Genomic DNA, 63,366 nt, shown 5'->3' on the forward strand with positions numbered 1-63,366 from the left:
GCCATTTACCGAGATGGCGCAGCCTGGGGTAGGGACATGGGGAAGGAGAGATTGAGGGGGAGCATCAAGATGTTTTCCAACTTACTAGGATATTTTGGAGACATTCAGATGGAGTGAGCAAATAAACAACTGGATCTGGGGAAACATGGAGCTCTAAGGAAGGTGGGGCGTGCACTTATGACTTTGAAGGTCATGGGATGTAACATTAAGAAATGGGCGAGATATCCTTGGGGAAGAACAGGGAAGATGAAAAGGGGCAGGACCAAGCTCTGAGGAAGAGCTGAGAACAGAAGCCAGGCTGGAGGGGTTCCATGGGAGGAAGAGTGAACACAAAGCGAAAAAGTCTTGGCCCTTATTGTAGAACACGGGTTGTGGTTCTTGAAATCAAGCAAACACTTGCAAGGCTTATAAAACCAACATGTCTGGGCCCAGAGTTCCTGACTCAGGAGGTCTAGAACAGGGCCTGGGAATCTGCATTGCTAACAAATTCCCAGGTGATGTTGATGCCACTAGCCTGAGGACACTTTGAGAACCACTCTCAGAATGAACTATGCTTGGGTATGAATGGGCATGAGGGAACCAGCGGAGAGTGGGGAGAAAAGAGGACTTCTAAAGATTAAAAGTAACCGCATATTTGCTTGCTGGTGGGAGCAACCCAGTAGAGTGGGGGGAGATGGATGGTGCAGAACTGGAGGGGGCAAATGAAGGGACAGCCCTTGGCAACTCAAAAGGGGGCTGGATTTGGAGCATCGTGGGGACTTTGGCCTCTGATAGGAGAATGGACATTTACCCCAAGGCAGCAAGTGTGCAAAGATTTTGAAGATTAGCAGGGGGAGATTGAGCAAGCTTGCTTGTAGTGTTGACAAAGAATGAAGACTTTATCTGCAAGAGTACAGTAAATGTTGGAGGAGATTTGAGGCAAAGAGAGAAGGTATGAACTAGTCATCTTGGGGGCCAGGAAGTAAACTTTTCTAGACTGGCTTAATAGAACTTTCTGTAATTGGGTATTGTTCTATAATCGGCACTGTCCAATATAGTAGCTACTAGCCACATGACACAATGGATATTTAAGTCAATTAAAATTAAATAAAAATAGAAATGTAGTTCCTCAGACTCACTAGTCACATCTTAAGAATCAATGGTGCATTCTTGGAGAGACGTAGTCAGGCTGTGGAGCTGCGTGGAGGGTGCTTGAGATTTGTGAAACGAGCCTGGTTTGTGATTTTTTTTTTTTAAGATTTTATTTATTTGACAGAGAGAGACACAGGGAGAGAGGGAACACAAGCAGGGGGAGTGAGAGAGGGAGAAGCAGGCTTCCCGCCGAGCAGGGAGCCCGATGCGGGGCTCGATCCCACGACCCTGGGATCATGACCTGAGCCGAAGGCAGACGCTTAACGACTGAGCCACCCAGGCACCCCTGTTAGGTGTTCTTATATTTTAGGAATACATACTGAAATATTAACAAGTGAAATTATATATCTGGGATGTATTTCAAAATAATCTCAGTAGTGGGCATAAATGAAGGAAGAGGACGGGGCACCTGGCTGGCTCAGTCAACGGAGCATGTGACTCTTGATCTCAGGGTTGTGAGTTCGAGCCCCAGTAGAGACTATGTAAAAAAAATAAAAGTCTGAAAGAAAGAAAGAAAGAAAGAAAGAAAGAAAGAAAGAAAGAAAGAAAGAGAAAGAAAGAAAGAAAGAAAGAAAGAAAGAAAGAAAGAAAGAAAGAAAGAAAGAAAGAAAGAAAGAAAGAAAGGAGAAAGAAAGAAAGACGCCCTGGGTGGTGCAGTGGGTTAAGTGTCTGACTTGGTTTCGGCTCGGGTCGTGATCTCAGGGTTGTGAGATCTAGACCTGTGTTGGGCTCCGCGCTCAGCTCGGAGTCTGCTTAAGACTCTCTCTCCCTCACCCTCTGCCCCTCCCCTCAATGCCCACGAATGTGCATGTGCTCTCGATCTCTCTCTCTAAAATAAATACATAAATCTAAAAAAAAAAAAAAGGAAGAAAGAAAGAAGAGGGAGCCATTTGATGATTAGTGTATCTGGTGATGGGTACCTGGGTCTTCATTATACTATTCTTTCCACTTTATGAATATTGAAAATTCCCATAATAAAAGCATTAAATAAAAATAACCCTTCCTACACTGGTTACTCTTTCTAGATAAAAGCCTGCATCTCTCCTTCCTTTCATAGCCAAACCTCTCGAAGGCATTATCTCTGCTGGTTTTCTCACATCCTTACTTTCTGAGCATGCCTCCAACCATGCAGTCTTCCATCTGCCCATGTTCCTTCCCCAGACCTGCTCAGGCCAGCATCCCCAGGACCTGCACTCCCTTGACACTGTCGGCCACATCCACCTTTTTAAACTCTCTCCAAACCAGGATGACTGGAGTCAGACAACAGGGGCTCACATACGAGCTGGCCACATCTTGGCTTGATTTTATTGGAGAACCCCTTTTATTCTCCATCTTCCCATCTCTAAAATGCTGATAATAGTAGGGTATACCTTCCTCGGTACTTATTGCCCTGTAACAATCCCTCCCCTGATTTGAGTAATTTGAAGCACTGTTTATTATCTCTTATGGTCTGAGGATTGATTGTCTCAGCTGGGTGCTGGGTGGGGTCCCTCAAGTGGCTGCAGTTAGATGGTGCCCAAGGCGTGGGTTGCCTTCACTTACATGCCTGGCCTTAGACTGGGGTGGCTGGTGCAGCTGGAGCTGGTCAGGTATTTCTTTCTCTCCATATGACTTCCCCCATAGCTAGCTTGGGTTTCTGCTCAGGATACTCAGACTTTTTACATAACAGCTGGCTTTCTGGGGCGCCTGGGTGGCTCAGTTGGTTGAGTGTCTACCTTAGGCTTACGTCATGATCTCAGGGTCTTGGGATTGAGCCCCGTGTCTGGCTCTGTGCTCAACAGGGAGTCTGCTTCTCCCTCTGCCCCTCCCCCTGCTTGTGCTCTCTCAAAAATAAATAAAAATCTTAAAACAAAGCAAAACAAAACAAAAACAAAAAACAACTGGCTTCCCCCAGAGTGAGCATTCAAGAAGACAGGAAGTGGAAACTTGTGTTCCTTATAGCCATGAGCCTGGCCCATCCCTTGGCCATATTCTTTTTTTTTAAATTTTTTATTGTTATGTTAATCACCATACATTACATCATTAGTTTTTGATGTCCATGATTCATTGTTTGTGCATAACACCCAGTGCTCCACGCAGAACGTGCCCTCTTTAATACCCATCACCAGGCTAACCCATCCCCCCACCCCCCTCCCCTCTAGAACCCTCAGTTTGTTTTTCAGAGTCCATCATCTCTCATGGTTCGTCTCCCCCTCTGATTTCCCACCCTTCATTCTTCCCCTCCTGCTATCTTCTTCTTCTTTTTTTTTTGTCAACATATAATGCATTATTTGTTTCAGGGGTACAGGTCTGTGATTCATCAGTCTTACATGATTCACAGCGCTCACCGTAGCACATACCCTCCCCAATGTCCATCACCCAGCCACCCCATCCCTCCCACCCCCCACCACTCCAGCAACCCTCAGTTTGTTTCCTGAGATTAAGAATTCCTCATATCAGTGAGGTCATGTGATACTTGTCTTTCTCTGATTGACTTATTTCGCTCAGCCTAACACCCTCCAGTTCCATCCAATATTTATTTATTTATTTATTTACTGATTCACTTATTTACTTTTTAAATTCCGGTATAACTTACAATGTTATATTAGTTTCAGGTGTACAATACAGTGATTCAACACTTCTATACATCACTCCGTGCTTAACGCTGATAAAGTGAACTCTTCATCCTCTTTGCCTATTTCACCTCTCCCCCCACTTGCCTCCCCCCTGGTAACCGTCAGCTTGTTCTCTATAGTTAAGATTCTGGGTTTTTTGTCTCTTTTTTTTATTTGTTCAATTGTTTTGTTTCTTAAGTTCCACATATGAGTGAAATCATATAGCATTTGTCTTTCTCTGACTAAGTTATTTCACTTATTTATTTCACCTTATAGGTCTATCCATATTGTTGCAAATGGCAACATCTCATTCCTTTTGATGGCTGCATAATATTCCATTGTATATATAGACCACATCTTCTTTATCCATTCATCTCCTTGACCATATTCTATTGCTCAATGCTGTCACAGAACCTGCCAGGATTCCAAAGGAGGGCCTTGGTGAAGTGCCAGGGAGAAAATCTCATAGTCTTCAGAAATCCACGCTACTCTCTATTATAAAAGCACTCTCTCTCTGTCTTTCCCACTCTTTCTTCCTACCCCCCAACATTTTCTAAATCAGAATTTCTTAAAATATTATTGTGCTAAGTACTCCCTTGCCTGCAAGAAATGACAGTGGTTTAAACAAGAGAAGATATTTTTCTTTCATTATAAGAAATATGAAAAAGAAAAGTTGTAGGGATTGCTTCAGCTGTTCAAGGTTGCCCTCAAAGGCCATGCTCTTTCTTTCTGCTCTGCCAACATTGGCATCTGGGCTTTCATCATCATGCTTATCCTCATGGTCACATGATGGCTGCCACACTTCCAGACATCAAATCTGAACAGGGTTCTGTTTAGGACTCATTGGATTAAAGTACATGTCACATGGCCAGAACTAGATGAAAGGGAGGCTAAGAAAGAGAGAATGGAGCTCGGGAGATTACTGTGCCACACAATATCAGAGCTCCATTATCAAGGAAAAAGTGGGGAATGGATATTTAATAAGCGAAAGCTGTACCACATTATGTCACCCGCATTTATGTGTGTAGGTCATTGTTGGGTACTTGGTGGGTAGTAGGTATGATGCAATGTTTGAGATGGTGGCCATGATGGGTTGGGAAGTCAGGACTCCAGGTCACCTCCTCTAAGGGAGGTTCCTTACTCCTCACCCTGCAATAGAATTAACAACCACATCTGCCCAACAATACTCAGTACAGACTTTAATCAAAGCACTTAAGGATACCTGGCCAGCTCAGTCAGAAGAGCATGCAACTCTTGATCTCAGGGTCATGAGTCCAAGCCCCATGTTGGGATAGAGATTACTTAAAAAAAAAAAAAAAAAAAAAAAAAAGCACTAGAAAGGTGTTATGACTCTTTTAAATTAACATTTCTGTCTCCTTTTTCTAGATTGTGACCCCTTGATGTCAGGGACCAGGATTTGTTCACCTTTGGGTCCTCATCACCTAACATAGGTTGGGGAAATGAATGTGATATTGAGTTACAGTTTTGGAGAAACTTTTGATGGCAGAAGGCCTACTGAGGGAGTGTGGAAGTCAGAGAAAGAGAAAACAAAGCAGGAGAAACATTCAGGACCAGAGTTTTCTTGAAAAACAGGAATATAAGGGACATGAATTAGCACGTAAAATTACTTTTGCTGATACCATAAAAAGAGTAAGAAAAAAATACAGAAAGTGGTTAAAGAAAGTCAAAATGAGGAGGAAGCACAAAAGGAAGGGAGAAAAGAAGGGAAAGAAGGAATGGAAGGGATCTATTTGTTTCGTGGGGTGGCTGTAACAAATGACCACAAATTTGGTGGCTTAAAACCACCGAACTTAAAAATTGATGCTTTCCCAGTTCCGGAGGCCAGAAGTCTGAGCTCAGTATCCAGGGGCTGAAATGAAAGTGTTGGCGGGGCTGGAGACGCTAGCCCCCTTGGAGGGTCTGGTGGCCACTGACATTCCTTCACACTGTGGCCACATCACCCCATCCCTGCCCCTCTGTTCATATGGCCTCCGCCTCTCTGTGTGACATCCCTCTGTCTCTCTCCTGTAAGGGACCCTTGTGATGGCATTTAGGCCCCTGCCACAAATAACCCAGGATAATCTCTTCATCTCAATATCCTTAACTTATTTACATCTGCAAAGTCTCTTTTGCCCAATAATATCGCATTCTGGCTTCCAGGGATTAGGGCATGCATTTCTTTAGGGTAAGGGGCATTTTGCAGCCTGGCTCAGTGGGAGAGAAGAAGGAGGAAGAGGAGAGAACATCACTGTGTCAGCCTCCCCCACTTGAAAGGGCCTTCCTTCAGAACAATATTGCCCCCAAATCATTCTTTCTGCCGTCACCTGTAGGATCTTAGTTCTACGTAGGCCACACCCATGTCATCATAGGGTGGCCACAAGAATGCGCCACTTGCGTCTCCGACTGCAGGGAGAGGTGGTCAGCCCTGGGTCCCCACTGCTGCTCTCTGAAATCCATCACTGCATTGAGGGCGAAGTCATGCTTCCCATGGCTTGTTCCAGCTGGTGTCGGAGCACAGCAGGGACACTGAGGCAGGCCCGTCCCTGGGGAGACATGGAACGCCTCTGAGAGATGACTGGGACTGAACCTTCCTTAGATCTGCCTGGCAGTCTCCGTACAATGCTTCAACCCCCCCTTTCCCCCTCTCCCTCACTGGGGTGAGCCGTCTACTCAGACTGACTGCTCCCCCCCCAACCCCACTGCCACACTCTTCCTGGTTCCTTCTCCATCTTCTCTCACAGGCATATCCCCTAATAAGAGTCTTGTGAATTTAACCCCTGCTTGGTGTCTGATCCTTAGGCAATCTAGATTAGCACCTATTACCTACTTAATACTCATCTTTAGGGGCACCTGGGTGGCTCAGTCGATTAAGTGGCTACCTTCAGCTCTGGTCATTATTCCAGGGTCCTGGGATCGAGCCCCGCGTCGGGCTCTCTGCTCAGCAGGGAGTCTGCTTCTCCCTCTCCCTCTGTCCTTCTCCCCCACTTATTCTCTCTCTTTTTCTCTCAAATAAATAAATAAAATCTTAAAAAAAAATACTCATCTTTAAATAAGTCATTCAGTAAATGTATTTTGAAAGGAAATGTTGCATTCACTACTAGAAATAGAAATCGGATATCACTTGCCATAAATAGAAGAAAAGCTGAAAATAGACATATAGACGAACAAAATTATGTTATTAAATTTTAGCCAGGTACCCATGGCTTATGTGCTCTAGGATCGAAGTCTGAGGTTGGCTTGCATTAAAGGGGGTCTGGTGAGCGTTACAGATGTGTTAAAAACCTATTAGCACCAAGCTAAGACTTTCTCCTGGACTTAGGAAGCTCAAAAGAGAATTAAAAAAAAAAAAAAGTTTCTCACTTGAGACTTCTAAGTTAACACTTAACTGTAGACTAGCGAAAGTACCTCAAAAGTCCCAGAGTCTTGCACGTGATTGAAAATGATGAATTAATTATCAGTAAGCCTTGTGGTAGAAAAATTATTGAGATATTAATTTGTGTTTTTTTCTAGCACTACTTTTTTCTCCATTAACACCAATCAGGTAAATGCTCCTTCATGCTTTCTTGTCTTTGAGGAGGTCTATGTTGCAAAAGTGAAGTCTTTTTTTTTAAAGATTTTTTTTTTTAATTTGACAGGGAGAGACACAAAAAGAGAGGGAACACAAGCAGGGGGAGTGGGAGAGGGAGAAGCAGGCTTCCCGCGGAGCAGGGAGCCCAATGCGGGGCTCGATCCCAGGACCTTGGGCTCATGACCTGAGTTGAAGGCAGATGCTTAATGACTAAGACACCCAGGCGCCTGCAAAAGTGAAATCTTAAGAAGGCACCTCTCTCGAAGTCTTAAAAGAAAGCCTAAAGTCGTGAGTGAGGAACAGAGGTATGGAGGCAACAGCATGAAGGGAGAGAAAGGGTCGCTCAGGCTAGAGAGGAGGACAGTGGTCCAGGATTCAGAGAGCAGCGAGGACCCTCCCGCTAGAGGTGGGATCTAGAGGGGTGGGGTGCCTTCATAGCTCAGGGGTTAAAGCACTGGGTTTATAGAAGGGAGGGAGAAGAAGGTGGCTTTGTGTCAAACCCACCATATTGGGATGGACCCTTGAGTCAAAGTAAAGACAATAAAATCATGTGACATTGTCTCCCACCCTGGTTTGTGGATCTGGATTTACATATACCTACAAGCATCTTCAGAATATTACATCAGTGGGGTGCCTGGGTGGCTCAGTCGTTAAGGGTCTGCCTTCGGCTCAGGTCATGATCCCAGGGTCCTGGGATCGAGTCCCACATCGGGCTCCCTGCTCCGCAGGAAGCCTGCTTCTCCCTCTCCCACTCCCCCTGTTTGTGTTCCTGCTCTCTCTGTCTCTGTCAAATAAATAAATAAAATCTTAAAAGAAAAGAATATTACATCAGTGATTTTATAGTGATAGTCAACTCACTCCCAGGTCATCCATGTACATTTATATTTTGTGATACCCAAAATAATAGAGATTTGTTGTTCCACGTGTATGCCCTTAATTTACATGCCCTCTGTCTCACAGGAGTAAGCTGATAATTAACTGTGGTCTGGTGACTTTTGGAAAACCAGCTTGTAGTTCATCGCAGAAGGACACATTGCCTTTTCCATGAGTCACGGGAGAGGAGAGAAGTAAGGCAGTGTCATTTTAATAGGTGTTTAGCTGCAACTCCTGGCAGCAAGTGAGAAAGCATAATTCCCAACTGGCTCAAGCAAAAGAGAGAGACCAAGAGATAGAAGAATTTATTTGACCATGTAGACCTGCTTCAGGCAGGGATAGATCCAGGACTGTTATGAGGACTCAGTCTTGCTCTCCCATCTCTTGCTTTGCTCTCTCTGTGTTGGCTTCAACCTCAGGCAGCTGCTGGTGGCGAAGGTGGCTGGCTGCCCCAGGCTTGTATCCCCTCCTCTCTCAACCTCAGGGAAAGGGAGTCTCAGTTTGGATCTCATACATCTGCCCTTGAAGCAATCACTGTGGCCCAGGGGAAGGCTCTAATTAACCAGGTGAGATGCCCGCCTCCCCCAGAAGGGGTGGAGTCAGCCTGCCCAGAACTGCACGTTCAACCACCAGAAGAAGGCGGATCAGATGCCAGAAGGCAGGTGAAAATGCCAGGTGCCCTCCACAGGTAGACTCTTCCCTTCCCCACACGCACAGATGTGCCCAAGAGCAACGAGAGCTCATTAGTGTGGAAGACACACTGAGATCATGTTCTTAGAAAACTCAGTGTGTTTACAAACTGAGGAACCTGCAGGCAAGGGGGTCCCCCAAATGGCACATCCCAGACCGACTGAGGACCCTATTGGGCTCACCGTTGTTTCTGTTGAGCTCGGGATGCACATTCTTAGCATCATGGTGCATCCCTAATGAGGGGCTTAAGAGCAGGGGTTCTTGACCTTTCTAAACCTCTCTTGTGAAATGGGTATAAAATGAGCATTTCTCTCTCACAAAAGATTGCTTATCTGCCTTTGGCTCAGGTCGTGATCTCAGAGTCCTGGGATCGAGTCCCACATCGGGCTCCTTGCTCAGCGGGGAGCCTGCTTCTCCCTCTGCCTCTGCTCGCCTTGCTTGTGCTCTTTCTCTCTCTCACTCTCTCTCTGGCAAATAAATAAATAAAATCTTAAAAAAAAAAGATCACTTAGTGAAACAGTATATGTCTAGGGCATATTACTCAGCATCTTGATCAGAGAAGGCATTCGATTAACATTGGCCGTTGTTATTTGAACAATAGAAAAATACTTCCTACAAGCATGTTCACAAATATGATTCCATTTATTCTCATAGCAACCCTGTGAGGTAGGTGAGAGACACGTTATTATTCCATTTTAGGGATGAAGACACTGAGGCTCAAAAATTTAAATGATTTTGCCATATCCTTAGAGCTTCTCAGTGGCAGAGCCAGATTTCAAAGTCCAGTAGTTGGCTTCTCAATGCTACCTCCCTGTTACCCCCAAATCACAGTGCTGACCAAGAAAATGTGGGGATGCCTAAGGACAGCCTTCCAGAACAACACAGGCTATTTATGCCACTCTAAGACCAGCTCTGCCCAACAGAAATATGATAAGAACCACAGATGTAATGTTAAATTTTCTAGTAGCCACATAAAAAAGTCAAAACAAAGTAAAACAAAAACCCAAAATAACAAAAAAATGGAAGTTGATTTTATTACTATATTTTATGTAACCCAATATATCCATAATATTATCATTTCAACATGTAAATCAGCATACAAAACTATTAATGAAATATTTTAGAGTCTTTTTTTTGTAGTAAGTTTTCAAAAATCTTGTGTGTATTTTACATTGATTGCACATCTTAGTTCAGATCAGTCACATTTCAAGTGCTCAATAGCCGCATGTGACCAACCAGTGGTTCTTGTTTTGGACAGTGCAGGACTGGAGATTAGCATTTAGGGTTCCAGAAAAGCAGGAGTACAAAAGACAGGGGACTAAGGGAAGACATGTGGATTTTGCTTTAATGAGTTTAACCAGAACCTTGCAAATTATTCTAGAAAGAAGAGATTTAAAATAAGCACAAATGTTTTGTGGGTTAGTGTTGTTTTTATTCTGAATTACAGTAAAGCAGGGATGATGAGACACCATAATCTTGTCCTATATTAGGAGACAGCTAACTGAAGGTCTTAATGCTGTCCAGGGGACAGTGCCAGTTACAGAATAGATAAGCCAAGATGTGGCACAGAACCCACTGTAGCTAGCTGAATCAGAAAAGCAATTCATTAAAGGATGTTAGGTGGTTTGTGGAACCTCCAGGGTTCCACAAAGAATCACATAGAATCAGTCCTAGAATGGGGAAGCCTGAAATGTTGCTCAAACTGCAGTTCCTGGCTTCTCCGTAGGGGCTCTGTCGCTGCCATCTCGGGCCCAGAACACCAGAGCTCCTACCACCCTCCCTGAGCACAGGACATGGCCACCCTGACCTGACCAGGGCCTCCTTCCTAAATGGAGTCTGTGGGTATATCCCACTCGTAGAACCTGGGTCACATTCTTGTACCCGTAGCAAGGGAGTCTGGGAAAGCTATTTTCTGGCTCCCTTGTGAGGAAGTGAGACTCATATAGAAAACTACCCAAAAGTAAAAGTGAACAAGCAGTACTAAGCTTCCTCAAGCATGGTGCATGTCCACTATGCCAGTTAATTTGGTTTTCTCTTTTATTTACTTATTTTTATTTATTTATTTTTTAAGTAGGCTCCATGCCCATCATGGGACTTGAACTCATGACCCTGAGATTGAAATTTGCATGCTCTACCTCCTGAGCCAGCCCAGAGCCCCTGGTTTTCTTTTAAAAATTATTGTGAAATAGGGACGCCTGGGTGGCTCAGTTGGTTAAGCGTCTGCCTTCAGCTCAGGTCAGGATCCCCCGGGCCTGGGATTGAGACCCCACCCCCACCCCCCATCAGGTTCCCTGCTCAGCTGGGAGTCTGCAGCTCCCTCTGCCTCTGCCCCTCTCCCTGCTCTTGCGTGTGCTCTCTCTCTTGCAAGTAAACAAATAAAATCTTAAAAAAATTATTGTGAAATATATGACACAGACAAGAGTGATTATAATATGCATACACGGTTAAATAACGATAACAATTATTCTTATCCACCAGGTTAAAAAATATAGCATTACTAGTACTTTGGAAACCCTGCCCCTATTTCCCTCCCTAATTTTTTTTAAAGATTTTATTTACTTATTTGTCAGATAGAGAGAGCAAGAGAGACAGAGAGAGAGAACACAAGCAGGGGGAGCTGCAGGCTCCCCGCTGAGCAGGGAGCCCAAAGCAGGACTTGATCCCAGGACCTGAGCCGAAGGCAGATGCTTAACTGACTAAGCCAACCAGGCATCCCTGTCCCTCCCTAATTTTATACTTGTTCCTCTCCCCAGATGATCATCACCACTATCTTGACTTTTGTATCATTTCTTGCTTTGCCTAGTATTTTTTGAAATTGAGATATAATTGACATATGACAGTTTATTAGTTTTAGGTGTATAATCTAGTGATTTGATACATGTATATATTACAAAATGATCACCATGATAAGTTTAGTTAACATTCATCACCACACATAATTATATATTTTTTTCTTACAATAACTTTTAAGATCTACTCTCTCAGCAACTTTTGACTTTTTTAAAAATTAAGCTTTTCATTTTGAGATCATGTAGATTTACATGCAATTGTGTACCTTTCATTCAATATCCCCCAGTGGTAAATTTTATAGAACTAGAGGACAGTGTCACCAGCAGGATATTGACATTGAGACAATCCGCAGTTCTTACTCAGATTGATAATTTGACTTGTACTCATTTGTGTGTGTCTGTGAGTGTGTGTGTGTGTGTGTGTGTGTGTGTGTGTGTGTAGTTCTATACAACTTTATCACATGTGTAACTTGGGTATCAACTACCACAGATCCTGAACACTTCCATCACCACGGGGGTCCCCGTGTTGCCCTTTTATAAATCCTTAACTCCTGACAACCAACCACTAATCTTTTCTCCATTTTTATGTTTTTCTCATTTCAAGAATGTTATATAAATGGAATCAGAGAATACAAAACCTATGGAATTGCTTTTTGTTATTCGGCATAGCTCTCTAGAGATTCTTTCAGGTGGTTGGTTGGTGCTTAATGGTTTTAACATGTGGGTTTGAATTCCTAAGCAAGGTATTGTTTACTTTGATTCACTTTGTTTTCTTAAAGATTTTATTTATTTATTTGACAGAGAGAGACACATCGAGAGAGGGAACACAAGCAGGGGGAGTGGGAAAGGGAGAAGCAGACTTCCCGCCTAGCAGGGAGCCCAATGTGGGGCTTCATCCCAATGCCCTGGGACCACAACCCTAGCCAAAGTCAGACGCCCAGTGACTGAGCCACCCAGGCGCCCCTACTTTGAATCATTTTTAATAATCATTTGAATCTTACTGTACAATTCTTCTGTCACTTGCTTTTTTTCATTCAACAAGATGTATTTGAGATTGACCTTTGTTACTGTGTGTGACTGTGGGCCACTCATTTCCGCTGGGATGCATTTATCACAATATATTAATCCAATTAGTTATTGATGGGCATTCCAGTTGTATTCAGGTTTTTATATTTTTGAATATGATAAATGATGCAACCGTGAATATTCTTGCCTGTAATTCTGGGTGCAAAAGTGCAAGACTTTTTCTAAATTTAAAAAGTTGGAGTGGAATTTCTGGCTCATTCAATATGTGCATGTTTAATTTTACCAGATAAAATCAAACTCCCAAAATGTTTGAATCAGTCTATATGCCTATTAGCAATGCATGAACTTATTGTTCTTACATCCAAAGCAACACTTAGCAGTATTGTCAAACCTTTTAATTTTGCCAGTCTGGTAAACATGAAATAGTATTTCATTGTCATTTTAATTTGCATTTTCTTGTTTACTAATGAGATTGAGCATCTTTTTATATGTTGATGGGCCATTCATGTTTTCTCTTCTGGAAAATGCCTGTTCATGTCTTTTGCCATTTTTAAAAATTATGTTTCTTTTTCTGACATTTGAATTCTTTGTATCATCAGAATTCTGATCATTTATAAGATAAATGTGTTGCAAAGGTTCTCTCAACTTATGATTTAGTTTCTCATTCTCCTTACTGTGTCTTTTGATAAGTAGTCATTCTTAATTTTTCTGCAGTCAGATTTATCAGATATTTTCTTTTATGGTTTGTTCTTTGTATCTTAAGAAATTCTCCTCCAGGGTGGGGGGATGGGGTAACTGGGTGTGATAGGCATTAAGGAGGGCATGTGATGCAATGAGCACTGCGTGTTATGTACTGCTGATGAATCACTGAACTCTACCTCTGAAACTAACAGTACACTATATGTTAATTGAATTTAAATAATATAAAATAAATTTTTAAAAAATAAAAAGTAAAAAATAAATTCTGCTCCATTGTGTGTCAACTGTACTTCAATAAGAAAAATGAATGAATGAATCAATAGATAAAGTTCTGTTCTATCTTATGGTCATAAAGATATTCTCCATTATCTCTCTATTTATCTATGCATATGTATACACATACACATTTAAATGTTTAATCCACTGGAAATTGATGATATGTGTGTGCATTATGCAATTTCCTTTATTTTTCCCCAAATGCATAACCAGTCATTCCCATTTCACATCTTTCCCCACTGCTCTGCAATGCCCTCTCTCATAAATCAAAAGTCCACATGTGTGCGGTCTGTTCCTGGGCTCTCCACTCTGCACTGGCAGTCTGTCTGTGCACCAATGTCACGCTATTTTAATTACTCTTGATATCTGATAGAATGAATCTATACACCTTGTTCTTCAGGAATGTTTTGGTTATAAGCTTTAGAACAAATTTGTCATTCTCACAAAAAGATCTTTTTTTCAAGTATTAAATCCACAGATGACTTTGGGGAGATTTCTAAATGTTATTGACATTTAGACATGCAACTGACACACACACAGCTTTTCTATAAAACAACCTTACTAAACTCTTTTATTAGTTCTAATCATTTATCTGCAGATTCTTCTGTTCTCCACATAGCTAATCATACTGACTACAAACGATGATAATTTTGCTTCTGTTCTTTCTGATCCTTATACCTTTATTTCCTCTTTTCTGTCTTACTGTGTACCCACAAAAAAGCCGGTCTCATGTGAAGGGGAGTGGTCAGAGTAGGCAGCTTGGTCTCGTTCTGGGGTGCTGTCTCCTACAATTTTTTTTGTAAAAATTGATCAAGCTGTGTACTTATGATTTGTGCCTTTTTTAAAAACACTATGTTAGGGGCGCCTGGGTGGCTCAGTCGTTAAGCGTCTGCCTTCAGCTCAGGTCATGATCCCAGGGTCCTGGGATCAAGCCCCGCATCAAGCCCCGCATCAAGCCCCGCATCAAGCCCCGCATCAAGCCCCGCATCAAGCCCCGCATCAGGCTCCCTGCTCGGTGGTAAGCCTGCTTCTCCCTCTCCCACTCCTCCTGCTTGTGTTCTCTCTCTCGCTGTCTCTCTCTCTGTCAAATAAATAAATAAAATCTTTAAAAAATAAAAAAATAAAAAAAACCCACTATGTTATACTTCAGTGAAAAGTTAAAAAAAAAATTTTTTTTTAGGACCATTTCCCCATCATCCTAACCTCTCCTTCTCCCCTAAGGATGCCACTGAGCTGGTTTGCACCTGTCTATTTTCAACCTGACTACATATTACTGAAGAAAAGAAGTCTTAAGTGAGAACACCCATGCCTGTTTACACGCATTTGAAAAACTATCAGGGAAAGGGGGCACAGGCTGAGGGAGTCTCAGCAGCCCCAGAGGGCAGAATGCAGAGAGATGGAAATGCGGGAAAACAGACTTCCATAAAGCAGAAGGAAAAGCTTTCTAACCGTATTGTCACCTCACCAGAATAGACTGCTTTTTGAAAAAGTGAGCTCTCAGCCTTGCACAAAGGATTTAAGCAGGGCTGGACACACACCTACTAAGGACTCTAGGGAGGGCCACCCCATCCTCTCAGTGGAGAGGTGGGGGGTAGGGTGTGGGCCAGATCAGGACTTCTGTCTCTTTCAACTACCAGCTTTGAGATTTTTAAAGAATTGAGCTTATTTCTTATCCTACTTTTAGGGGATGCTCTATCAGCTCCTCATAATACTTAGAAAACTAATCATAAAATAAAGTCAACAAAAACAAAACATTGAAAATGTTAATATTGATAAATCCCTCTCAAGTCCGATCAAGAAAAAGAGAGAGAGAGAGAGAGGAAGATAACACATTAGAATTCTTTTCTCCCAAAGAAACAGCTAGCAAATATCATAGTAAGTGTGCATCCAACAATCCTTGAAAAAAAGTGTAGTAATTCCTGTTAATTTTCATCCCGAATCTGAGGTTTCTAGCCTTATATTCTGTCATTTAATATTCTTTTCACATAAAGGACAAAGTAGTTCAGGCACTCATTGATCTGAAATCCAATAAAAGAAAAAAAAACTGTTAATGGGGTTGACTGGCTTTTTCGCAATGTAAGGAATTTTGAACGAAGGAAAGTTTTAAAAAATTTTTATGAGATGGGAGGCAATTCTGTGATTTCATAGTTTTACTTTATTTTACTTTCATTCAACCGAGCTCCCTCTTTCTAGAAAATCTTCCGTTTGTTGGTAGATAAAAATACATTCTCAGATTCTCCCAGAAGCTGCGCCATCAGCCTCATAGACTAAAAAGAAGCCTCGTTTCCTTGTGCCGCTATAGAAATGTCTCCCTTCTCCACTCCGGGCTTAAGCGGATCAAAGTCTTTTTTCATTCTTAGTTGATTGTTCTCAGAAAATCTGGAGTTCAGACAGGCTTGAGCCAGGAGAGGGTGACCTCTTGAGGGCAGACCCTGAGGCATGGCGCTTCTCTTCCCTTCTCAGACCCAGGAGAGCTGCGCCCCCTCTCCGTGCGCGGGGAGAGTACTCCCGCCGAGCCGAGAAATCCGTTACCAGGCTGCTGTGTCCCCAAGGGCCATTCCAGGGCGGAAGAGGACCGGGAAAACCGCTGTGTTGATTCCTCGGCCCTGTCGGCTGGGCGCGCAGCGGGTCAGGTTACAGACAGGTGAGTCTGGCGGATGGGCGAGCTGCGGGCGCCAGGGAACTCCAGGCGAGACGTGCCGCCGGAGCCCGCGCAAGTCCGATCACCCACCGGAGTGGTGCTCCCACCGCAGCGGTGGAGGCACGCTGCGCGTCCCCGGGCGCACCCGAGCAGCGGCCGTGAGGGGGACAGCGCGCGCGCCCCCCAAATGCAGGCACGGCTGCTCTTTGAAACTTGGCATCTTTCTCTTACCAACTCCTCTTCCTTCTCTCCCAACTCCCCCTCCAGGTATAAAGGCAGAGAGGAAAAGCCAAAACCAAAAATAAATACAAAGCTCTCCAGCCACCTCCCCAGTAGCAGCCCAACTTCACTTAACTGGGAGACGTATTTCCCAGCCTCGGAATTTGGGGAGCGGGCGGTTATGGGGAGACCATAATGGGAGTGGGCAAGGATAAGAAATTTGTTACGAAGCCGCGTTTGCACAACATGCGCTTGGCTTTTGTTTCCATTGTGTGTTTAATTGGGTTGATGGGGCTCTTGGGGTGGTAGGTCTTGGGGTGGAAGCTGCTTTAGCAGAGCTAGCCGACTTGTTTTTCCTAGATTGTATGGCACAAATCAATAATAACGACGTGTTCTAAATTTTATTATTACTGTGTTTATTTGGGGGACTGTTGTAAATGATGGGGAACCTAAGCCTCCAAGTTACCCCCTTTACGAGATCAGAGTCCTGGAGAGTCTCCCCGCCGCCTCTACCTTCCGCCCGCCGAGATTTCAGCCAGCCGCGGAAACCATCCACCAAGTCCAGAGGAACTGAGCCATTTTCTTGCTTGCCAGTCGGAGACAAATCCACCTGGGGGCGGGGAGGGGGGGGTGCAACTCGCAGGAAGCTCCAACTCAGGATGGATGCCCTGGGAAGCGGACCTGGCGGCTTACCTCTAAGAGTTAGCCCGGAGGTGCATGTGATGGGAACTGGGGCGAGAGGTTGATTAAAAAACGTTCTTCCCTTTTTAAAAAGGGGAGGGGGGGGGAAAGAATCAGACGTTAAATTCTTTTGCAAACATTCATGCCTAAGGAAGGGCTGGAACAGGCAGCCCCGGCCGCCGGAACCGGTCGGACAGGTAGCGAGCTTGTTGACACCGTTATGTTGCAGGGCGCATGCTCACTCCCAAGTTTCCTGGTGCCTTTTCTATTCCACCTTATGAAACTTTTTCCTCGGCGTGGTCTCACCCGCGATTTAAGGCATAGGTGTCGCCGAGCCTGGAGGCTGGGAGTCGCCGGGCGTGCGGGGGAGAGGCCTGGGCCGCGCCGCGGCGGGGGGCGGAGGGAGAGGGCAGGCTAGGCGGGAAGGTGGGCTCTGGCCGCGGGGAGCCGGGGACCGAGTCCCTGCCGCAGCTTCTAGCGGGGAGCAGCCGGGAGGAAGGGGCCGCCGGCCGGGGAGGGGGCGCCACACCATGCCCAAAGTCTTCCTGGTGAAGAGGAGGAGCCCCGGGGTCTCCGTCCGCAGCTGGGATGAGCTCCCGGATGAGGAAAGGGCAGACACCTACATCCCAGGTGAGCGTCGCGCCGGGGCCGGGCCTGGGCGCGGGACTCCCGAGGTGGGGGCAGGGGTGGTCGGGTCCCCTCAGCTCCTCGGCGGGGGCTGGACTCCCCACCTCATGCCCCCTCTTTCGGGGCGGGCGGGGAGGGGGGTCCTTGAGGAGCGGGAAGACCGAGAGTGAGAGGCTGGGGAACCCGGGACGCTCTGCGCCCCCTTCCCCCTAGTGGGCGCCCGTAATTGCCCGGCGGCGGGACCGTTGGCTGCCGCGCGGGCCGGGGTGAACCTGGAGGGGAGACGGAAGGCCAGTAGGGGTTACTCTCAGTCCCATGTCCTCATGGGGTTGCACCTGGATCCGTCACCCCCTCGGGCTAGGTGGGTTGAGGTCAGACCCCTAACCCCCTATCCCAGAGAGAGGAAACTTGGCGCACGGGGTCCGCGGCCGCAAGGCCCTCGGTTCCTTGTGGGCGCGGGGACTGGAACCGAGGAGCCGCCCCCCCGAACCCCGTGCTCGCTCCGGAGGCCCAGCCGGGGACTCGCTGGCCCACCCCCGCGTGTTGCCCACTTGGCCAGGTGCCCAGGTCCAGGGCGGGGCGGCGGCGGCGGCACCGCCCGCAGGTCAAACTGCCGCGGACGCCCGGGCCTGACGCCGCGTGTCTGTGTGTCGGGGCGCCGCCCCTTCCTCCGCAGTGGGCCTGGGCCGTCTGCTCCACGACCCCCCCGAGGACTGCCGCAGCGACGGCGGCAGCAGCAGCAGCGGCGGCAGCAGCAGCGCGGGGGAGCCTGGAGGCGCCGAGAGCAGCTCGTCCCCGCGCGCCCCCGAGCGCGAAATCCCCGAGCCCGGCGACGCCGAGGGCCCGGGCGGACACCTGGCGGCGATGCAGCGCCCGGTCGCCAGGTCGAAAATCAAGGTACGGTGTTGACTCTGCCCCCCGCCGCCACCTGCACCACGCCCTGGCGTCGGGCTCTGGGAGCCCGCGCCCCTCCCTGCCGCGACCGCCCGCGCACCCGGGCACCCAGGCACCCGGGCACCGAGTGCGCCCTCTGCGCCGCTCCTGCACCTGCCTCTGGGTCTCGGCCAGGGCGGCTCTGCGCGTCCTCCTGTCTGCTGGGTAGCCAGCGGCCGGCGCAGCTGAGCCCTGGAGGCCGGCTCCTGAGCCGGCACGGTCCGCGGGGGTGGCCTCTGGAACTGCCTAAAAGACCCAGGCCCAGCTTCCTCCCTCCAGCAGCCCATTCTCTGTGCAGAGCCTTGAAGAATCACCAGGCCGTCGGGGTTCCCGGGTTCGGAAAGGAGGGACCCAGGCTCTCAGGAATTCCATTCTCTGCGGCGCATTCCTAGCGCTATGAGAATTCCGAGTTTCACACACTTCCTTGCGTTCTGGAGGCAGTGGAGACAATTTGGCACACAGTGGACCTCTCACAATAACAGCTCTTCCCATTGACAATTATGAAGTGCCCGTTAGACTGCAGGTCTGTTCTGGGCACTTGAAATTTGTCATCTCTCTCAAATCTTGAATTAAACTGATGGATAAAGGGGTTCAACTGCAAATTGCCTCAGTGCCCCGCCCCCAGTGGGTTGGAGTGTTTGTTACCCTGCATTATCATTCTTCAACCCCCCCCTCCCCCGCCCCCAGTCTTCTAGAATTGTAAGCGACATCTTATCGGGACATTCATCTGGCTTTTCTGGGTAGAACTTCCATGATCGCCTGCTCAAATGTATCCGTTACCCGCAAGATTAAGGAATCTCATTCCACTGATTTAGTCAGCTGGAGCCAGGGAGTGGTGTTTTAGGAGTCACATGACCCCATTTCCTAGCCTGGTGGGACTCTGCGGGCTCCAGGCCCTGGGTGGTGGGCGAGAATTCTTGCGCTCGCCAAGGCGGTCCTTCAGCCCTGCTGCCCAGGCGGGGGATGGGGGGATGGGGAGGAGGAACTCTAGTGTTTGCTGTGGATTGGGTAAGACCAGGTTACTTTTCCTGGGCGAGGCCATCCCTTCCTATGCATATTACTGGTTCCTGGGGTTTGGCTTGGGGGTTGGCTAGGGTGCATTTGGTTATGAATTGAGGCTAGAGGCTGGAGCCGAAATCCTCTGGAAAGACATCTTTAAAGGTTGCTACGGCTCAAGCTGCTTGGTGTTAAAGTTGACTGCTGAGGTTCAAAGTCAGCTGGCCTGAGGGCTTTTCTGGGCCAGATGGGGTTAAGTGGGAGGGGACAGTTTGCCCGAGGCTGGTAGCTCTGCCCTCCAGGAAATTCTACAAAGTGTCCCACTTGCATATTTATCACCAGGCTGGAAGGACAATTGCAACGTTGTTTTGGGATTGACTGTAGTCAGTTTGCCCCTCTGTCCCCCAATTTCCCAGATTACCCTGGGAAGAAAGTGGCAGGGAAGAAAGATCCAGTCCCTTAACCAACATTTGAGGAGCTGTCTCTTGTCCCAGGCAAACAGCCCCATTGGATCCCTGGATTAAAGGAATAAATAAACCACAATCTTATTTCTATGATCTTGCCTACTTGCTGCCCCTGGGCTGGGGGATGGGGTATAGTGTTAGCTCCTCAACCTTAGCACAGCTTCCAGAGAAGTTTCATTTATTTACTGAGGATGTTTAGATTCCTTTTCCCTCTCAGCCTCCATCCGAAAATAGGAGACATTTTGGTATTAAGATACTCCAAGCCTCCAGAATCATCTTCTGTGGTGTTGGCCGTTTTCAAATGATTGTCCAAATCGCCAGTGACTTAGCATATTTCCTAATTCTAGAGTTCTATGCAAAACCTGCTGCTCTCTTAATTCTTAACCAGAAGAAAAGGAATGCCAATCCAGTATGAGGCCCATATATGATGCATAATGACTGAGTTTGAATGACTTCAAGACACCCACTGAGCAGTTAGTTGGTTCAGAGGACTATAGGGTAGGGGCAGGTTTGAGCCAGTGCCCCGCAGAGAGGCAACATCCCATCTAACATTATGGAGTGCCTGCTGCGTGCCAGGCAGCCAGGAGATAAAAATGTTCCCTGCCTGGTGTTCTAGAATCATCTGGCAGTAACAGTTAAGCCTCTAGGCTCACTTTTTAGCTGCCTGATCTTGGGCAGGTTGCTAATCCCTCTGGGCCTCAGTTTCCTTGTCTGTGAAATGGGAATAATAATGATACCTACCTTATAGAGTGGTAAACATAATAAATGAGTGAAGAGAGGAACGTGGTAGGTGCCCATTAACTCTAGCTAGAATTATATGGGTTGGTGGAGAGACACAAATATTATTAACTCTGTTACAGCAAAGGGAATGCTAAAGCACAAGCAAAGATGTAATACATTCTGAGCCGGGAAAGGTTTCTTGGTGTGGATTTGAGGGCAGTGGAGAAGAGGGAGAGGCGGGCTCTAGGGCAGTGGCATGGGTTGAGCCCGAAGATTGAGTAGGTAAAGGACTCAAAGTTCTAGTGCCTGAAAATGGATAATGGACCTGGTAGGGTCAGAGAGAAGAGTGGGAGTTGAGGAGCTGGGCCAGGGCGAGATGATGAAGGGGCCAAGCCAAGAGGTGTGGATGCTCCTGCACAGGCACAGGAGGGCTTCTGGAAGGGTTTTGAGAAGGAAGACCTCAGTTGGGTCCATCTTACCAGCTGTGTTAGGGATACATTATCTGTCCTGAGTCTTAGTTTCCCTGACCTGTAAGGTGGAAAAGCAATAGAATCGGCCTCTCAGAAGGGTTGGTTAGATGGAATGAGGGGTGCAGAGAGTCTAGCACTTTTGTGCATGTGTGAACTGCCAGTAGGGAGTTAGCAAAAAGTTATGTACGGCAGGTTTCCTTAAGGTCCTCCAATATTCTGTTGCCTACAGTGGGGACAAGGGATTTGCCAATGTGGCTGTGCTGGTGGTGAGTGGATCTGGAAAGGAGCTGCAGGTGCTGGTTAGGAAACCGGCCTTTCCTAGCCTATCGGCCTATGACTGTGTGCCTCAGGGCATTTTGCAAAATTCTCTCTTTACTACCGAGGATTCAGTAATTTTCCAAACAGATTGAGGTGGAGAGATCATGTGTATCTAAGAAGGCGGTAGTGACAGATCCAGGTGGCTTTAAGTCTCTTTTTGCTTGTCCCATTCACAGGACTCCCAGATTACCCTGGGAAGAAAGTGGCAGGGAAAAAAGATCCAGTCCCTTAACCAACATTTGAGGAGCTGTCTCTTGTCCCAGGCAAACAGCTCCATTGGATCCCTGGATTAAAGGAATACATAAACCACAGTCTTATTTCTATGATCTTGCCTACATGCTGCCCCGGGGCTGGGGGATGGGGTATAGTGTTAGCTCCTCAATTTTAGCACAGCTTCCAGAGAAGTTCCATTTATTTACTGAGGATGTTTAGATTCCTTTTCCCTCTCAGCCTCCATCCGAAAATAGGAGACATTTTGGTATTACGATACTCCAAGCCTCCAGAATTATCTTCTGTGGTGTTGGCCGTTTTCAAATGATTGTCCAAATCGCCTGTGACTGTGGGGCAGAGACCCCCAGAAACCCTGATCACCATGGCCCTTCCTTTGAAGGCTTATCGGAACTAAGTAACTCTGAAGTTAAATCAGTTACTTGGCGGACATTTTTCCTTCCTGACTCAGTGGCTGGTGGGACCCAGGTGGAGGTGTAGAGTAGCCGGTGAATCTGTCTTCTCCCCCTTTTTCCTTCTGTTCTCGTCCTTTGGCCTCTCCCAAGGATACTTCACAAGGAATGGAGTGTAGAGTTCCTTCTGAAGGAATTCTGGCCTTTTACCTGGCTCTGTAGTCCAAGTCTTCGAGTCCTGCCGGACATAGGAATATGCGGTAGTCTTTTTCCTTTCTTCCTATCATTTGTCACCCACCCCAACAACCAGTAATCCATGGTTATTCCTGCCCGTCCAACCCCCGCCCATCCCCAATACATGATTTTGAAGCACATCTCATTTATCACATTACTTCAACTATAAACACCTCAGAATGTGCCTGTAGTAGATAAAGGCCAAAATACATGATCACACCCACATTAAGAGCGGTGTTCACATTGCTAATTGTCTCATCAACTCATATTTTTTTCAGTTTGCTGAATCAGGTCCACACAATGTCTACACATTGTAATTGATTGACATGTCTTTCAGTTCTTTCATAATTTGTCCATGTTCCCTCCATCTCTTTTCCGTGTCCTTACAAGTTAATTATTGAAGAGATGAGTAATTTGCTTGGAGAGTTGCTAACAATCTGGATTTTGAGGAATGCATCACCACGGAGTCTAACGCTCCTTGGTCTTCTGTGTTTTCTCTAAATGGATAGTTGGGTCTGTAGCTGCACTGCCCACTCTGGTAGCCAAAGTCATGTGTGACTATTTAAATTTAAACTAAGTAAAATTAAAAATTAAGTTCCTCAGCCACATTTCAGGTGCTCAGTAACCACATTTCAGGTGCTCAGTAACCACATGAGACCCAGTGGTTACTGTATTGGACAGTGCAGATTAGAACGTTTCTGTCATTGCAGAAAGTTCTATTGGACAACACTGCTTTAGATGCTTGCTCAGGGGTATTTATTTTAGCTAAAAAATATGTCGGGGGGAGGGTCATCTACTAACATCAGGAAGCACACAATATTTGGTTGTCTCTTTGTGATATGAGCAGCTGTTGATAGTCAGGGTCTAAATATTTTAGGTTATTAGGGGTTGTGATATTGTCCTTCATTTCTTAGCTGATACTCTTGTATAGAGATATATTTCCCCTCACCTGCTGTTTGGTTCCCAGTGAGGCAGTTCATTTAGGAAAGGCCAAGTAAGATTCCCTTTATTTACCAGTTTTCAAGCTAATCTGTTGGTTCACCAGAATTCTACAGCGATGGCCAACTTGTTTATTTTCAAAATATTGTTGTGAATCATGATTTAAGGGGTTTTTAAAAACCCATCCATTTGATATTTGGAAGGGAACATAAGCTCTGTCCCTAACTCCTTACCTATTGTCTTTTATCTCCTGAGACAGAATTGGCTGCCCCTCACCCCCGCCCCCATTGTAACTCACTGACCATGTGCCTGACATTTGGCTGACCAGACTCCTCCTCTTCTTGACTCTAGACCCACCGACGGCAGGGAATGTTCCTACTGGGCTTGTATCCCCAGCATCTGGTACAGTAATGCCTGACTCATAGGAGGACATGGGTCAACACAGAACAGAAATACAGGTGTGGGGGGGGAGGGGTCAGCAGTCCCTGGATGTAAATGACAGCATTTGGAAGGAAATAGGAAACAAGAAGGAAACATAGATCTCAGAAAATACCTGGAATAGATGCTCAAAATAGGCTAAATTAATTAGGAGGGGAAAAATAGAACCATATAAGTGTTAATCGCACTGGCTTTTAATTTGAACATGGGTGAAGTGGGTTTAGTTGTAGACAACAGAATCCATGGTAGTTAGCTTCAGCTGAGCATGGTTAATGATAGGGTAATGAATGGACTAAAGAAAGACCAGGCTGTAATCCCAGAGCCACAGTGCAGAACTGGGCCAGTAAGGGAACTACAGCCTACTGCCTCTGTGGGTGCCTGCTCCTGCATCATGATGCTCTGCCCACTTAACTCTGGCCCAAATTCACATCTCCTGATAGTGCATGTAAATTGGTGGAACCCAAGTCACATCTAAAACCCGCAGCTGCAAGGGAGTCTGGGAAATGTAGTTTGTAGCTTTTTAGCCTCTGCAGCACAGGAAGGCCCACCAGAAAAAAGTAGGAAGAGATGCTGAGAAGAGTGTCCATCCATAGGATTCACTACAGGGACCTTTAAAGCTTGTGTGGTCCAATCCCCTCATTTTCGAGGAAAGAAGGGGAAAGCCCAGAGGGGTTTCCTTGAATCTGACACAGTTTTTAGTAGCAAAGTCCAACCCAAGGATCCTTTTAGGGTTGTTGTATTGCATTGTGGGGAGTATCTTTGACACTTCAGCCATTAGTGTTGACAGTCTGACATGAAGCTATTGCTCACCATGATATGAGACAAACAATAGGATTCATCCCCTCTCTCTCCCCCACATCATGCCCAGATCCATGGACCTGTCTAGGGGAAGTGTAGGCACAGATTTTGCAGATAACAGGCCACATCCAAAATCTCAGCGTGGGCACCTACAAGTCATGTGACCAAGGGCAGTTTAGTTCTCTTGGAGCCTCAGTTTTTTTCTGGATTATAAGGTTGTATTCTCTTCATTATCTCTGCATTTGAGAACGTTCTCCATTCTACCATATTGTGGGGTTGTGAACCCTAAAGAAGTGAGTGGTACAGGGACCAGGAGGGAATTTTTTATCCCAAGGGAATTGGACAATATGCTTAGCATGGTTTTTTGTCGTTGTTTTTTTTTTTTTTTTTTTTTTTTAAGTAATCTCTATGCCCAACATGGGGCTCTAGCTCACGACCTCAAGATCAAGAGTCCCATGCTCTACCTACTGAGTCAGCCAGGTGCCCCTCGCTTAGCATGTTTTAATGCTGAAGCATAGCAAATGTATCGGTGGAAATCTTATCCAAATGGCCACCACCTTCACAGTACTCTGCCACAGGAAATAGGACCATTAATAATTTAATAAACTTGTCTGGCGGAAGCATCAACAGAAAATAAAGGATTTTTTTTTCTTTAGAAATTTGACAGGTAAGTGACCCTAGCCAGCTTTGATGTTGGTCAGAGGGCCAGCCAAAGTCCCTACCTCCCCAGACACTCCTGCAGTTTTCAACAGCCCTGATACAATGATTGGTTTGTTTTTGCTGCAAAGACCTGTTTTTTTAGAACTAGAGGGAAACCTGTGTGTTTTTTAAAATGAAAGTCGAGATCCTGCAGAAAACAGGACAGCAAGCAAGAAAGCGCCCCCCAGCCATGGGGTTGGAGAGTCACTCAGTCTCTCTTCATCTTTCTTGCCCTGAATTAATCCCCAGACCGATGTCAACTCCCACCATCCATGGTAGCTCCCCCATTTCATTAATAAGCCTTTTGCGAAGTGTTAATTTTGGATTCAGGGTGAAACTGTTGAGCTTTTCCAGAAGGTAGCATGGTGTATATACCACCCCCGGCAGGTCTGGAGCAGTACCCTATAATTAAACACATTAGTAATTTTCGTATCAAAACACATGAATATTGACACCAAATGGGATGAAGTCTGCCTAGTTCCGTGTCTGCTCGGGCCCACTTGTATTGCCAAAGGGAGATATGTGAGAATGTTGGTTTTCAGAGCTGTTTGGATTTCAGAGTCGTGGATGAAGGACTGGGGGTTGGCAGCTCATACTGAAGGTTAGTTCCCTTTTTTTTTTCATAAGAGAGAGAGAAATTCAAAAGGGCAACAGAGAAATAAGAGATTTTGACCAATTACCTTTTATTCAGGATCACAGAACTTTGGATCTGGTCTATGAGGTATATGAGTTACTGATCTCCAGGTCCTTTGTTTTTGTTTTTTTTTTAAGATTTATTTATTTTATTTGAGAGAGAGAGAGAGAGAGAGAGAGAGAGAGCACAATCAGGAGGGGCAAAGACAGTCTTAAGCAAACTCCACGCTGAGCATGGAGCCACACTCGGGGCGACCTCAGGACCCTGAGATCGTGACTGGAGCTGAAAGCCAAAACTGAGTTCATGGCTTGATTCACTGTGCCACCCAGGCGCCCCCTCCAGGTCCTTTTTACTAGCTTTTCTTACTTAATTCCTTAACAATCCTAAGAGGCAAATATAGATACTGTCCACATTTTACAGGTGATGAAATTAAGGCTTAGAGACGGGGAGTAACCTGCCTACGCCCCACAGACTAAGTGGCGGAGCAGGCTTGAACTTAAGAAAAAGGAAAAAAGACTCTGCCCTTAGATCTTCATACTGCTGAAGATGGCTCATCTAATACCATTTTATCATTTTTTTAAAGATTGTATTTATTTATTTGAGATAGAAAGAGCAAGAAAGAGGCAGAGGGAGAGAAAGAAACAGGCTCCCCGCTGGGCAGGGAGCCCGATATGGGACTCGAGCCCAGGACCCGGGGATCATGACCTGAGCCAAAGGCAGACGCTTAACCGGCTGAGCCACCCAGGTGCCCCTCATTTTTTTTTTTTTTTAACTAATCTCTACACCCAATGTGGGGCTCAAACTCAGGACCCAGAGATCAAGTCACATGCTCTACGGACTGAGCCAGCCAGGTGCCCCGCCATTTTACCATACTTAACACGTGGGAAATGGTGTTGCAGGGATATTAAATGACATCTCACAAGTGGGTGATGGCAGGTATAGGTTTTTATTTGATCCTCAGCATTCCTTGTCTGCTCATTTTGTAACCAAGATGGCCAAGATGTAACTAGTTTGGGTCTACTACTTGCAAAGTGGAGTAATAGGTATGATTGGTTAACCTTATTTTGAACTTTTAGGAGGTCGGGTGTTAGGTATAAACCTCTGTAAACATTGTAAAGATGGCCCAGTGACCTGGGGAGGGATTGCTGGTGCTCTGGCCCATGGGATGTCATTCCAGGAATCAGATGTGTTGTCTGTATCCTGCAGCCCATCCTGGAAGAGATCATTAGGAAATGTGGCAGGTCTGGTGCTCTGGAGAGAATGTGATACATCTCTTACTGTTCCAGTTCCCTATTGCACTTTCACAAATAACCCCACATTTAGCAGCCTAATTTATTAATTTATTTTTTTTTCCAAGACTTTATTTATTTACTTGAGCGAGAGAGAGAGCACACAATGCGGGCACGGAGTGGGTGGGAGGGACAGAGGAAGAGGGAGAGGGAGAAGCAGACTCCCCGCTGAGCAGGGAGCCCGACAAGGGGCTCGATCCCAGGACGTCCTGGGATCATGACCTGAGCCAAAGGCAGACACCCAACTGACTGAGCCACCCAGGCGCCCCTAGCAGCCTAATTTATTATACTATATTCTAGTTCTGTGGAATAACTGGGCTTAGCTGGGCCATTCTTGCCTGAGGTTTCTCTTGTGGTCGCAGTCAAATGGCAGCCGACTGGAATCTTCTGGGGGCTTAACTGGGCTGGATCACGTGTCTGACAGCTGACACTGTTTCCTTTTTCTAGATTCTTTAATTATATGGTTCTACCATCTTTTTAAAGCCCCTATTGATGGACTTATAGGTAGTTCCTGGTCTTTTGCCATTACAGACAGAATTTCAGGGCACCTGCCATGTGAAATATACTCTGGGATAAATTTCACATTTAGGAGTTTATCCTACAAATAGTCCTTCCTTTCTGAGGATTGAAATAGTCTGGCAGAAGCTGGCTTCATCAGCCATGGTCTTTTGCCATTTAATTAACTTTACATCTTTCAACAAGGCCCTTTTAAGCCTTCAAATATAATTCCTTAATGTCCGGGTGCTGGGTTGGTCATAGATAGAGAGAGGTGGCAAACAGTGCTTCATGGATTCCCTAAATGAGCCCCTTGGTGCTGGCTCAGTTTGCCATCCTGTGGAATGGGGATGTATATGAAAATGGAGAAATGGAAAATTTGCCTATGTTGACGTACACTTGGAGAATTTCTATTTTTGTTACAAGAAAACCAGAGGAGAACAGCTTAGTCCCCAGTCTCCTCCCCCATTCTCATGTTCTCCCCTGTATTAAAAGGCTTTCTGTATCTTGGTCAGATGATCCATTGGCCCTGCACTCCCTTAAATTGTCACTAACCTCCTTTCTCTCTACCCTTCAAGATTTTATTCTTTTCAAACAAAATAATGCCAGTGATGTGAGATTTTCATCCTGGGCTGTAATAGAAGGTATCCATATTACAGGCAGAGAATTTTAAAAATAGGAATTTAACAAAAGGCTTAAACAGGAGTTTGGGTTTGGACTCTTAAGTTGGCAAGTCCTTAAGAACATTCTTCAGGAAGAGTTCTAGCTTTTTGCATGTTCTTAATCAAACTACATGGGTCAGTTGTCTGTGTTCTGTTTTATTAGGCATTCACCAGCTCTCAGTGACCTTTCTCCTGTATAGACTTGGCTTTGAGAAACTCCAGGTATTCAGTTTGCCAAGACTTGGGTCATATTTGTCTTTTTTTTTTTTTTTCTTTAAGATTTTATTTATCTATTTGAGACAAGAGAGCATGAGGGAGAGAGAGAGAGCACCAGCAGTGGGGAGGAGCAGAGGGAGAGGGAGAAGCAGGTTCCCTGCTGAGTAGGGAGCCCGACTCGAGACTTGATCCCAGGACCCTGGAATATGACCTAAGCCACCCAGGCACCCCAGGCCATATTTAGTCTTTTTACATCCCTTCAAGGGCTGCAATGCCCAGAATGGGGACTTCCAGGCAAGAAGAAAAGACCTGCCCCATCTTGGTGACAGAAATAAGAAAGTCTTGGGCTCATCTGGGTCTCCCTCAGGACGAGGACCAGGCTTTACCCCTTTGGAGGACACAGAGGTGGGGTTTGAGCAGTTGGAGGCCCAGGGTGGCTACCCACTGGGTCAACAACTCAAGCCCTGAGGGGCCATCCTTCTGTGTGCCTTCCAGTGACCCCTCTGTCTTTTGAATAGAACTGAGTTTCTTTAGGGCCCCAACATAGAGCCCCAAGGAGGACGCTGCCCTGCCCTGCTACCCCAGCTCTTTTCATTAACTGCTCTCTTGGGTTCAGGCTAGCCACGTGGAACCACATGCAGTCTCCCTGTTGCCCATTGCCCTCTTCTGGAATATTCATTGCCCTTCTCTACCTCCTCATCTCTACCTGGCTGAGGAGTGAGCCCACTTCCTTGGAAGCACCTTCCCTCATACTCTACACCTGGGGTAGGTGCCTGTCCGAGGTGTCCATCGCTCCCGGAGCTTCCCAGATACCAGTGGCCTTTTGATGGGTCTGCTTCCCCACTAGACTGGCAACTTCGTGGGGACAAGCCATCCTGGTGACTGTGCTGCCTCCAGCTCTGAGTACAGGGCCTGTTGCAGACCCGGCACTCCATATGTCGGCTGAGACAAATTAAGCTCCAAACAGATGAGGAGGCCGACCGAAAAACTGTGTTCTGGGGTCTTGTGCCTTCCCCAGGTTTCTTTGTATTTTGCCGCTTGTGAGCCACTGCCCATCAACACTCTTGGTGCCCGGGCCTGAGTCTGAGCTTGGGGGGTGGGGGGCAGGAATGTGCACAAACACTTGCTGACCTCTGCAAAGGCGTTTACTTGAGGAAACAAGGGGAACACTGAGGAAACATCCATGCATAATGGAACCCTCTGGAATGAGTGGAATAAAGTACTGAACTGTGTGAGGGTCATACCCTAGCCTCATGTCTCCAGTACAATCCATGCCACAGTGGCATCTCCTGGGAGCTGGTTAGAAATGCAGCATCTAGACTCCACCACACCTGTTGAATCAGAACCTGCGTTTTAACAAGACCCGCAGGGCATTTGTGCACACACCGGGGTTTGAGGGCCCTGGTCTTAGGGGTACAGAAAACGGTTTGGGCAGAAGCTGCAGTAATTGGAGAAGCTGCATCAGGGAGGGAGCGGTTGAGCTGGGACTTAGTGGAGGGCAATACGGAGGGCGGAGGGAAGCGGAAGGGTGTTGGAGGCCATGGAGGTGTTGATCCAGGCAAGGACCAACTCTTCCTGTTAATGATGTTTGTATGAAAATCAGGTTATTAGGCCCTTTTACAAATGGCAGAGCAATTGGCTCAAGCTTCTAAAGGATTTGATTTGGTAACTAGGAAAACTTTGATGAATATATCAGCTCTGGTGTTTTTCACCACTTAATTATAGATTCAAGCTTCTGCCTTAGGGGCGGCAAACATGGTTGAGGGACCATGGGACTGGAAGCCTAGGGCCTGGGGTGTGGTTATTTTGCTGAGAATGAAGCTGTGGGATCCTGACCAAGTCACTTCCCAAAATGATCATTTTAGGGGTTCATACTTTGGTGGGTCAGGAGCTGGGGCATGGCCCGGCAAGGCAGCTGTACCCTGGGTGGCACTGGCCAGAGTCACTTAGCTGATGGCAGCCGTGGGCTGGGCTGGGAGGCCCAGTGAGGCTTTATCTGGCACCTCAGTGCCTCTCCCAGTGGCCTTGCCCTCCCCATGGCTGCCTGGGCTTCCTTGCAGCATGGTGGTCTTGGATGTCTTACATGGCAGCTGGCTTCCAAAAGGGAACATGTAGAAGCTGCATAGTCTCTCTCTCTCTCTCTCTCTCTCTCGTTTTTGTTTGTTTGTTTGTTTGTTTTTTAGAGAGCGCACACGTTGGGGGGGAGGGGCAGAGAGAGAGGGAGAGAGAGAATCCCAAGGAGGCTCCATGCTTCCTCAGCACGGAGCCCCAATGAGTGGGTCTCGATCTCACGACCCTGAGATCATGACCTGAGCCAAAACCAAGAGGCAGGCGCTCAACTGACTGAGCCACCCAGGCGCCCCAGCTGCAAAGTGTCTTAAGACCTAGAACTTACACAGGCCCTGCCCAGATCCCAGGGGAGAGGAAAGGGTTTCCAATCTCCTGATGGATGGAGTGGTGTGCAGGCACAGGGAGGAAGGAATTGACTGTGTCTGTCTTCGGGGACTCTGTACCTCATTGGGACCCGGACTCCTCTCTTTCTGCTCTCCCGTCCTCAGCACTGGCTTCCCCTCGATGGTCCAGGGTGGCTGTTGGAGTTCTGGCCAGCAGGAAGGAGCAAAGCAGGAAAGAGGGCACCCTCTTCCCCCACAGAAGGGGTATATGCCGTTGGCCCACTAGTCCCGCCGCCGTGACTTGCTGTAGACGTTCAGCTGGGGGCCGTTGTGCCCAGAAATCAGAAGTCTGTTCTGAGGAAGGAGGGGGGAATGAACGCGGGGAGGAGCTTCCAGCCATTTCCTTCCCAAACCCGCTTGGAAGTTGTAGGGCTCAGGAGCCCCAGCCTGGCCAAGCCTGGAGACACACAGGGAGGTGTGCCCCCCGGGCTGAGCCCACCGGCTGTGCCCGCCTGCCCCGGGGCCCTCACACACACCCCCCCCTCTGTCCCAGTTCACCACAGGCACGTGCAGCGACCCCGCGGCCCACAGCTGTGAGCTGTGTGGCAAGGCCTTCCGCCTGCAGCGCATGCTCAACCGCCACCTCAAGTGCCACAACCAGGTGAAGAGGCACCTGTGCACCTTCTGTGGCAAGGGCTTCAATGACACCTTCGACCTGAAGAGGCACGTCCGCACGCATACAGGTGAGGAAGGGGAGGGGGCGTGGGCCTCGCGGTTGCTTTTGTGGTTCTGGCCCACGGAGCTCCTGCGCCTTGGCCACCAGAGAGCCACATCGGGAGCATGGAGCAGTGTGGTATTTCTGGAAAGACGGCAGGTTGGGGTGTCTGAGGCCAGTGCATCTGGGCTCACCTCCTGGTTGTGCCATCAGCCCCCTGAGTCACCTTGGGCCAGGCACGGCCCTTTGCTGACGCTGTTTTCGCCTCTGTACGATGTGGTAATGGCCCAAGTTCTAGGGTCCCTCAAGACACATCACTGGCTGGAAGTGTTCTCAGAGTTGTGAAGTCTGACACAAGGCTCCCTGGGGGCATAGTTCAGCCATCATCTGGCTGACTGCTAGAATGGATTCTTGTGGTCTCACTGTTGGTGTCTTCTGCTCCTTTGTTGGGATGTAAGCCAGTCTCAGAATGAGCTCCTGAGAGCTCAAGAAGAGAAGGAAATGCTCGGCTCCTATGTGAGGCTGGCAAGTGTCTTCCTCCCGTTGGTCCTTCCTCAGTTTCCTGACCTATGAAGCATGGATCTGGGTCCTTATCGGCTCAATTCACAGAGGATCCTAGGGGTGCCCATTGGCCTCTCTTAGAGCCAGCCCTTCTGACTGGTTAAGGCATCATTCGTTTTAATTTAGACACATCTGGCCTCTAGGCTTCCCCTTGAGGCCCACAGTTCCACACCTCAAAAGAGGGATCTTTTGAGGATAATTCTAAGGATGCCATTTCCCTTCTGAAAATTCTCCACCTCTGGGTGAGATGAAATCCAGACTCCTCATCTTGATGGACTTCATGTAAGCTCCTTACAGTCTGGGTCCCAACTTTAACTCCCCGTCCTATCCCATTTCATCTCATTTAAACCTGTCCGGTCTGAGCCATTCAGCCCCATCCTACTCATGACCCATTCTTTCTACAGCCTCATAGAATTTACGATAGATCGTCTCCTGATCCTCAAGTCCTTTCAGAGTTTGGGGTTCCCTCTGGCATCTTGGTGGGATAGGACAGTGTCCACTCCTCCATCCGGATGGCGACCCCAGCTCTTCAGTCCTCACACAGGGCCCTTCTCTGATCCTGTGTATTCAGATTTCTTGTATAGCCCTTATCCCACTGTTGTGTTCTGAGAGTGCTGGCCAGGAGCTGTTTCCCCGGCCTGGGAAGAGTGTCCTCCACCTGAGAGAGTGGGCTGGCATACTTAGAAGTTCCTTTTTTCCTTCTTAAAATACCTTTTCTCAAGTGGATTTTTCATTTAAATGTAGCATGCGTCCAGAAGGCACACAGATCGTAAGTGTAGAGTTTGACGAGTTTAAGTAATTTTTACAAAGCGAACACACCCATGTAACTAGCACTGAGATCAAGAAACAGAATACAGCAGTCCCCCTTATTCATGGGGATACATTCCAAGGCCTCAGTGGATGTCTGAAACCACAGGTAGTACCAAACCCTCTATATCATATATATACATACCTAATAAAGTTTAATTTATATAGTAGGAACAGTAAGAGATTAACAACAAGAACTGATAATAAAACAGAACACTTACAGAGATATACTGTAATAGAAGTTAAGTGAACGTTGTCTCTCTCTCTCTCTCTCAAAATACCTTTTCGTACTATAGTCACCCTTCTTGCAATGATGGGAGATGATAAAATGCCTACGTGATGAGATGAAGTGAGCTGAATGACGTAGCGTTAGGCTACTACTGACCTTCCGAAGCTAGGTCAGCAGGAGGATCATCTGCTTCTGGACTGTGGTTGACCATGGGTAACTGAAATCACTGAAAGCAAACCCACAGATGAGGGGGGCTACCGTACGTCTAGCCCCCCGAAGTCACTGCTCCTCCCTGTGTCACTATCTTCTTCCCTCCAAGAGCCACCGTGTGACTTGGAACAGCATTAATTACTGTGCCTGGTTTTGAGCGTAATAGAGACGGAATCATGTAGTGTGAACTCTCCCGGGTCTGGCTGTTAGGCTTCTTTTTCAGTCCCTAGCACCGGTGAATCAGTAAAAGTTTGATCTCTGTGTGGTTAGGCTGGCACCTTAGGTTGGGGCGAGGAGAATGCTGAGGGAGTGGTGGGCTGGCGGGGCTCTTGTGGGTTTAGGTTGCAGACCCTGACCCAAGGAATTGGGTATAAGCTGTTTTTTGGGGAGGTGATCTCAGGAAACACAGTGAGGGGCTACAGAGGGGAGACGGGGAGGGGAAAACAGCCAATAAGAGAAAGCTAATGAACAGGTTATCACTGTGGGCAACAGGGGCTCAACCCCGCTGGGGACCCTCTGAAGAACCATGTAGAATGCACCGCAGAATTGCTCCAGGGGTGAGGAAGCTGGGATATTTATCCAGTAACTCCCATCCCTTCTTGATGGGGGTCCATCCTGGGACCCTCATTTCCCAGGCAGCTCCTGCCCGCAGCTCCTTGCAGGTCTCTGGTGTTTCCTGGGGAATCTCCTCAAGCAGAGAGAGACGCAGGAAGCCACTGACTTTGCTGGAACTGAGGTGACCCGGTGAAAGGCTCAGGGGTGGGGGCGGGGTGTTGGCAGTGTCCTCTTAGGGACATGAAGAGTTAGAAAGCAAGGGGTGTGGCTTGGCAGAGGCTGGGAGTCCCTGCAGAGGGTGACACAGCTTCTTCAGATGGCAGCAAGCCACGAGTGGTCACTTTCCTCCATGCCAGGCCCTTAGCACTTAGGCTGCTATCTCAGCCCAAAGGAGTCAGCGAGCCCCACATAAGGGATGAGGAGACGAGGCTCAGGGAGGTCAGATAACCATAGGTGGTGGAGCCGGGAACCAGACCGGCTGGTGCTGGAGTTCATGGTCTTCCATTTTGTCCGTCCCTTTCTCGTCCCCTTTGCCTCCCAGTGCCTTCCTCACTCAGGTTTCTCCCCGAGGCTGAGGCCTCACCAGCCTGCCCCATTCCAGTTTCTGGAAGCCCGCTTGCCCTGCAAGAAGGTGAGGTGAGGGGGCACTCAGGCCTGGCACAGACTGCACACTGCAACCTGGGGGTGGGCAGGTTGCACGGGAGTCTTGAGTGTGTGTGTGTGTGTTCATTGGCGCCAAGATACCCACAAGAGTGGGCAAGGAAGGAGATGGCCAGCATCTCTGGCTCCTCAAAGGTGACATTTCTAGTGACTCATAGAGGGGCTGGAAATTACTGAAGTTGGTGAATCATAATGCCTTCCACCTAGTGCTTTCCTAAAGACCCTCACGGTTTACCCCATGAAGGCGAGGCATCTAGGAGGGGGAAAGCTGCAGCTGTACTGGCGGGTACAGCAGCCCCTGGCCACGGGTAGCCACAGAGCCCCCAGCATGTGGCCGGTCCGATTGAGATGTGGTGTTCAGTGTAAAACCGACACTAGATTTTGATTTAATGCAAAATAAGAATGTAAAACATCCCTGTTTTTAATGTTGATTCCACGTTGGAATGGTAATACTTCGAATACACTGGGTTAAACAAAATCACTGAAATTAATTTCCCCCTCTTCTTGTTTTTTAGAGAGAGAAAGTGCGCATGTGCAGGGGCGGGGGTGGGGTGGGGTAGGGTAGGGAGGGAGGGGCAGAGGGAGAGTGATGAGAGAGAATCTTAAGAAAGTTCCACACCCAGCACCGAGCCGTGCAGGGCTCGATCTCACGACGCTGAGATCATGACCTGAACTGAAATCAAGAGTCGGAGCTTAACCGTCTGAGCCACCCAGGTGCCTCTCTTTACTTATTTTAATGAGGCTACTGGACATTTTAAGATTACAAAGTGGCTTGCATTTTAAATGTTTGTTGGACAGCATTGACTATAAGATCGAATCGAATCTACAGGTAATGGTTTAAAAAATTTTCAAAACATAATTTTGACTCTTAAAGTGATCAACAAATAGAATTACGGAAATGTCTTGAACCTGTTTTTCCTGCCCTGGTTTATTTGCTGCTGGAGATGTGCCTTAAGGTAGTAAGGGACCAGAACGAGGAGCGAAGGGCTTACTGGCAAATTAGGACATAGCGAACGGAAAAAGGATTCCTGGATTTGGGGATGCGGCCACGCCAGCAGCAGGAGGGGCCGCCATGGCGTCCTGGTGGGAGGGGCCTGCCCTGCCATCTCTCCAGCTCTACACAAAATGGTTAGTTAGTAAAAAGAGCAAAACTTTGGGGTTCTCAAACATTTTCAGAGTTCTTGTAAACAATCTTCCTGATTCCAAAAGATCTTACCAGCATTCTGCGACTTTGGGTCTTGATTAAGACATGAAGTTTGGATTTATGTTATTAACGATTTAGACCAGAAGCAAAGATGTGTGAACACAGATACTGTAGGCGGCAGTTGAGTGAAGGCTGGGTTTGCTTAGAGTCTGATTGGACCGGTCGTGACTAATTTAAAGACTTCCTGGGATCGCAGGACCCTTCTTTTGAGAATTATAGCTACGGTATCAATGAGGTGGGCAAAGAGAGTGGCGTAGAGAGCCAGGATTAATCTCTCCTTCCCTCGAATCACCTCCTGTCCTGTGCTAGGAGGGACAAGGCATCTAAGGAAAGACTCAGAACACAAGGAGACATCTTGAAAGAGGCCCAGGGAAACCAGAGTCTGTAAATGTCTTACCTTAATATCCAAGTGGATGAAAGAAAAGATTAAGATTTTTTTTTTTTGGATGACTTCACCAAGAAAAAAGTAACTCAGAGGGGGTGTGTGTGCGTGTGCGCGCGCGCGCGCGCTCGTGTGTGTGTGTGTGTGTGTGTGTGTGTGTGTGTGTGTGTGTGTGATGGGGAGGGAGATGTTAGTCAAATGACATCTGATTCAAGGTTGGAAGACAGAAACTGATGCACAAAAAGTAACATTTTGTGAAAATAGATTAGCAAGTAAGGGGCTGTTTTCAATCCAGACTGTCTTGGGTCAGGTTCCCTAGAAGCAGATTCTGAGATGGTGATTCTTATAAAATGATTTCTGGGGGCACGTGGGTGGCTCAGTTGGTTAAGCGGATGCCTTCCGCTCTGGTCATGATCCCAGGGTCCTGGAATCGAGCCCCGCATCGGGCTCCCTGCTCGGCGGGAAGCGTGCCTCTCCCTCTCCCTCTCCCTCTGCCTGCCACTCTGCCTATTTGTGCTCTCTCTCTCTGTCAAAAAAGAAAGAGAAAAAGAAAAATCTTAAAAAAAAAAGATTTCTTAAGGGAGGGGTCGGAGGAAACCTGGAGGGAGGTGGCGGGGTGGGGAACGGGACAGGGCAGGGCAGGGGGTGAGCAGAGATGTGGCCTCAGCCTGGTCCCACGGGGGTTCTGGGATGTGAACAGCACTATAGGCAAGTGGGGGACACTTCAGTGTCAGTGAGACATTGGCTGAGGGCTGCATCTTCCCTGGGCTGGAAACTCATTGCCCATTCCTTGGAGAAGGGGACAGCCGGGAGCTGTTAGTGGGCCACACACATGATAGATGCAGAAGGAAGCACTAGCTCAGAAAAGGGGGTCTGCAAAGGGACCAGCAGCATCCACTACACACATAGTAGAGGTAACTGCTCTATTTAAGTGGAGTTGACAGGACCACTGAGGCCAGTGTGAGAGATTCTGGTCAAAATAGAGAGAGGGGGCCATGAACTTTAAAGAAACGAACATGGGACGCCTGGGTGGCTCAGTCGTTAAGTGTCTGCCTTCAGCTCAGGTCATGATCTCAGGATCCTGGGATCGAGCCCCACATTGGGCTCCCTGCTCTGCCCCTTCCCCTCTGCCCGAGCTCTCTCTCTCTCTCAGATAAATAAATAAAATCTTAAAAAAAAAAAAGAAAGAAACGAATGTATATTCAGTTCACTGCCTGTGGAAGACATCACGGCCCTGTTTTTAGAGAAGATTCTTTTGGATTTGTTTAAATGTTTAGGTTGAACCAGCTGGGATGCATCCTAAGAATGGCCATCCATGGAAGGAGATGATTTGCTTTTCCAGGGTGGGGGGCGGGGGTTGGATGGGATCTGTATTCTAGAATAAAACGTAATACCCGGCATTTGCATGTGCCAGACTGAGCACCAAGTGCCCCACCTCACTGCTCGGGAGCCAGCACCACCAGTGGCCCCTGGGCACGTGTTGGAGAGGCGGAACCACATTCATTGAGGCCACAGCGTGTCAGGTGTGGCCCGGGCATTGTTGACTGGTATGGCCAGATGTGCCAGGCCCTTCAGACAAGTACAGCATTTACTGAAAGTCTTTTATTTTTCTTGTTCGGAAAATGACTCCAGCCAATGCAGACAAGAAAGTGTAAGCCACTATCAACAGCCGAAATGGGCACACGCATCTGTGGGGTCCCCAGTGCAGCCTTTAGGGGGGTTGTGCCAATGAGGTATAACCCATGTTGGTTATAACTTTATGACACTGGAATAAAGGAGTCTGGTCAAGGCGCCCGGCATTCCTGTAGAAGCTTCTTGAGTTCCAGAGAAAGAAGCTGAGGAAAGCAGATTTCGAGGGCCGGGAAGTGGGGAGGGGGCACGGGCCCAAGCTTCGGTATCTGCCCCACCCGTTGGGACGCCCTCTGGCCTTATCTTCCATCGGGCCACATTGAGTGGGACTGGAAGGCAAACAAATCCCATCTTGATTGAAGAAGAGGAAACAATGGAGTCTTTGTCTGGAGCCTACAGGGAAGGATTGACTTGAGGTGGGGGATGCAGATTGGGAGAAGTTTGGATTGGGGCAGATGGCAGAAAAAGAAAAAAGTAAACTCCACCCCTAGGGAGTTCAAGGCTGTCTGGTGGGATCACCTCCTTCGCTCATCAGGCTGTCACTGCTCTATTTCGTTTTGACTTACTTTATAGCTAAAGAAATAATACGAAAGGGGGAAAAAATGAAAGAAAAAAAAAAGTAAGCCTTCCTCCCCCTGCCAAGCCCTAAAAGTTCCACCAGAAAGCAAACCACCATTTAATATTTCCGCCCCCCCCCAAGTTGTTAATACACATTGCTTTTTTTCATGTCATATATATCTCGGGCACCGTTTCATATCTGCACGGGCAGACACACCTCTTTTTAATGCTTGTCAGAGCATTTTTTAATATGAGATTATGACAATTTCGAATTTGGTGGCACCATGATTTCCCCTTGTCCCAACTGATGAACTTGTTTCCATTCTCAGAGTTTTCTTTCCCTCCCTTCCCCTTTTTTCCTCCTTCCCTTCCCCTCCCTCCCTCCTTTCCTTTCTTCCTTCTTTTTTTCCTTCTTTCCTTCCTTCCTTTTTTAAATGTCAGACTACCACGAATATTCTTACACATCCTTTGTCTACCTCTGTGAGTCTTTCTGTAGATCATTTCCCTAAAGTGGGCCAAAGGGTAGACACATAGCGATCTTTGGTGGGCATGGCCACATTGCCTCCCAGGGAGGCTGCCCTAAATACCCACTCCCACAGGGAGGCCTGTAAAAAGCTTCTTGCTGAAGTTCATGTTTGTATCAAGTTCAGTAATGCAGCTCGTGGCTACTGCAAGGAGAGCAAGCAGAAAGCACCAGTAGCGAAGAATTTTCTTTGGAGATGTGTGATATGAAGCTTGATTTTGGTAATAGGAATAGAAAATTTGAAGAGAAGAAATCCTTTTGGATAACCCAATGCAGTATTTTTTGGATGAGGTCACAGAGGCCATAAAGCACAACATCTGAAAGGGTTGCCGGCGAAGGAGGTCTCTCCACCAGACACCTAATGACCACATTGAAAACAATTATCCCTTTTTTTTTTTCCCACTGTGAAATAAACAACACATCCCAAAGTGCGTGCAAATACAAAAAGTGCATATAGAGAGCCAATGGAAAGACAAATACTACATATGTGCCCACCAGCCAGTTTAGGAATAGAGCATATTGGTGTTGTGTTAGGCTGGATTGTAAACTCTTTGGAGCTGTATCCACTGAGTACGTAATACGTGCTGGGCCCTTTGCAGATGATGTCTCCATTAATCCCCAGAGCAGCCTAACAAGGGGATATGGGTGTTATCCCCACTTTACAGGTGAGGAAACTGAGGTATGGAGGGGTTCAGCTGTCTATCATGGGCTCACGTGATGAGAAGCAGGTGTGTGATGTGTGGGTTTTCAGAGGCCTCGGACTCTTGTTGTGTGGTGTCAGTAGGTTAATGATGTCTGGTAGGGTGTAGTGTTTTCCAGTTCTGGTATCCCACTCCGGACATGGACAAGGTTGGCCTTGGCTCCAGAGCGCTAAGGTGGGTGAGTCCCCGAAGTTGGGGAGGCCCTGGCATCAGTCTCTTTTGCCCAGGGGTCCTCTCTGGCCACCTTCATCTCCCACCCACCCCTGAGTTCATGGCGGGACGGGGTTTCCAGGAGGCAGGGGTTTGTTCCCAAGCCCAGAAAGGGTCACCCCAGGGGGCTGCTGCATGACAGTGTCTGCTTGCACCAGTGAATGATGGATGAATGTGCTATTTCCAGAGAAGGGACGGGAAGTGCGTGTGCAGAAGCCAGAATTGCCCGAACTGGAGTTTTCGGTGTCTGCTGTCTTCCATCCATCTTGGTGTCTGCTAGTCCCCTCTCCTCCAAGCCAGGCTCACATCCCACACTCCTTGGGCAAAGCCCACCCGCAGTGGTCATTCCCATTCTTTCTATATCATCCGGATGATGGAGGGCTCTGGAATCTCTAGTCTTTGCTGTCCGGGCCTTGTTGGGTGCTCTGTCCATGGAAAGTGCTCGGCTGACCTGTTGGATGCAGAAGGAAATGCGCTCCTGGCACGCTCACCTCTGCCAGGGGCCAGGGATCTGGCAAAGCCCTGGTCAGCAGCCACTTCAGATCACCTTTTTGGGTCACCAATGGGGCGGGGCTTCCTAGAGCAGGACTGGAAGCTTCCCTTCCTGGGGGGCTAGGAGCTCGCCAGGGGTAAGTGCACTGTTCTCCCCACATGTTTAGTTTGGATGTAAAACAGTAGTGGGTTACTTCCAGTAACTATTGAAAGGAGTAACTGGTCTCTGGGTGAATTTCTTTTAAAAAAAAAAAGATTTTATTTATTTATTTGAGAGAGAGAGAGTGCCACAAGCAGGGTGGGGAGAGGCAGAGGCAGAGGGAGAGGGAAAAGTGGACTCCCTGTTGAGAAGAGAGCCCGATGCGGGGCTCGATCCCACCATCCTGGGATCATGACCCGAGCGGAAGGCAGACATTTAACGAGTGAGCCACCCACGCGCCCCTCTGGGTGAATTTCTATTGTGATGAGCTGTGGGTTTGAAATCAGGTTTGTTGCTTGCTCTGCCAGAAGGTGGGGGAGCCAGCTGCTGTCCCTGCCCAGAAAGCCTGAAGAGATACAGAGCCCTCTAGGGCTCGAGCATGAAACCCAAAGCAGCCCTGTTCCTTAAATTTGTTTCTGAAATCTCTTTCTCCGGGCCAGTAGGGGTTCATTCATTCATTCCTTCATTTAAAAATTATTTACTGACCACCTATTACGTGCTCAATGCCGAGGATTATAAAGGAGTTTCTTAACTTCTGGCAGTTTTCTAGAATGTGTGGAATATGAGATCGACCTGCATTCTGCTTGAGTGTTACGGGATACGCTTCACGTGTGTGCTTCTGGACGTGGACTGCATGAGAAATGGAAGTGATTTGGTTTGTTCAGGTGGTTGGATGGGGGTGGGGGGGATATTTTTTTCCATTTCAACTTCCCGTATCATCTGCGCACTTTGTGAATAGGAGGGGCTCTCTCGTCCCACCTCCATGAGCCACCATTAAGGAAGTGGGGACATTTAACCTGGGAGAGAAAATACTGGGGCCAGAGCTGCTTTCAGACCCCCAAAGTGCCGTCCTCATGCCTCATTTGGTAGAATTTGTCGGTGAAGCCGTCTGGTCCTGGACTTTTGTTTGTTGGGAGTTTTTTGATTACTGATTCAATCTCCTTGCTGGTAATGGGTCTACTCAAATGTTCATTTTGGTCACACCTCATTTGGCAAGGCTTCAGACAGGTGACTCCCAAAGAGGTCCTGGGACAAGCAGCCTCCTTATCACCTGGGAACACGCTAGAAACGCAGGAGTCTTAGCCCTGTCCCAGAAAGAGAAACACCAGGGCTGGGGCCAGGAATCTGTGTTTTGATGAGCCCCCTGGGTTTGAGGACCACAGTTCCACATTTTATTTAGTCGGGGCGGGTGTGGGGTGGGTGGGGCTAGGACTCTGCTTTTCCTACAAGCTCCCAGGGGACGCAGTTTGACTGTTGGCCCGAGGAGCATGCGTGAGGACCGGTTGTACAAGGCAGTCAGTCTGTCTCTGGCTTGTGAAAGATGGCATTTGGGTATAGCCGTCCAACAAAACACCACGGTGCTGTGAAAAGGAATGAAACCGAACTGTAGTCACCAACATGGAGAAATCCTCCAGATTATTTTGAAGCTAAAAAAGTAGATTTTGAAAATATCTTTGGATAAGTTTGCTTCCATTAAAGCCAGGATAGTAAAATCATCATAAATTCCATTTTTGTGTTAAAAAAAATATTTAAACATTTTAAAATGTGAGTTTTAATTCAGCTACTTTTCAGTTGTTCAGTATATTTTTTTCAACAGCTAGCACATTATGGGGAAAAGAATAACCATTTAAAAAATACATGAAAACATCTACATAGAGTGCTCGTCTTTCCTTTTGCCTCAAGCTCCAGGATGGCACTGTTGGGTCTTGTTTAAGATTTTGATAACTGGGTCCTATGGATTTTTTTTTAATGTGCTTCGATTTTTGAAATATTATCTCACTCGACTGATGAGTTTTTGGCATGCCCTTAAAGTTTTGCATCTCAGGCTTCGGGGATTCCCGTAGGGGTTGGCTCAGCTGGCCTCTGGGCTCTAAGATGGTCTGACTGTGGGGGCCGCCCCCTATCTGCTCCCTGTACCCCAGCACGATACTCGCCCTTTAGAGCCTACGTTAGGTCTGACTTACATCAGTCCATGTGACTTTCTGCCCTCACAGTCAGGATGAATGCTCTTAGTGGAAATAGGGAGGTCTGTGCTTTCACGAGGCTGAGCTCCCTGGTGGAGATGGCACATGGGAACTCTCCATCTAGAAGGCAAGTGCTACCAGTATTAGCCCATTGCTAAGGCCAGCATGAGATCTAGTTGGGGAACGCTTTCATAACCATAGCAGATGCCACCCATGTCCCGCCCACACCCCTGGCTCCTGCCATTTCTGGGCACACCCATGCACGTTGCAGCTGCCCACACCTGCAACTCTGCCTGAGAGTGTTCTTGTGCACCCCCCAGGGATGGCCCCTGGCAGGCTGCTGGAGTGGGGCGGGGGTGGGAGGAAGACCCTAGCCGTGAGGGGCAGGATGACTCAGAGGTAAGTGTTCTACCTTGTCCGGTGGAAGTGGACTCCGCCCACAGCAGTGACTGCCTTGCTGTCCCCACCTTGTAGGGCTCCTTCCTCTCGCTGCCCCACCTCTTCACTCACCGACAGGTGCTGCTGGGATTTTTGTCACGGGGTTTGTTCCCAGGAAAACCGCAACTAAAATAGAAACGAGGTTTACTCTGCCCACTATAAAATCAAAACATTAAGGCATACCAGTGGGAAAACCAAAACCCTTCCTCCCAAAGCCAGGTGGTGTTTCTTTGCTAAGTTTGCATCGAACCCTTGTAGACATACTTTGTCTCCTGCCTTAATCATTTTTCTCATGTTGAATCCCTGGTCAGGCTGACTTTTTTTCTCTCCCTATTTTTTCTACCCCTCAGCTCCTGGCAACTGTTTATCCGCTCTGTTCCTATGGGTTTGACTTTTCCACACATAAGTGGTACCACGCAGCATTTGTCTTTCTCCGTCTGGTTTATTTCACATAATACCCTCGCCGTTCATCCATGATGTTGCAAATAGCAGGGTTTCCTTCTTTCTCATGGCTGAATAATATTCCATTGTATAAATATATACCACATCTTTTTGATCCGTTCATTTGTTGATGGACACTTAGGTTATTTGCATATTCTTGGCTGTTGTGAATAATGCAGTGAACACGGGTGTGCCAATGTGCCTTTCAGGTCCTCTTTTCATTTCCTTTGAATATATATCCTAGATGTGGGATTTCTGGATCACGTGATAGTGCTATTTTTGATTTTTGGGAAGCCTCCATACTGGTTTCCATAATGGCTGTGTCAGTTTACATTTCCACCAACAGAGCCCGGGGGTTCCCTTTTCTCCACATCCTCAAGAACCCTTGCTCTCTCTTGTCTTTGATGGTAATCATTCTAACAGGTGGGAGGTGATTCACACTCTCCTGACGATCAACGGTGTGGAGCACCTTGTCACGTACCTGTTGGCTCTTTGCATATGCCTCCTTTGGGAAAAGGTCTATTCAGTTCCTCTGCCCGGTTTTGAACCAGGCGGTTTGGTTTTTTTGCTATTGGGTTGTGCATCATGGTTTTTGTTTTTGTTTTTGTTTTTGTGCGTCGTGTTTTTCAATGGCTTCATGGTTCGGAGACTCTGGCTTGGCTGTGACCCACTGGTGATGTGTCTGCCCGTTGACCTTACAGGCATTCGCCCCTACAAATGTGACATCTGCAACAAAGCCTTCACCCAGCGCTGCTCTTTGGAGTCTCACCTGAAGAAGATCCACGGGGTGCAGCAGCAGTACGCCTACAAGCAACGCCGGGACAAGCTCTACGTCTGCGAGGATTGTGGCTACACGGGTCCCACCCAGGAGGACCTGTACCTGCACGTGAACAGTGCCCACCCGGGCAGCGCCTTTCTCAAAAAGACATCCAAAAAACTAGCGGCTCTTTTGCAAACCAAGCTGATGTCCACGCGCCAGGAGAATGCCAACCTGAGTGAGGAGGAGGAGAAGTGAGGGGGGGGGCAGGCAGCCAGAGCTGCCGCGTTTACAGGGATTTGGGGTTTTGAAGGTCCCCTGCCCCACTTGGGTTCAGTTCGTCCCGCTGCCCTTCTGGGGCCTGAGCAGGGCCTAGAACAGATCTAAGGGTTGTTGATGATGATAGTGGTGTCTGGCCCCCCCCGCCCCCCGTACCCCATGTCCTGTTGAATAGTCGAAATTAACAAAAGTTTGTGGATGGTCATGATCACCATGAGGAGTTTTTCTTTCTTTGTTTCTTTCTTTGTCTCTTTGTTTGTTTGTTTCTTTCTTTTAGGATTTTCACATGTGGAGGCAGAGGTGTTCTTAGAGAGACTCATTTTATGGTGCCTTGAAATAAAAGTACTTTCACTTGCCGTGCTACTCAAGCAAGGAAAATGAATTTTATTATTCCGAAAGAGTTTACAGGAATTATTTTAATAAATGAAATGTTCTTGTGGAACTTTCCTCATAAAAACAAAACAGAGCATTGGGTTCTAGCTCCCTGTCTAGGGCCTAATGTGTGACATTCGACTTCAGGTTCTTTGGGGTGGGTGATTTTGTATTGGTTGGTGAGTTCGAGGAAGCAGATCTTGAGCACTGGGTAGGAGGGCAGGTGAACAGGTCCCCCAAGGCAGATGGGCAGAGACGTCTGGGGTGGACGGGGAAGGTCATTCATGGATGCTTTCATCATCCGTGCTTTTTTGTATCCCTGAGGTCACTGTGGAGACGCTTCTGGCTTTCTGGGGCTGGGACTTGGTGGCTGCAGGCACTTGCCCCTCCCTTGAGTCTGGCCCTGGCGGAGAAGCCACGAACTCGGACCCGGAGGAATGCTGGCTGGCCTGGTGCACGCTGTGCCCTTGTGGGAGGGACAGCAGTCTCCTTCGGGGCATGTGACTGCTGAGCTCTGTGACCTTTGGCCACCCTCATCTCCTCACCTGGGAGGCCTGCCCCAGAGGCCCAGGAGGTTCACAATAAAGCAGACCTGAGACGGAGATCGGGCAAAGGAGAGGCAGGAGGCCCTGGGGACGAGAGGGGTGGCCAGGTGGTTTCCAGGGTCCTTCCATGACTGGAGGGGTAGCAGGAAGGGCCCGAACCCTCGGAACCATGGTGGCCGAGAGAGATTTTCCCTAGTCCGGATTGCTGCCTGAACAGACTGGAGTGCTGACCTACTCTACCCTGCGGTCCTTCAGCTGCCTTGCCCCGGTGCCCCGGGTCTGAGGGCCCCAGCCTCATTTTCACCCTGGAAGAGGAAGAAAATCTTGTGTCAGGACCAGGCCGCTTCTTGGTCTGGGGAACATTTGGGTGATGGCGCCATTTTCGTACTTCCTCCCTCCTCCCCCCGCTTCCTCTCCCTCCTCCCTCCACCTCTCTTCCTCCTTCTCTCCCCCACCCCCCACCCTCCAATGTCCTCCTTTCCCACACTGTGGGCCAGGCATTATGCCAAGATCTGGACAATTTCAGCTGCATGGCAAGTGAACATTTCTCTTGCAAGTCCACTCCTCTTTCTTTCTTTCTTTTTTTTTTTTTTAAGATTTTATTTATTTATTTGACACAGAGAGAGATAGTGAGAGCAGGAACACAAGCAGGGGGAGTGGGAGAGGGAGCTGAGCAGGGAGTCCTCCAAAGGGGCTCGATCCCAGGACCCTGGGACCATGACCTGAGCCAAAGGCAGACGCTTAACGACTGAGCCACCCAGGTGCGCCACCACTCCTCTTTCTTGGTGGAGGAAATAAACCGTTCTGTGGAGCCCCTATGATGTGGGGCACGCAGCTTGGCACCCCTGGCTGCACAGCGTTCTCTGGAACAATCCTCAGAGCACTCCCAAGGGGGTCAGCGTCCTGGTGCCCAGAAGCAGATGAGGCAGCCACAGGGGCCATTGGCTGGTGGCCGGAGGAAAGTGCCAGGAATCCTAACTCTGGTCAAAATACCCCTTTCCCTCTCCCCACCCTTAAGAAAGGAAAGGACTCCCCGCAACCCCCCCATCCCCGGTTCAATTTGGACTATGCAAGAGGCAGGCATGAGACGAGGGCAGGCTTTGGGAGATCCTCACGCTTTTGGTTTCTCTGAACAGCAACACCCCGTGCCCCAGAGCCATCCTGAAGGGTCGCCGTGGTCCTAGGAGCTCTGCCTCGCATGAAGGTCCAGGAGCTTGGTCTACGTGGCCACGTTCAAGCATCCGCGGTGGCTGGGGATGCACTTGGGATTCAGAGCAGCAGAGTGGGATGTTGTGAAGGCCACGTGGTATAGCCTCCTGGGACAGCCAGCACCGAGGCCTTGGCCCTGGCTGCAGAGGGCCAATTGCTGACATCCTGTTGTCTCCTAGCACTTGATGCAGGGGAGAGCGTCTAGAGAGCATGATTTGCTTTCCACAGTGATCTGGGTAATTTTGACAACAAAAATGAGTATTCCTGTAAGGGATGATCTAAATGACTAGCTGGGGCAGCTGGTCTCTGGTCTGGTTTGCACAGGGAATTGTGAACTAGCTGACATGATGTTCTCTTTAGGGATGGATTTTTAGTTATTGATTTAAAAAATTTTTTTTCTTTTTTAAAGTAAGCTCTATGCCCAACATGGGGCTTGAACTCATAACCCTGAGATCAAGAGCCCTATGTGCCACTGATTGAGCCAGCCAGGTGGCCCTGGCACAGATTTTTATCAAACAGAACTCTTTTGGTTGCAAGTGACAGAAACTCAGTTTAAAATGACTTTATCAGGGGTGCCTGGGTGGCTCAGTTGGTTAAGTGTCTGCCTTTGGCTCAGGTCATGATCCAAGGGTTCTGGGATCAAACCCGCATTAGGCTCCCTGCTCAGTAGGGAGTCTGCTTGTCCCTCTCCCTCTGCCCCTCCCTCTGCCCACTTGGCCTCTCTCTCTCGGTCTCACTTTCTCTCTCAAATAAATAAATAAAATAGTTTTTTAAAAAATAACAAATAAATTAAATTAAATGACTACCAGGAGTGCCTGGCTGGCTCAGTTGGTGGAACATGTAACTCTTGATCTCAGGGTTGTGAGTTCGAGACCCACACTGGGTGTAGAGATTACTTAAAAATAAAATCTTTTGGGGAGACTGGGTGGCTCAGTCATTAGGCATCTGCCTTCGGCTCAAGTCATGATCCCAGGGTCCTGGGATTGAGCCCCGCATCGGGCTCCCTGCTCAGCGGGAAGCCTGCTTCTGCACCCTCTCCCTCTGCCTACTTGTGCTCTCTATCTCTCTGTCAAATTAATAAGTAAAATCTTTAAAAAATAAATAAATTAAAAAAAAGTAGAATGACTTTAACAGAAAAGAGAATGTATTGGCTGACAAATCTAGGGTTGTTCCAGCTCCAGCGATGGCTGGATCTAGGTGCTTAAATCATGTTATCACTCATCTTTCTCTCTGTCTTGTATCTGGTTTTCCTGAAGGTGACTTCTATCTCAGGCAGGTTCAAGTGGGGATCTCATGGCCAACCATTGCTCTGGACTCCTGTCCCATAGTACAGCGGCTCAGCAGAAGAAGGGTTTGTCTTTCAGCCAAAGATCTTGGGCTGATGCTTCTTGTCTCTAAGTGGCTCGATTTGGCTCTTGGTTCCACCCTGAGACTGTCACTGTGCTGTGGGAGATAGGCAGCCATGCTCCTGCCTCTCCTGAAGCCAGAGTGGTGTGAGCAGGTCAGCCACACCACCGGCTTGGGAGTAGGAAAGTGGTTCCCCAGCAGAAAAGCGGGTGCTATGACCAGAAAGGAAATGGATGTTGGGCAGGTTTCCTAGCTAGGACAAGGCACAGCTGCTGTAACAAAGACTCCCTACAAATTCTGTGGCTTAAAGAAGAGAGACTATTTCTCACCTAGCAGTTCAGGGTTAGTGGTGGCTCTCCTCATGCCATCAGTCAGAGACTGGCCTTCTTTTTTTAAAAGATTTATTTATTGGGGCACCTGGGCAGCTTCATTGGTTAAGCATCTGCTTTCGACTCAGGTCATGATCCCAGAGTCCTGGGATCGAGTCCTATATCGGGCTCCCTGCTCAGTGGTGAGTCTGTTTCTCCCTCTCTCTCTGCCCCCCACCCCCGCTTGTACTTGCACTCTCTCAAATAAATAAATAAAATCTTTAAAAAAAATTTATTTATTTACTTATTTTAGAGAGAGAATGAGAGCAAGTTGGGGGGGCAGAGGGAGAAGGAGAGAATCTCAAATGGGCTCCACATTGAGTGCAGAGCCCAATGTGGGGCTCGATCCCATGACCCTCCTCCTCCCAACCCCATTTGCCTGTCCTGCTCTCAGCCAATTGTCAGGAAATCCAGCTAAAGTGTCTGGGATCATGATTTCAGGGGGAACTAGTTCTCAGGCTGGGGGCCTCGGGACCTTAGGTCCGCGGGCGGTGGGCATAGAAATGCATGCACGAGTTATTGTCAATATTTTCTATCCCTCTTTGGAAACCATGTATGAACTTGTACAAAGTCTGGCCAGCAGTATCTTCGCTTTTGGTTGGTGTGAGGTCAGCACAGTGTGGAAACTCACGCATGTGCTGGTCAGAAGTGCCTAGTGGTGGTGCACTTTGGAGAAAGGGATCTGTTATCAGTTCAGGTGGTTTATTTGGTTGATGTCTTAGGTTGAGTTTCTAGAAGCAGAGCCTGAGACAGGAATTCTGGGCTAAGTGATTTCTTTCTTTCTTCTTTCTTTCTTTCTTTCTTTCTTTCTTTCTTTCTTTCTTTCTTTCTTTCTTTCTTTCTTTTTTAAGATTTTATTTATTTATTTGACAGAGAGAGACACAGCGAGAGAGAGAGAGAGAGCAGAAGCAGGGGGAGTGGGGGAGGGAGAAGCAGGCTTCCCGTTGAGCAGGGAGCCTGATGCGGGGCTCGATCCCAGGACCCTGGGATCATGACCTGAGCAGGAGGCAGACGCTTAACGACTGAGCCACCCAGGTGCCCCACTAAGTGATTTCTTGAGAGAGGCTCTCAGGAGAAACCAGTAAGGAGGAGATGGAAACAAGTTACAACAGGAAGAAACCAGGCAAAGATGTGGGCTCAGCTGGAGTCTAGCCTCAGGTTGATCCCAGGGGGACTCTGTAGGGTGAATGGCACTGTAGACGCTGTCCCTCTTTGTGGCTGGGGAACTAGTCATTGGCTTTGGGTTATCCCTGGTGGGGAGGGGGAAAAGGACATGGCCACTGGGCTGTTTAGCTGCCAGTGTTCTAAGCAGCCGGGGGCTTAATCACAGGAATGGACTATTAGGGGTGAAAAAGCTTGAGGTCTGTAACCTCTCGCTGTTTCTCCATGGATTATTTACTTTTTGATAAGGGACCTCTTTTGGAGCTAAAGGAGTGAATCACTCCTGCAAATTATGTCGTGTTTTGGGGAGAAATAAAAAAAAAATATTAAAATGCATGCTGAGAACAGTCTTCCCTCCAAATCTGTTCCTCATCTGCCAAGCCTCTCTACCATCATAGTCAACCACTGTTAGCTTCTTGTGTAACTTTCTTTTTTTTTTTTTAAGTTTTTATTTATTTATTTAAGTAATCTCTACACCCAACACGGGGCTCGAACTCATGACCCCCAGATCAAGAGTTGCATGCTTTTCCCACTGAGCCACCCAGGTGCCCCTTGTGTAACTTTCTTGAGTCTCTTTACTCATATATAAACAAACAGGAATAGAAGTATTGTTGTTCTCCAGGTTTTTTTAAATTAGCAGATAGCATCATGCATACTGTTTGGAACCTTGCATTTTCCTTTTTATAATGCATCTGTTAGCTCTTTCTATAATAGGACAACAAAGATCTCATTCTTCTTTACAGCTTCTAGTATTGTGTTATATGCATGTACCATAATGTAGGTTATCCATCTTCTACTGATGGACGTTTATGCTGTTTCCCGTGTTTGTCTACTCTGAAGAATGCTAGGTGAGTGATTTCATATATACGTTATTTCACATATGTGCAAACCGATCTGTGGGGTAAATTCCCAGAAATGTCATTGTTCGGGCTAAGGGTATAGCCACCATAACACTGGTGGATACAGCCAGTTCACCGTCCCACCAGCCACACGTGAGAGAAGCCCTCTCCTCGCCACCCTGCCAACGTCATTTGCTGCGGCTTGGGATTTGGGCCAATCTGATAGGTGAGAAATAGTTTCTCAGTGTAGTTTTACTTTACATTTCTCTCATTATGTGTGAAAGAAAGATGTGGAGCCTTTTTTCAGGCGATTAAGAGCCCTTTCTGCGAATTGCCTTGAATGGCCATGTTTCCACTGAGTTGTTGGCCTCTTTTCCTGTCCAACTTCTAGAAGTTTGCTTGTTTGTTTGTTTAAATATATCAGGAAGTTTAGCTCTTTGTGATGGAAGTGACTGGCTTTCCTCCCAGATTGTCATTTATCTTTCGATTTTGCTCATGCTGTTTTTCCTCGGCCAAACAGAAGTTTTGTGATTTTTATGCAGTTTGAATCGATCCATCTTTTTCTTTTATGGCTGCGAGAGATTGAGTCGTTGTTAGAAAGGCCTTCCCACTCCAGGGTTATATCGGAATCCTGTCGTGCCTTTTTCTAGGATTTTAATGGTTTCGTTTTATCACGTATAAATCTTTGATCCGTTTGGACTGTTTCCTGGCGTATAGTGGGAGGTATAGATCCAACTTTATCATTTTCCAGATGGCTGACAAGAGATATTTTTTTAACAGGGAGCTTGTCCAAAACACACCAGAGAACGCTTTCTTCAGGAAAAGGTCGCGTGCCTCAGCAGAAGGTGTTGCAATTATAGTACGGAGCAGTTGTCTTTAATTAGCAAAGACTCGTTTGTTCAACAAGTATTTACCAAGTGCCCACTGTGTGCCAAGTACTTTTCTAGATACCGAGACTCGGGAAAAATAGACACATGTACCTGCCCTCCAGGAGTCCCCATTCTCTTTCGGGGAGACACAAGAAATAAGCAAGTAAATATATACGGTGTTAGCTCACAGCAAAATCAAATTTATTTTTCAGTTACTATGGCTGTGTAATCAACAGTGCCAAAACTGAGGAGTTCTGTGGGTCGGGGCTTTGAACAGGGCACAGAACAGGGCGAGGGGCTGGCTTTTCTCTGCTCTCTGATGTCCAGGGCCTGAGCTGGAAGACTTGAAGCCCAGAGCCTGCGAACCCCCTGAAGTCTTACTCACTCAAGCAGCTGGTGGTTAATGGTGGCTGTTGGCTGGGGCCTTGGTTCCTCGCCTTCTGGTTTCTCTGGGTGGGCTAGTTTGGGCTTCCTCTGGAGTGGTGGGTTCCCAGGGGTAAGGTCCTGAGAGACAGAGTCAGGGGGAGGCTGTATCTCCTCGGAAGAGCCCACCTCCGGAGCCCTGCAGTGTCACTTTGTCACATTTTGTCTGTTAGAAGTGAGTTCCTAAGGCAGGTCCATATCAAAGAGGTGGTGGATAAGACTCCCTTTTGATGGAAGGAGTGGTTTTAGAAGAGTTTGTGGGACCGTACGGATTGCTATGGCCATTGTTAGAAAATGCAGTCTGTCGCATCACGCAAGGAGGGCTGGGGTGGGGCTGCATAGGTGATGTTGGTGAAGACTGTTGGCGTTTTCTGTAGGGAGCAGGGACCTGTGACCGGAAGAAGCGAGGCAGCATGCGCTGTGGTTACCTGGCGGAGCGTTCCAGGCTGAGGGAACAGCAAAGGCAAAGCTCTGGTAAAGACCGAGGCTTTGCCTCTGAATGAATTGGGAAACCATTGAGAATTTTGAGCAGAGGAGTAACGTGATCTCACTTAGGTTTTAATGGGCTTGCTGTGGCTGCTGTGAGAACAGATTCAGAGGTGGGAGGCACGGGTGGAAGTGGGAAGACCAGTTAGGAAGCCATTGCAAAAACCAAGGCAGGACAGGATGAATGCTTGGGCCAGGGCGATAGTGCAGGAGGTGTGGAGAATGGCCGGAGTCTAGCTATGTACTTAAAAGTAGAGCCAGCTGGGTTTGCTGATGAATTGGATGTGGGTTCATGGCCAGACCACACATCCTGGTTTGTCTGGGCCAGCTCTAGTTTATATAATGAGTGACATGGCCCTCTAGTTATGAGAAGAAAGCGAGGAGTCAGGAACGTCTTTAAAGTTTTTGGCCTGAGCATCTGGAAGCATTATGGCGCCATTTACTGAGATGGAGTGTCTGCACATCGCTGGGTCAGGGAGGAATCAGAGACGTCCAAGGGTCTCATGAGCAAGAGGACAAGGTGAGCAGGTGGTGGGGCGTCTAGGGTGGAGGTGGAATGTGAGTGTTCCTCGACCAGAGAATGATGAATAAAGATGAATCCAGGAGGCTGGCCACGGTCCTCTGTGGCCGTGAGAAGAGGCCTGGGCAGGCCGGTGCAGACGTTGGGGCGTGAAGAACTCCCACATGGAGAATAAGAAGGAGTTGCCTAGGAAAGGGGGGGATGAGGTGAGAGGTGGTGCAGGTGCTTTGAGTGAAAATCTTCCTCAGGTAGGTATAGCTCCTCATCTTAAACAGAGCACAGTGAGCACAGTCTGACCTTTTGGAAGGGACTCAGTCGTCATTCCACATGTGGCCTGTCATCAGACCACTTGTGGACATGGCTTCCGTGGCCCATGGGCCCCCCTCGGGATTGCTCGGCTCTGCACCTTCTGGGTGCATGGGGAGTTTTCTGCCTCCCCTCCCTGGCAGCTGTCGCTTTCCTTCTTGTCCTAGCAGAGGCCCTCTCTCTTTAACCCAGATCCTTCCAGGCCACAGTTGCTCGATAACCGGCTTATCGAGCTCACTAGAATCGTAAAACAAGGGGCTGTCCTGTGACCTTTAGTCGCTGTTGAGGCTGCTTTGAAGGCTTTTTTCCTTTCTTCTTCATTTTCCCCAGATAATTGCTGACTGGAAGGTAACTTCTAGATAAGCGCGGTCCAACTATAAAAGTTAGTTGGTTGCCAAATTAATTCATTTATTCAGTATTTACCAGGCACACGATCCCCATAGGAGCCATGCGCTAGACCCACCCGATTATCATTCCTACAGCAAATATTAGCAGCAGGCCTGCAGATGGAATGGACAAAACCCCAGCGTGTTTGCAGTGTCCGTGCTAGAGGGAAAAGGTGGACAGTAGCTAAGAGAAACGAGTCAATGTCACGTATGTAGTTGGTGCTGAGTGGTGTGGAGGAATCATCGGGCAGAGAAGGCACAGGGAGAGAGCGAGGGGAGGGGGGGGCCGCAGTTAAATAGCGTGATCCTGGGAGGCCCGCGTGAGAAGCTGAGGGGAAGCCTTGACCCCCCCCCCGTCAGGACCCCAGCAGTGTTGGGATCAGGTGACCATCGTGGACGATGGCACATGGCATGCTTCCCATCACACTAACGGCTAGCTCCCAAGTCCCTTGGTAGGGCCTGCGCCGCTGAGGTGGTGTGGCCTCTAGCTGCCTGTGGGCCCCATGGTTCACTGCCCGGCTCGTGCCGTGGTGGACCCTACTCTCCTCACACACCCCAAGCACACTCCCGGCTCAGGGCCTTTGCGTGCCCGTGGGTCGCTGCAGGTCTCACGTGTCCACTCTGTTCTGGTGTCTGCTGCCGTGTCCCACGGTCAGCGAGCCCTGCCTCCCAGTTACCACCACCTGGTGCAATCCCCTGCACACACATGCTGAATCTATGTCAGCTCTGAGACCCACTTTAACCCACAGAATGTGTCAGAAGGGAGGCTGTGCCTACTCTGGGCCTGAGCCTTGAGATGGCCTGGCCGCTGCTTTTGAATCTGGGGAGCCTTGGGCTGCCGTGGGAGAAGTCTGGCTACCCTGCTGGCAAGGCCAGGTGGAAGGGCCATCTGGACAGGCCACCCCAGCAGGGAAAGGCCCGGAGTCTGCCTGCAGACAGGGCTCCGGTTATGCTGACGTCCCAGCGGGGCCGAGCCTTCTCCCGTCCTTCACTCACCAGACGTGTGAGTGACTCGTCTTGGACGTTCGGGCTCTGGGAGGCCTCAGAAGACTACAGCCCCAGCGAAAATCCGTGGGGAACAGAGGAACCACCCAGCTGGGCCCAGTCAGTCCACAGAATCTCTGGAGGTAAGACAAAGATTGTTGTTTGAAGCTCTTCATTTTGAGGTGGTTTGTCCTGCAAGCCGTAGATGCCCGGAACATTCCCTGACTGCCCAGCACAAGCCGTGGTCTCTGTCCCTGCCCTGCCCCTGCTTTTCCTTCACCCCACTTCCCATTTGCTGACACTGATGTGTGCCTTTGTTCACTGCCGTCTCCCCCCGCCCACTCTGATCTCCGAAAGGTGGGGAATCTTCGTTCTGCTCACTGCTGTATTCCTGGAGCTCGGGACAGCGCCTGGCTAGTCACAGGCGCTCCGTGAATGAATAACTCGTGAATGAATGAATAACAATGAATGGACGGGTTGAATGAGTATAATAAGTATCCACTCTTCTGCGATCAGAATGGTCTTGGTTTCAGAAGGGCCCTTTTCCTCTGAGGAAGAACAGCCCATCCCCAGCGCATTGGGCCACAGGCTGGTCCGTGAGGTACATCCTGCCATTGACCTGGGGCATGAAATCGACACATTTTTGTTGAGCGCTTTCTACAGGGAACACTGATTGGAAGACTCACATGAACATTTAAAAATAAGCAGCAACTTTATTTATTTATTTTTTAAAAGATTTTATTTATTTATTTGACAGAGAGAGACACAGCAAGAGAGGGAACACAAGCAGGGGGAGTGGGAGAGGGAGAAGCAGGCTCCCCACCGAGCAGAGAATCCGATGCGGGACTCGATCCCAGGATCCTGGGATCATGACCCGAGCCGAAGGCAGGCGCTTAACGACTGAGACACCCAGGTGCCCCAAGCAGCAACTTTAAACAAATCCAGTTCTGTGTTTGGGGAACCCCCTGCCCCCGTGACCCCGAAGAGGGGGCAAGAAGCAGGAGCTCATGCAAAGCCAGGCTTAGGAAGGGGCAAAGAGCACCCAGGTGCCAGGTGGAGGAACGGAGGGGAGGGCCCTGCCCCGCACCCCCCCACTCCATACCAGCCTCCCAGGAGGGGCCTCTGGGCTCCGGGAGGCCTGCCTGCCAGGCGAAGGGGCAGATTTGTGTGGTCCCCATGGTCCGTACGGTTGCTATTTCGGTTCTCTCCTCTGTTCCATCGGCCTGACATTTTCTCAACTGATTCCAAGCCCAGTGCACCATTTTAGCTGACGTGGGTGAGCGTTTCGTGGGGACAGCAGATGGATGGGATGACAAATAGCAGGATGGTGGGGACAGCTGAGAAGTGCTTTTTCCTGTGCCAGAGCTGTTGGCTGTGCACGTGCCCCAGCGTAGTCTAGACACTGCGGAAGCAGCGGCATGTGCTCAGGGACAGTGGGCAAGCTGGCTTCCATTTCTTTCTTTGCCGCTAAGCATCCTCCTCTACATCCAATCAGCCAGCTCGCCAACTGCCCCAGAAGCAGACCCCGAGACAGTAGTTCACTGGACCCCAGGGAGTGTGACAGGGTGGTGCAGAAGTGAGCCAGGGGAGGGGAGAAGGACTACATGGGGTGTGGTGTGGCGGCGAGCGGGTGACTGCTGTGGGCGGCTGGGCACGGTGTGCCCCAGAGCTGTCCCACCCGAGGTGTGAGGAAGCCGGGCCGTTCAGCCACCGACTCCTGTTTCTCCTGTTGCCTGAGGGGGACCCCCAGAGGACCTCAGTCCTTGGAACTTAGGCCTGCCTTGCAGCTAGACCAAACCTTCAGGGAGTTCTCAGGTTCCTAGCAGAGGCCCTCTTAGTTTGGGCTGCTAGAACAGGGCACCATGGACCCGGGAGCTTGTAAGCAGTGGAGATTTCTGTTTCACAGTTCTGGGGGCGGGGGGGGGGTGCCAAGATCAGGGTGCTACCATGGTCAACTTCTAGTAAGTACCCACTTCTGGGTTGCAGACTGCTGTCGACTCTTTGTCTTCTGGTGGAAAGAGGGCAAGCTAGCTCTCTGGCTTCTTCCAGGAAGGGCACTACTAATTCTACCCACGGGGCTCCACCCTCAAAGGCCCCACTTCCCAGTCCCATCACATTGGGATTAAGGCTTCTTTGTATGAATCTGGGGGGGCGGGGGACACAAACATCCAGCCCGTCATTTACAGTGAGCGCTGAGGTGGTACGGGCAGGGCCAGGTGGTGTTTGCTCGCCAAGCAGCGCTGTCTGTCGCCTGCCCTAGGCAGATGCTGTGCATATGAGGCCAGACCCTTGCTCATAGTCTAGTGGGCGAGATGGATATGAAGTGGATCCGGTGAACACGGATGCAAAGGCTCTGGGGGGGCAGGTCACCACTGAGGGCACCAGGAACCTTTGCAGAGCAGGGAACATGAGTGGGGTCCTGAGAACCAGATAGGAATTCGGGGTTACATATATGTACCACTGCACTCGTATGATGGCTGCCTCTGGGGTGGTGGACACCCAGAATTCCTAACCCGAGACCTGTCCGCGGGCCTTCAGCACAGAAGGCTACACCGGAAGCGGGCCGAGGCCTCTCAGTCAGTGCCACGTCCTAGCAGGGAGAGCCGGCTGATGGCCCTGGGGACAAAGCAGAGGGTCCCGGAATTGGAAGGTGGTTGGGGAAGCCCCTGGCACTCTCTCCCCACCCCGGTTGTACGACTGGCTGGCTCCTTTTGGAACATGCTTATAATTGGCTCTATTTAGCTAGTACTTTATAGATGGAGAAGCACTGTGACATACAGGCTCATGGTGGGTCCTTACAGCAACTCTCTGAGGCAGGTATGATGTTCTTAACTACAGTTGAGGAAACCAGGGTCCCCCAAATGTCAATCAGTTGGGCCAAGGCTATATGGCTAGGAAGTGGCAGGTCCATGAGGCACACCTGGGTCTTTGACCCAGGTCCCGTTTGTCTCCCTCCTCTTATTACCCTTTGGAGGCCCATTGGGTCTTCATGAGGGTGGGGAGCAATTCTCTCCTCGTCTCTGGCCTGCACTCGTGTTTCCTAAATGACTGCTCATTATACGTATTGCTCTGGAGATAACACAGCGGAAGAGTCTTCTATCCTGCTGGTTATATGGAGAAGAAAGCCTCTGCAGGTTCTCTTTGGCAACTTTTTCTTGAATACCTTCATTTTTTTTTTTTTTTTTTTAAGAGAAGGAGGGGGGCAGGAGGAGAGGGAGAGAGAGAATCCTAAACAGACTCCACTAAAGCGCAGAGCCTGACGAGGGGCTTGATCCCACAACCCTGAGATCATGACCTGAGCCGAAATCAAAGAGTCGGCCACTTAACCCACTGAGCTACCCAGGTGCCCCGTGAATACCCTCTTTTAACAAAGAGATAGCAGGTCTCAGATTTGTCCTTTGGAAAGCAAGAGAACTGAGTTTGGGTTAATAGCACTGCTTTGTTTTTATTGTATTTATTTTATAGTTGCCTTCTATTTATGGCAAGCCGTGGCCTATTTTTATTGTGGTAGTGAGATAGTTTGCTTTTGAAATAAAATTCTTTTTTTTAAACATTTTATTTATTTATTCGAGTGAGAGAGAATGAGCGGGGGCGGGGCGGGGAGAGGGAGAAGCAGACTCCCCGCTGAGCAGAGAGCCTTTTGGGACTCAATCCCAGGACCCTGAGATCATGACCTGAGCCAAAGGCAGATGCTTAACCCACTGCACCACCCAGGCACCCCTAAAATTCTTTAAATAAAAAGAGTGAACCTGTTTAAAGAAAAATAGTGTGTAAATAAGAGTCTAAGTGGTCCTCAAAAATGGCAAAAATCCTGGTGGTGGCGGGGAGGGACTGACGTTTAGGAAATGCTAGTACCCGATAGAGATTAAACTTGATCATTGTTCATTATCACAATAAAACAGCTACTATTGGGTATCTGTTCTATGCCAGGGACTTTAAATCTGCTATTTCTAATCCCTATAAACATTCTACGAAGTTGTTGTGTTGCCCATTTACAGATGAGAAAACTGAAGCTCAAAAGACGTTGGGTAACTTGCCTGAGTCACGCCGTCAGCATGGTACATTGTAAAAATGCCCCCAGGTCTTCCCTTCCCTGGATCCACCCCCACCCTCTCTTGCAAGGTGTCTTTTTGGCTTCTCTCATCAAGAGGTGATAAATGTAATTAACAGTTCCCCTGCCCACCCCCCCCACCCCCTCCGAAATCTTGTGCTTTGGGCATTGGGGCATCAGCGAACATGCCCCGGACAGGCTTGAAAAACACAGTGCACTGGGACTTGTTCTTTTGCGGCCTGGGAACCCTTCCACCACTGCCTTCTGAGTGAGCCAGGCTAGCCTGCTGGATGGAGGACAGCAGATGCAGGGCCAGGCCGCTCCGTGGCCCCAGCTGGTGCTGAGCTAACCATGGGCCATCCTAGATCGTCCTGCCCCAGCTGAGTCCCTACACCAGAGCCTGTCCTCAGGCTCATGAGAAATAAGTTTGAAGCCACAACGTCGGGGTGATCCGTAACACAGCAGAGCTAGCTGATGGCACTGACAATGGGGGAAGAGCTAGGATTTCACCTGGTTTGTTCTCACTCTCGTCTTTCCCATTCCAGCAAGTAACACTCACCTGCTCAAGCCCCAAACCAAGGAGTCACCTCTTCCTCAACCTTACTCATCCAAACGGCCAGGCAAGCCTCCCAAAGTATCTCTCAGATCTGGCTCTTGTCCAGCATCTCCTGCCACCTCTCTTGCCCACGTCACCATCAGCTCCCATCCAGACCAGGAGCCGGCCAACTTCTTCTCTACAGGTCCAGATAGCAAAAATTTTAGGCTTTGCGGGTCATACAGCCTTTGTTGGACATACTTAACTCTGTAGCCGTAGACAATAGACACTTGTTAAACAAGTGGGTGTCGCTGTGTTCCAAGAACACTTTATTTTTAGACACTGAAATTAGAATTTTTGTAATTTTCTTGTGTCACTAAATTGTCTTTTGATTTTTTTCAACTGTTTCAAAATGTGAAAACAATTGTTAGCTCACAGACAGTACAGAAACAGGCAGCAGGCCGGATTCAGTGTCTGCCTGATTCTGAGGCTCGTGCCTTCTACGCTACACCATCCCCTTCCCTGTTAGCGTTGGTAAGACTTGAGGGCGGATTGGGGTTTAGGCCCAAGCACTTGGAAAACGACGATCTGGCTGAACAGAGGAAGGGAAGTTATTTTAGGCAAAGGCATCCACACAAAAAACAGCTTAGATACGGGTAGGAGCCTGGTGCTGAGGGATGGTCTAGATCCGCCTGACTGGGTGTTTCTAACCACAGCTGACCTTTGCTTGTTGTTGTTGAGACTGTTTTGTTTAACTTTTAATATCCCATTATTTTAGTAACAGTACTTAATTCAATGCATGTTGTATAAGCTTTTCAGCAACACTGCTTTATTTATACCTTTATCTTTCATGGAACATTTTTGTACAGATCTTTACAAATGTACTTATGTGGGGCACCTGGGTGGCTCAGTCGGTTAAGCTGGCTCAGGTCATGGTCCCAGGGTCCTGGGATCAAGCACCGCAACGAGCTCCCTGCTCAGCAGGAAGCCTGCTTCTCCCTCTGCCTGCTGCCCCTCCCCCACTCGTGCTCACTCCATCTCTCTAATAAATAAAATCTCAAAAAAAAGTACCTATGTCTTTGATGATTAATATCTAACATTGTCAGGCACTTTTAAATCTTTGTAGACGATGATTTGAAAAGTCTTCACAACAGACAGTCCAAGTCCCGGATTTGGAAGCACGGTAATTGGGACCCCGCTCAGCCCTCTGTGGCGGTTTGAGGGAATGAAGCTGATGCAGGCACTTGACCACCTCTCCACTGGGGAGTTGGGATCGCTCAAGGAAAGCCTGCTCTGCTGGGAGCCACAGTCTCCTGCCAGTTTGTAAATAGCCTCGTTCCTAATTTATCTCACTCCTCTTTTCTGAGCCAGTGACCCAGATTCGTTGGGCTGTGAGGCTGCACGCACAGGGTGGTGCAGACGGGTCTCCATGTTGTCGTGCTGGAAAAAATGAGGAGAAAATCACGAGCTGCTTAAAAATGGGGGGAGAATAATAGAAGAACCCTCACACAGTGGAATTAAAGCAACCAGACCCGTGGTAGTGACTCGAATGCCCAAAGTACCCCAAGCTACATGTAGGTCCACCCAGATTTGGCTTGTGCCGTGGAAGTGCAGTCTACTTTTCCCACCACTAGATGGCAACCCCGTTTTAAAGCAAATTTTATTCAAGCAATAATGCTGCTAAAGATAAAAAGTAGCTGTTTTCACCCCATGATGTTGGCAAAAAAAAAAAAAAAGTCTTAAAACTCTTGTGTTAGTGAACATGTGCGAAAGCAGGGAATTTCAGAAAGCACTGGTGGAAGCGTAAGTGCATAGCACTATCTTAGAGGGATTTGAGAGTCACGTTCACGCGGCGCATACCATGTGACCCAGCCCCGACACGTCTGGATTTGATCATTTGAGAAGGATGATGACGGTTCACGATTATTTTGTCCCGACTCTGTGCCAGAACCTGCCCTAAGTGCTTACCTCATCCAGTCCTCCCAACTCCATGCAGGCAGGTAGGAGTAGTTCCCTCCCAATTTGCAAAGGAGGAATCCAGGCACACAAAGGTCAGGACTAGTAAGTGGCAGAGCTCCGATACTCACCCTGCTTCTAGTACACTGCACGTGCCTCGTGTACACCAGGAACACACACACACACACACACACACAGAGGAGGGTGTTCACTGCAGGAGTGCGTTAGCCTAACTGCGTCAGTGAGACAAGAAAGCCTGAGGGAATACTGCAGAGCGTTAAAGCCATGCAACTAGAAGTGGTCAACCCGGCAAAAACTAATGTTCAGATAAAGCGAGCAAATATCAAAAAGACAGGAAGCAAAACTGCCTATTATTCACGGAGACCAGCGTGGAGAGTAAAACTGTAAAAGGATACACTGCAAAGATACATACCAAATTTATGATGATGTGTCAGGGGTGAGGGAAATAGGACTCGGGAAACAAAAGACAAGGGCTTTTAAATTATCTGTAATGTGCTATTATTTTCATTCTACCTACCTGTCTCTTAAGCCAAGAGGCAAAAGCTCAAACCCTACTCTAAACCAGAATATCATTTTATGATTGGATCCTCTCAAATAACTCCATTCCTCAAACCTGACAACTGTTATTGTCAAGCAACCATACAAACCTTTTGCTCCATCAGGGCCATCTCCCCAGAGAGCTTTTCTCAAGTTCCCTTCTATAGTGTAAATCACTTGAGGTTCCACACCTTAGACTTCCTGCAGCAGCACAAGCCTGTAGGCCTCTGAGGTTGGAAAGGAGGGCGGATGGGGACAGGGAGCCTTCTGCCTGTACTTAGCAACTCATTTAAGACAGTGGTTCTCTTTAGGGCCCCAGCTTCAAACTGAAGTGTTTCAAGTAAAGTTCCAACTATTCCTTGCTTCACTTTTGGGAGGGGGAAGGGGAAGGCAGGTTATAATCAAATGTTTAATTGCTCAGGCGGAAAGACACAGTGATTCAAACAAATTACCCCTTTCTAACTCCATTTAAAGCCGGTAGGCAAATTGGTTACCTAGAAACACAATGATTTACAACTAACCATCTTCATTTACCAGCATCAACACACACGAAACCACAGGTCATATGGTGACAGGTTTTCCTAGAACTATAATAGGTTTATAGAGGTCAATGCTCTCTGATTAATAGGGGATAATGGCTCTGAGCAAGAGGTCAGATCTGGGGGGTGAGGATGGGAAGGGGGGGAAGGCGTTAACTTTTTTGTATAAAATTGAAAATTAGGTTTTAGTGCCAGCCAGCATGGAGCTTTTGTCAGCTGATGAATGCACTGAGAATGTGCAGAAATGCAGAGGAAAAGGATAGCATCGAACCTAATGGATTGTCTCAAAGCCCAAAAGCCTGTAACACTATGTCCTATACTATGAGGGAGACTCCTCATAAGAGCAATTTCTACCTCCTTTGAAAAAAATTTAGGGGCATCTGGGTGCCTCAGTCAGTTAAGCATCTACCTTGGGCTCAGGTCTTGATCCTGGAGTCCTGGGATCGAGCCCCACACTGGGCTCCCTCTCCCTCTGCCCCCCCGTACTCTCTCTCTCAAATAAATGGTTTTAAATGTTTAAATAAAACATTTAAAAAATTTTAAAGGTTTTTATTTGCCAGAGAGAGAGAGAGAGAGAGAGAGTGCATAGTAGAGAGTGGCAAGCAGAAGCAGGCTCCCACTGAGCAAGGCGCCCGATGCAGGACTCAATCCCAGGACCCAGGGATCATTACCTGAGCCAAAGGCAGATGCTTAACTGACTGAGCCACCCAGTCATCCCTCAAATAAATAAAAATGTAAAAAAAATATTTTCATTATCCTCATTTAGAGAATCCCTCATCACAAATCTTGTTTCATTTCATTGGAGTTTAATATGCCATATCACTTAGAGGAACAGGTGGTACCCACAATTTAGTAATATACATGCTAATTCTTGAAAAGTTGTCTCATTTAAAAACTCAGACTTGGCTTTCTTCTTCTATGCCTTAGCAGGGAAAAAACTTTTCATTGACATTTCCCTCTCAAGACAATTGAGACTTCTTTAATTGGTGAGATCTGAGGAATATCAGGATTGTAGTGAGAAACCGGTGTGTTCTTGTCTTTCTGGGAAGCCTGCCCAGGCATTAACTTTGGTTGTTCTCATACAAGGTATGCCTGGTCAGACTCTGAGGGTCTTGCATGCCATTAGCTTGGGCAAGTTGGTGCAAGACAAGTCCAAGGTTCATTTCTATGAACCCTAGAGAACTGTATTAAAATGCAGTCTTGCTGGGCCTAGTCTCCTAAATTCTGGAGGGAGGCTTATTAAAGCAGTGTGGAAAAATCTGTTAC

General features: G+C 48.1%; 1 protein-coding gene across 1 annotated transcript; it reads left to right on the forward strand.

Moving 5' to 3' along the window:
• Window positions 1-18,603: 18,603 nt before the first annotated feature.
• Window positions 18,604-45,009, forward strand: OVOL2 (ovo like zinc finger 2). Its single transcript, XM_028112982.2, has 3 exons — window positions 18,604-18,711; window positions 31,686-31,875; window positions 44,312-45,009. Exons 1-3 carry the CDS (start codon window positions 18,679-18,681, stop codon window positions 44,623-44,625), a joined length of 537 nt encoding a protein of 178 aa, XP_027968783.2. The 5' UTR covers window positions 18,604-18,678; the 3' UTR covers window positions 44,626-45,009.
• The last annotated feature ends 18,357 nt before the right edge of the window (window positions 45,010-63,366 follow it).

The sequence above is a fragment of the Eumetopias jubatus genome, unplaced genomic scaffold (genome assembly GCF_037043125.1).
Source record: "Eumetopias jubatus isolate StellerSeaLion01/CBP00866 unplaced genomic scaffold, mEumJub1_p1.0 scaffold_9, whole genome shotgun sequence".
In the NCBI taxonomy this organism is placed as follows: domain Eukaryota; kingdom Metazoa; phylum Chordata; class Mammalia; order Carnivora; family Otariidae; genus Eumetopias; species Eumetopias jubatus.

What these genes read in the sequence shown, in the direction of transcription:
- OVOL2 (XM_028112982.2), top strand. Translation starts at nt 18,679, where the DNA reads ATGCAGCGCCCGGTCGCCAGGTCGAAAATCAAG. An exon ending in TCGCCAGGTCGAAAATCAAG is followed by an intron (nt 18,712 to 31,685) that starts GTACGGTGTTGA and finishes CCTCTGTCCCAG; the next exon opens with TTCACCACAGGCACGTGCAG. An exon ending in GCACGTCCGCACGCATACAG is followed by an intron (nt 31,876 to 44,311) that starts GTGAGGAAGGGG and finishes TTGACCTTACAG; the next exon opens with GCATTCGCCCCTACAAATGT.